Genomic DNA, 70,830 nt, shown 5'->3' with positions numbered 1-70,830 from the left:
AATCCGATTCTCGGATTTCATCTGTTCCAACTGATTCAATAGCTTACCCAATTCGAATATAGAATCAAACCAACGATTTTTTTTCTATTTCTGATTCGACCGATTCAATCTAATTTTTAAAATATTGAGTGGATCTCTTGAGCTTTTTTTTTCCAATTTGACCCAACTTTTTTTTCCCCTTATTTTGCAAAAAAATTGTCTCCTTCCGTAGATGCATCTACGGAAGCGTTAAAAACATAGTGAAACTTGGGATTTTCCCAATTAATTGGGAAAATCTCAAGTTCTATAGATGCATCTACGAAAGGGAAACTTGGGATTTTCCCAATTAATTGGGAAAATCTCAAGTTCTATAGATGCATCTACGAAAGGGTTTTAAAATAGAGTGTTCGGTAGATGTACCTACGGAATATTTGTTATCTTATGGATTTTTCCAATTAATTGGGAAATTAATTTGGATATTATCAATTAATTTGGGATTTTTCCAACTTAAATGGGAAATTAATTTGGGATTTTCCCAATTAATTGTCCTCTATTTCATGAGTATCAACGCTCAAGACACAATCATTAGTGATCCCCGTGAAACTTAACAGACATCTATTATAAAAGCATTCGAAATATCAATAATTGTTAATGAAACATATAACATAAAAACTTTGAAGTGTAAAAAACTCAGTAAAATTCTCTATGAAGGATTGCAATAGCTGAAAATAAATTGTATTTAAGGTTTGTGTTATTCAATAATCAATTTTTTACGGTGTTCATCAATAATCATATATTCATTCATTTAACTAACTCTTTTCTTATTTTACATTAGAAACAAATTAATGCAAAAGCAATCTGAAATATATATATATAGCATCCAACATTTTTATCTTCCTCGACATTTCAATGAAACGATTATCTAACATCTGATCTTCACCAACAGTCATGACAATTGACGATGAACCAGATTCAAAATTTGTTATATATATTTACAGAAATATTCTATGTAAACAATGTAATATTATGGGTTAACAATTAACTTATAAATATTCTGTAATTTGTAATGAATTTAAAAAATATCAATCTTACCCCTATGTGTTATTGATAAGCCCATAAGTTTGATGCGTTAGTTTTGAAAATATTAAAAGTGTTGAAAGTGGGGTTTGAACACATGTTCATAAGCATTTTCACCTCGGTTTTTAAAAATCGAGGGGTAAAGTTGATACTTTTCATGATGCCCTTTGTTACCTCGCTTCTTCAGCCGAGGTTAAATGCATTTTGCGTCCGAGGTAAAATGTGTTTTTATAGTAGTGTTAGTTACCTTTAACATACCCAAATTCACACTTTTCAGTGTTAGCTCACACACCAAACTTATATCTCTAAAGTGCTTAATCAAATCTATTTCTTTAACTATTAAAGCAGATATATGCAACTACTTCCTACTCAAAGCATCTGCAATTACATTAGCTTTACTTGGATGATAGCTCAATTCAAAATCATAATCTTTTAAAAATTCAAGTCACCTTCTCTGTCTCATGTTTAATTTATTTTGATCAAATAGATACTTTAACCTTTTATGATCGCTGAAAACTTTGACTATTAATCCATATAGATAATGCCTTCAAATCCTAAGCGCATAAAACCACTACCGCTCATTCCAAATCATGGATAGGATAATTCATTTCATGATTCTTAAGTTGTCTAGAAGCATATGTTATAACTTGGCCTTTCTGCATAAGCACACTACCTAAACCCAACTTAGATGTGTCACAATACACCACAAATGATTCACTTGGACATGGCAAAATTAAGACTGGCGCTGACGTCAATCTCTTCTTAAGATCTTGGAAACTCGCTTCACACTTAGCATCATGCACGAAGTCTTGGCCATTACATGCCCTAAGTATCTGAAATCAACTGCGGACAAAATAGGAGGAAAACAAGCGAGAAATACAATCTCCAACTATCATGATGGGTACAAGTGTTCATGGGTACGGGACAACCCGTTAACCCAAACCAACCCAACCCATAAATTACCCAAACCCGTTCATTCACGGGTATACCCCCCAACCTGTAACAAATTGTATAATTTTAACCCAACCTGTTGATGTGACATTAGTGATTTATTATATTTTTATAATTATTTTAAATAAAAACATAAAATTAATATCTTACTAACCCTAATTTTGCCAAAAAAAAATTCATTCATCACCGATACTACTATTAGACCAACGAGTTTACGGAATTCTAAGTCTAAGTATTGTTTCTTATTTTCTTTTGTATCATTTCCAACTTACTATTTTATAGAAAAACGTGTCTTGTAGAATTATTTATCGTCATCCAATGTTATGTCTCGTGGATGAATTTTATTAGACATTATATGATGTGTTTCATCCCATTTGAGTGTTAGAAATGAATGTAATTATATTGAATTATGTTTTAAGTTTTTTATAATTGAAAAAAATTATTAAAAAATTATTTTCTAGTTGAAACACAATCTGTGAACCCAACCCATAAATGAACGGGTCGGTTTTGACCTTGAATTAGCGGGTTGGACGATGAACCCAACCTATTGAAGTTTGAACGGATTGGGTAACAAGTTAGGCCAAACCCGATCCAATCCAACCTATGTACACCCCTAATAAAGAGCGACCCGTCAACTAAGATGACGCCCGTTATGACCACCTGTCGGGGGGCCCGTCACAAAACCATAAAAGGCAAGACTCATAATTGGAAGTCATGACCGGCAGCCCATCATGAGCCATGACGCTCATCATGATGTCCCTGGAAGGCCACATCCAAGTAGTGTTTGCACGAATACTAGGTGATTTTCTTGGCTCCTGCATGATTTTAGGAGTTCTTAACTACCAAATTAGTGGATCTAGACATATAAAAACTGATTTGTAACACTTTGCATAGGATCCAAACTTTATTTTGAACTAAATTTACGTTAAAATGGCGGTGTTTATTTGGAAAATCATCTAGAATCGAATCCTGTTAAAAGAAAATCTATGTAAGAGAGGGATATTAAGTTTGGACAATTCATTTTGTGAAGGAGGATGTGGATCGGTGGAACCCATAATTTGGTTCGAATGCATATGGAGCATTTGGAAACCTAGAAACATGAAGATCTTTCAAAACAAAGATATCTCTTTCTCATCGATTGTCGAAGAAACTAAGCTCCTCTCATGGAACTGGCTGATAGTTAATTCAGGAGGATTCACCTACTCCATTTATCAGTGGCTATCCTCTCCGATTGTATGTCTCAAAGCATTGAAATGACAGTGGAATTAGCTTTTGTCTGTTCTTTATTGGTCTAGCGCTTGAATATCTTTCATGGTGCAGAATATACGCTTTCTTCTCCATAGAGCTCATGATCGTGATAAGAAAGGATTTCCAAAATCTCGTACCTCTGATTACAAATATCGTTTCTTTCTCCTGCATTAGAGGCTGTTTAGAATTTTTGAAATCTACATATGAGAATACTGATGCAACTGTTATAACTCATTGTTATACCCCAAAATTTGCCCGCATCTTTTTTCAAGAAAACTCCAATCTGGAAATTAAGAGTCTCATATAATCATGGATTTTTATTTCAACAAATATCCTGACATATGAAATACTTAGTTTTTAGAATTTTTCTTATACAGTAATTTGGCTTGCAGTTGAATTTATTCTTACGCAAACGCCAAATACTGTTTATTACTTCACACATGCTATTTATTTATTTACAGATAAATAGTACTGACACAATTGGTACAGAGTTAAATCTTTTTGCAGGCGCAGAATCAGGAAACTCAGACTGTACTGTCAATTGACAGCCAAACTGCTGGCAATACAATTCTCAGTGTTTTGTACCATCAATCAAATCAATCTTTCACAATTCAAAATTCCAAGATTTTTGTTCTAGAAGTCTTATGAATATCACGCGATTAGCAGAGACTCAACACTGCACAAAAATCAGGTACGCTTAACTGTCTCCTACACAAACAGTCCCTGACTAGGGTTTTCTTGTTTTTACAGGAGAAACAAGCTTTTGAGACCTCAAATGGATTTCATGCACATCCATATATCTCAAAGTACCATCATACAAATTTTCAAACTTCAATTCACTCAGACGCACCGTCAGCAGCTCAAACAGTCAACAGACGACCCGTTTGACCAAAAAAGTCAACAGACAGTCAAAAATGAATTTTTTTGTCAAAGTCCATATTTTGTCAAAGGATTCATCATTTGATCATTGGATGATCATAATTCATCAAGGAAAGATCAAAAATCAACAAAACCCTAAGATTCAAAATTAGGGTTTTTGCCTGAAAAGTCAACTCAACTTTGACTGGTCATAACTCTCTCATCCTTCATCCAAAAAATTCAAACCAAAGATCATTTTGAAGGAAATTCAATTATCTTTCAAATGCAATTGATCCCATGGTCATTGCATTCACCATTTGAAAAATATGACCAAAGACATTACAGGTCATTTTCAAAGTCAACAAAAAGACACTTTTTTCAAAAGGACACACAAGGAGCATCAAAAATCATTTTGACATGAGACCAAAGACATTGGTTAGAGGACTCTTTGAGGTTTCCAAAAAGTGCAAGAACTCCTTCATATGACAAAAATTAAGGGATTTACACCTTTTTGAAGTTGGCTAAATTTTGGGAAAATACATGAAATCAACATTGCTCAAAAATGTATTTTTTCCAAATGGGCCAAGTTTTCATGGTTCAAACATCATTTCCATAATATAATGGGCCTCCCACGACCAAGACTAAGCCCATACCATTTTTATCCATTTTTGGCTTAATTTTATCTTATTTTAAGATTAAATTAAAAGGAAAAATGGAAGGATAATGGGTAGCTTACAATCCAAGCATGACTCACCCAAGGAATCTCTGATTTTTTACAGAGAATTGAAGAGCAAGGCAAGAGCATTGAAGAGAAGAAGACTTGGTCAATAATTCAAAGGTTTTTAATATAAAAAAATCAAGAATTCCACAAAGGCAACTAGATGCTTCTTGGCTTCAATTCTAAGCACAACATAGTCTATATAAAGGCTATAACACTTCACAATCAGAGAGACAGAAATCAGAGCCATTCTTATGCTTGTACCATGCTTGTAACCACTTAAACTTTTCAAAGAAATTTCAAATTCGAATTTTTAGTTTAATACATTTTCAATATAAACTAAACACTTAAACACCTTCCTCAAGCATTACTGAACATATCTCAATCATTTCCAAGTCCTGAAACCTCATAAATCGAGCTACCTAGGCCACGGTTTGTTCAAACTAAAACTAACTTATATCTCATAATCCATGCATGTTTAGCAAGATGTAGACATATATTTGTGTTTGGTTTGAGGTCCTAATCGTTTCTGGAAACTTAATTGAAGTTTGGACGCCTATACGAAGGATCACCATTTTAGGGTTCGAACCTTTAAATTTGGGGTTTTACGATCCATGCAAAATTATGAACTCTAAGTAGTACCTTCAAACTCGCATGAACAAGACGAATTGAACCATGGCATCGCGCCAAATTTATATTAATGTTTGCTTGCATTCGTTATTTTCAACAGGTGTAAAAGGTTGGAGTTTTTACACCACCTGCAATTGAAAGGTGTAAAAGACCCATCCTGAGGAAGAAGATGATGCGTGGCGTCCTCTGATTGGCTGGAGGGCGCGCGCGTGTTTTTTAAACTGATATTGGATTCAGTGTTTTGCAGGTGTACCACGTGCGATGGTCCCCCACTTTAATCACCTTCTGATCCACTTGCCAGCTCATCCAACGTTCCAGAACACTCATCCTTACCATGTTCCCTCATGAATTTCCACATCTGATCAGTATCCTTTTATTTTCTATTTTATTTTAATTTCTTTGCAAAATTAATTAAAAATAGTTTTAAAAATCCAAAAAATACACAAAAAATATTTTTAGACTTCTAAAATAATATATTATTTTCTGAAATAAAAATAATTTATTTTTCTTCAAAATTTCAATATTTTGCATAATTAATTAGTATATATTTATATGTTTTCTCTTTTAATTATTCTAACCAATCAAAAATCATAAAAAAAATTATTCTTTATATAAAATATTGTTTATATATTATAAACTAATTTTGTACATATTTTGAATAATTTTCTCTTTGAGTTTTAATTATTTTTATAATTATTTGTATAATTATGTATTAATTAGCTTAATCAATTTCAAATCAATTTCAAAAATTCCAAAAAAATTAGTTTTGTTTTAAAATTAATTGACAAATATTTTGTACATATTTTAAACTTAATTTCTAGGTTTAAATATATTTTCATCTTTTTTTCTTCATTTTAATTTAATTAATCATGCATTAATTCTAATTAAAATCAATCATAAAAAATCCAAAAATATGCCTTTTATTTTTCCTGCAATTTAAAATTCCTAGATAAATGTATAGGATGTCAAATTCATGTAAATAGGCTAGTTTACATTTCCTGCACAATCGATGTAATAGCGTAGATTTACTTTCCGCACTTTACATTTCCGCATTTTAATTTCCAGCAAATATAAACTGCGTGTATGTCAAAGATAAAATTGAACCGTTAGATCACTAACTTCAAAGATAAAATATCTGAATTCAAACACAAATCACACTTGCACCTTTTAAGGTAATCCCTTCTCATTCTTTTCAAAATCAAAGTCAAAATTCTACTGTTTCGAGTACAAAATCGAACCTTTTGTTTGTATCCGGTGAAAGGATAGATTTTTAAAGGAAATAAGGATAAAGACCTTACAACTCAGGGTAGACCTCCTAGTTTGCTTGCTCAAATCAAAACAAACAAAATTCTCATACACTGTTGTTTCCAAAAAGACAATACTTTGTATACATCCAAACACGGATCATTACAAAGTTAACGTTCTTTTCAAAACATCTTTCGAAAGATAAACAAACATTTTTGTATACATCCGCACAAGGATCATTACAAAATTCAATTTACAAAGGTATTTGAAACCACATATGAGCATTCTAAAGCAATTGAAAAGTAATCGAAAAACAAGTGAGCTAAGCAAACTTAAGAGCCCATGGATAACCATGGATACAAAGGGTGCTAACACCTTCCCTTTGTATAACCTACCCCCTTACGCAGAATTTCTTAAAGGTCTTTTTATGTTTCTTTTATAAACCTTTCCTTAATTGGATAAAATAAAAGGTCGGTGGCGACTCTGTGAATTTTCAAAAAAAATGCGAAAGCATAAGCGATAAAAAAGAGTCAGTTCACGTATCTCTCACGCTCAGAGGTATGGCCCGAAAAAAACGGAGGTCCACAGAACTGGCGACTCTGCTGGGGAGATACTTTCAAAAACAAAATGTTTTCAAAAGGGGTTACCTTAAGAGAATAAATTACTTCGATGTTTTCAATTGTTTGACTTGATTGCTCTATTTTTCAAAGGTTTGTTTGGGTATTTTGCTTGTGTGAAAGATTCTAACCCGAATCTCGAGTTACCTTAAGTATATGACAATAGACCAAGGAAACTGTACGGCATGTACCGATACGGTTGATCTGGTAGTCATCGTTAGTGCGATACTTTGCTTTATACTGATGTCCCTTGAAAACGATCAAGGAGTATATTAGGCTTCCAAAATGTCATTAAACACTAATTTGTCTTAGAACCTTTTTAGTTGAACTTGACTTATGGCCTATTAAGTGGCTAGCTTTGAAATTGATCGAAGTTAGTTATCCTCGAGGAATATTTTGATCGGCCGCTCGAGCGCCGTATTGAGATGTTACTTCCAAGGATCATAGAACTCGAATACTATTCTAGGACAGGTTTTAACCAACTCAACTTCAGTGGGGAGGGTATCACCTATCAGCTCCATGCAAGCCTTTAAACCTAAGGCTATTGTTTGATTTGTTTTTGTGTGCCACATGTTTGCATCATAAGCATATCATTTTCTCACAAAACACTTCAAGGATCAAAGAGTTTACCTTTGTTTTTGCAGGTAATGGCTCCCGGCACTCGAGATTACATCCGAATCAACATCTCAACGGTACCATCTGAACTAAAAGACTTAGTGTCAGAATTCCCCAGGAATGTTCAATTCACCGAAAAGCATGGCCACCTGCTCCATTTGGTTACCTCAAAATTTGAAGAAGACATGATACGGGTCCTGTTCCAGTTCTTTGACCCTGAACATCATTGCTTTACCTTTCCTGATTACCAGTTGGTACCTACTTTGGAAGAATTCTCTGAACTAATGGGATTGCCTGTTCAAAATCAATTACCTTTCACTGGTTTAGAAAAGATTCCAAAACCTGAAGTCATTGCTGCTGCTTTACATCTGCGAAAATCAGAAATCGAGTCCAATTGGGAAACAAAGAGTGGAGTTAAGGGTTTGCTTGCCAAGTTCTTATTGGAAAAAGCTCGACTACTGCTAGAAAACAAAAGTTATCCAGCTTTTGAGGAAGTTATGGCACTTTTGATCTATGGGTTGGTTTTATTCCCTAATCCCGACCAGTTCATAAGTGTACACATCATCAACCTTTTCCTAATCCGTAACCCGGTACCAACATTGCTGGGAGACATTCTACATTCTCTACACACTCGTACCATGAAGAAACGAGGAACTCTCATGTGCTGTATACCGCTACTGGCTAGGTGGTTTACATTTCATCTTCCCCGATCAGTGTTGAGAAATGAACAAAGAATGCAATGGTCTCGCAGGATTATGTCTTTGTCTCATTCAGATATCCGGTGGAACAACTTCTTTCAAAGAGACATTACTATCATTGATCATTGTGGAGAGTACCCTAATGTGACACTCCTCGGCATCAAAGGAGGCATCACTTACAATCCCTCTTTAGCTCTACGCCAATTCGGATATGCAAGGAGCAACGATCCTCATGACATGATTATCCGTGGCATTGTGTTTGATTACGAGAATGATTCTCATAGACACCGACGAAGGTTCATACATGCATGGGACAGTGTCTATAGAATAGAAAGCAAAACTTTGGGGCAATGGAATTCTATCCCTATGGAACCTTACCTCAGATGGGTCCGCACTCATGCTCAGAAAATCATTATGCCATATCCCGCTATTCTACCTGTGACTATTGAACCAGAGGTCGAAGGATACGAACCTCAAGTTATTCTGCACCCGGATATGCCAACTGACCTAGAAGAGTTGCAAAAATCTTGGGTTCAACTCAAAGAGGAAAGAGACACCTTCAAAGCACACTGTCAGGACTATGAGAGAAGGATATTGGAGCTCACCGGACAGCTTCAAGAAGAACGGCAGATCAACACATTCCTGGGGGCAAAGAGAAAGCGTCCAAGGGAGACCTGAAGGATCATTTATTTTATTTCTGTCTTGTAAGCTCAAATGAGGCAAAGAAAAAAAGAATAAATTGATTAACTAACGTTTGTTTCTTCTTTAACAAATCTAAACTCTAAGATCCTTGAAACATTGCACGCACATTTCATTTCATGCATTGCATACATTGCATTCATATACATTGCATATACATTTCATACATATACATTGCATCCAGTCATACACATTGCATAACAGGTTCTCATGACAGATTTCTCATCTCCTCGCTATTTATTTCAGTCAGAAGAGATGGAATCCGAGACAAGCATCAAGAATCTCGAAGCACAGAATGCCCAAGTTCAAGTGGCAACAAGAACTGAAAGCCCTGATAATCAAGAAGAAAAAGAAGCCCAAAGGATCTGTAGGCGTGAGTCACCTGAAAAGGAAGATCAAAATCCCAGTCAAAAAGTTCAAAAAGCCACCGATCCCTGAAACAGTCGGTGATGGTGAACAAGAAGACAATCAAAGCAACCAGGGTTCTGCTAAACCCTCTCTCTCTTCAAATGAAGAAGATGATCATTCTGGGGACGAACCGGATGATGACAAATGCCCAAAGCTGGAAGACCGTATGAAAGCTATGGAGATACAAAAAGTACCTGGCTTAGATTTCAATGATCTGGGGCTCATCTCGGATGTGGTTATCCCTCCAAAATTCAAAGTTCCTGTCTTTGCAAAATATGATGGAGTTTCTTGCCCGAAACTACATCTGAGATCCTATGTGAGGAAGATACAACCTCATACAACAGATAACAAATTGTGGATTCACTTTTTCCAAGAAAGTCTGTCGGGTACACAACTCGAGTGGTACTACCAGCTGGAAAATACTAAGGTTCATACTTGGGAAGAATTAGCTGCTGCCTTTTACAAACAGTACCAATACAATGCTGATCTTGCGCCAACCCGTACTCAACTAAGGGGCATGTCTATGGGACCAAAAGAAAGTTTCAAAGGATATGCACAAAAGTGGAGAGATATGGCTGGAAGGGTTCAACCACCCTTATCTGATCGCGAACTAGTCGACATGTTCATGGGCACTTTAACTGGCCCTTTCTATAGCCATTTGCTGGGAAGCTCATCATCAGGTTTCACTGACCTGATACTGACCGGAGAACGTGTCGAAAGTGGCATTCAAAATGGAAAAATTCAAATAGGTTCCTCCTCTGGTACTACAAAAAGGCCCATCAGCGGGAGAAATGATCTGTAGGGGCAGTTCTGATCTCCACATCTGCACCTCAAAAAGATCAACAGCTAAAATATATGCATCGACCAGATGCACCAAGAAGAAATTTCACCAGAATCAACATGCCAATCTCTCAGGCATTGCAGCACTTGCTAAAAGCAGATCTGATCACATTAAAAGGTCCTCCAAAGAATGTCAACACTTCCTCTCCGAATTATCGCCCTGATGCGACATGTGCCTATCACTCAAACTGTCCAGGACATGACGCAGATCACTGCTGGGCCCTGAAAAATAAAATACAATATATGATAGATGCAGGGGAAATTGAGTTCGATCCTCCAGAAACTCCAAATGTCATCACTGCACCTATGCCAAAGCATGACAAAACTGTCAACGCTATCCTGGACACTGTTTACATCTATGATGTGAACGAATTATCAACTCCACTCTGCGAAGTCAAAGGAAAGCTAATCCGATCTGGTTACTTTCCAGGGTGTGACCCCGACTGCTTTTACTGCTCCTGCCTGCCCAATGGTTGTGAAAATCTAAGAATGGGAATTCAAAAGTGGATGGATCGCCGTATCATTATGTTTGAGAGGCTCCCTTCTATGGACGTGCTGTGCGAAGTCTTTGCAAACAGGATGAGAATAGAGGATGCCTCAGTGATCTCCAGCTTACCATTCAAAATCTCTGCCAAGGCTCCATTCAAAATTTCTGCTACACTCAAAGTGGCATCAGTAGTCATTGCTAGTCCAACTCCATTTCCATACTCCTCAGACAAAGCTGTCCCATGGGGATACGACACTAATGTTTACGTTCATGGAGTTAAGCAGGGTACCTCGACTGAAGAGGCCGCAAAGTTAACTACTCCAACTGTGGGTAATATTGTGGGTACCAGCGAGATCACGAGAAGTGGAAGAATCTTTTCACCAGAAATTTCTCCAAATGTTGCTGCTGGTCCAGTCCGAGTCCCAGTTCCTAATCAAGATAACAACGCTCGAGGCAAAGAGCCATAAGTTGAACAAGTTCAAACCCCGGTGGAGATCACTGCTGAGGATCCATCAAAGCAAGAAATGGAGGAAATATTGAAAATCATCTGCAAGAGTGATTACAATATTGTTGAGCAACTGGGGCACACCGCTTCAAAAATCTCAATGCTATCTCTGCTAAAATATTCAGAAGCTCATGCCAAAGCTCTGATGAAGTTCCTAAAAGCTGCGCATGTGCCTCAAGAGATCTTCGTCGACCAATTTGAGAATTGTGTTGCCAATTTAACCGTGAGCAATGGTCTCGGTTTCTCTGATGTGGATCTAACCCCTGTTGGGAAAAATCACAACAAAGCCCTACATATCTCCATTGAATGTAATGGCACCACTCTATCTCATGTGCTAGTAGATAACGGTTCTTCTTTGAACGTGTTACCGAAAACAGTACTAGAAAAGCTTGACTTCGAAGGAATTGTGTTACAACCAAGTGATGTTGTGGTAAGAGCCTTTGACGGGTCAACCAGAACGGTATACGGAAAAGTGAATCTCCCAATCAGAGTGGGTTCTCAAATCTTCGATTCCATCTTTTACGTAATGGAAATTCACCCAGCCTACTCCTGTTTACTTGGACGTCCTTGGATACATGAGGCAAACGCTGTAACTTCTACCCTGCATCAGAAGTTAAAATATCCAGTAAAAGGAAAGATTGTCACAGTCTATGGCGAAGAGGAATATGTGGTTAGTCACCTAAGCAATTCCAAATATGTTGAGTTGGAGAACGAATTCATCGAAACTCCATGCCAATCATTTGAGGTGGTCTCCCCAGATGTCTCTACCACCAAGCATATTCCTGCTACTCCAACTATAACTATGGCTTCTCTCAAAGATGCCAAAGCCATGATTGAACAGGGTGATTGCACAGTATGGGGACAACTTCCCGATATACCCTACAAGTCTGACAAGCTAGGCCTGGGCTATAATAGTGAAGATCAAAAGAATGGTCAAGGTCCTCGTTCTGGAGGATTAATGTCACACTTCGTCAGCCAAGAAGTAAACGCTATTGAAGATGAAGGAGTGTTCTTGAACCATATCATTCAGCCATATCCAGATGAGATTCCACCCATTTCCATGGGAATGTGGGATGCTGTGGGAGAACCAAATGGCAGGTATAATTATCAGTATACCACACCTCAGAATTCTTATATTACTATGGAAGACATTACCCCGACTGGATGGGGTGATCAAATTGGAAATGACGAAAGTTTCACAAGTCCCGTCACTGAGCAATATCAAAATCCACCCAAAGAAGTATGGGACACGCTAGGAGAACCCAGCGGCAAATATGACTATATGGTGAAATACTCCGCTCCTCCGAGCTCACAAATTGCTATGGAGGACATTGTCCCAACTGGATGGGATGAACAGTACGATGACAATTTCGCTCTTGAAAAAGCCAGGGAAATACCAAATAACGAGGGTTGCTTTCTGTCAGCATACTCTCCTCATCAGGATGCACAAGTCTCTATTCAAAACATCATCCCGACTGCATGGGACGGCCTTATCGAGCATCTCGCTCAGCCAACAGAGATATCTCAGCCTGGGCTCTCGTATCCAGCAGAGTATATCCCTTATCCCGAAGGATCACCAGCTCATTTTCCCACTAATGAAATCAATGCTGTGGAAGATGAAGAAGACAACTGCAACTGGAACAGCTGGATACTCCCTGCTCACAACAGTGGATTGAACAACTGGAAAGCTGAGGATGTGATCTCCTTTGACCAGGAGTAAATGCCATTTCATGTTCTCTTTGTGTATATTGTGCAAAGATAAAAATGGTTCCTGAACAATCGAACCATGAGCTTGAAAGCCGTGTGCCTTAGCACGCTGGTCCTTCTATAAGGGCTTATCATATCATGATCATGTGCATTCAATAAAATCATGGGACGCTTGCATATTTAAATTTTGTGATCCTTTTTCTTTCTTTCTTCGCTTTCAAATAGCTATGTTTTTTCTTCACACACACTCACATAACTAACATGCAGATTTACATACACTCTGGATCCAGTCAACAACGATTCTGCTATTGCCCGTCATAACTTTGAAAGTCCGATCTACCAAACTGAGGACGAAAGTGAGGAAGATTGTGAAGTGCCAAGAGAACTTGCAAGGCTGCTAGAACAAGAAGACAAGGCCATACAGCCTCACGATGAGCCAATTGAGGTCATCAACTTGGGCAGCAACGAAGAAAAGAAAGAAGTCAAAATAGGGGCTGATTTAGAACACAGCATCAAGCAAAGACTGATTCAAATGCTGCGAGACTACGTCGAGATATTCGCCTGGTCCTATGAGGATATGCCAGGCCTTGACACGGACATTGTAGTTCATCGCCTGCCAATCAAAGAAGGTAGCGCTCCAGTCAAACAGAAACTACGAAGGAGCAGGCCTGATATGTCAAAAAAGATCAAAGACGAGGTTGAAAAACAGTTCAATGTCGGATTCCTAAAAGTTGTAAGTTATCCTCCTTGGATAGCTAACATCGTGCCTGTACCTAAAAAAGATGGGAAAGTCAGAATGTGCGTGGACTACAGAGATCTGAACCGGGCAAGCCCCAAAGATGATTTCCCTTTACCATACATCGATGTACTGGTTGACAATACCGCACAATGCAAGGTATTCTCCTTTATGGACGGATTCTCAGGGTACAATCAAATCAAGATGGCACCCGAAGACATGGAAAAAACAACCTTCACAACACCCTAGGGAACCTTTTATTACAAAGTAATGCCCTTTGGTCTGAAAAACGCAGGAGCAACCTATCAACGTGCAATGGTAGCGCTATTTCATGATATGATTCATCAAGAAATAGAGGTGTATGTCGATGACATGATTGCAAAATCCAACACCAAGGAAGAACATTTGGGTCATTTACACAAGTTGTTTGACAGACTCAAGAAATACAAGTTGCGACTGAACCCAAATAAGTGTACCTTTGGAGTAAGATCCGGCAAACTCTTAGGTTTCATCGTCAGCAGCAAAGGTATTGAGGTTGATCCCGCCAAGGTTAAAGCCATTCAAGAAATGCCTATACCTCGTACCGAGAAACAAGTCAGAGGATTCTTGGGACGTCTAAATTACATCGCCTGATTTATTGCCCACATGACTACTACTTGTGTGCCGATCTTCAAACTGTTGAAGAAAGATCAAGTGGAAAGGTGGAATGACAAATACCAGTTAGCCTTTGACAAAATCAAAGAATATCTCCAAAAACCTCCAATCTTGTTGCCACCTGTGGAAGGCAGACCTCTGATAATGTACCTAACTGTGTTAGAAGACTCAATGGGGTGTGTACTAGGACAACATGACGAATCCGGCCGAAAGGAGCACGCAATCTACTATCTTAGCAAAAAGTTTGCCGATTGTGAAACAAGATACTCACTACTCGAAAAAACTTGTTGTGCCTTAGCTTGGGCGGCTCGCCGACTAAGACAGTACATGCTAAATCACACCACTTTCCTAATCTCCAAGATGGATCCCATCAAGTACGTGTTCGAAAAACCTGCTCTCTCTGGAAGAATAGCGAGATGGCAAATGATCTTAACAGAATATGACATTCAATACACTTCACAAAAAGCAATCAAAGGAAGTGTGGTAGCTGATCATCTGGCTCATCAAGCAGTAGATGATTATCAAGCATTGAACTTTGACTTCCCAGACAAAGACATTATGCTAGTCAATGACTACAAACAACCAGGACCAGAAGAAGGACCCGAGCCAGGATCCCGGTGGACTATGGTTTTTGACGGAGCTTCTAATGCACTTGGCAATGGCATCGGAGCTGTGATCATTTCCCCCGCAGGAGGTTATACACCATTCACTGCCAGATTATGCTTCAATTGCACTAACAATATAGCCGAATACGAAGCATGTATTCTGGGTCTTAAAGCTGCAATCGATCTAAGAATCAAATTCCTAGAAGTCTACGGAGACTCGGCCTTGGTAATCTACCAAGTCAAAGGGGAATGGGACACGAAGCACCCAAATCTAATTCCTTACAAAGAATATGTGCTGAGTTTGATTCCTTACTTCGAAGAAATCACTTTCGAACACATCCCACGCGAGGAAAATCAACTAGCTGATGCTTTAGCTACCATGTCATCCATGTTCAAAGTCAGGTGGGACAACGAGGCGCCTATTATCACCATTTACAGGCAAGATGAACCATCCTATTGCAATGAGATCAATACCGAGGGAACAAAAGAAAAACCATGGTTCCATGAGGTAAAAAGATATCTCGAAGCTCAGGAGTACCCTGAAGGGGCATCCATTAACGACAGAAAGTTTCTAAGGAGATTTGCTGCCAAATTCTTTCTAAGCAATGGAACCTTATACAAACGCAACCATGACTCGACTTTACTTCGCTGTGTAAACAAGGAGGAAGCAGAACAGATCATGGAAGAAATACACAATGGTGCCTTCGGTACTCATTCCAGTGGACATACAATGGCTAAAAAGATCCTGAGAGCAGGTTATTACTGGTCTACCATGGAAACAGACTGCCATCATCACTCCCGAACATGTCACAAATGCCAGATATACGCTGACAAAGTACATGTACCTCCAGTTCCATTAAGCGTCCTGACGGCTCCTTGGCCTTTTGCAATGTGGGGTATTGATATGATTGGAGAAATCAAACCTACTGCCTCCAACGGACATCGCTTTATCCTGGTCGCTATTGACTACTTCACAAAGTGGGTAGAAGCAGCTTCATTTGCTTCTGTTACCAAGAATGTGGTGGCCCGGTTCATCAAATACAATCTCATTTGTCGGTACGGCATCCCTGAACGGATTATCACGGACAATGGCACAAATCTAAACAACAGAATGATTACTGAACTTTGCACACAGTTCAAGATCAAACATCATAATTCTTCTCCATATCGACCAAAGATGAACGGCGCGGTGGAAGCTGCCAACAAGAACATCAAGAAAATCATACAAAAAATGATAGTAACCTACAAAGACTGGCATGAGATGTTGCCTTTTGCTCTTCATGGTTATCGCACATCTACGCGTACTTCAACAAGGGCAACTCCATTCTTCTTAGTCTATGGTATGGAGGCAGTTCTTCCAATTGAAATTCAGATTCCTTCCCTAAGGATTATGAAAGAAGCCAATCTAGACGAAGACGATTGGATTCAAACACGGTTGGACCAGATAAACTTGATTGATGAGAAAAGGCTCGCAGCTATTTGTCATGGTCAGCTATACCAAAAGCGTATGATCAAAGCCTTCAACAAAAAAGTCAAAAGTCAAGCATACCAAACTGGTGGCTTGGTTGTCAAACGCATCATCTTACCACAAGGTGATCCCAGAGGCAAATGGACTCCCACCTACGAGGGACCATTCATAATCAAGAAAATATTCTCCGGCGGAGCCATGTTGATTACCACCATGGATGGTGAGGATTTCCCACACCCTGTGAATGCTGACATAGTCAAAAAATACTTCGCTTAAAAAGAAAAAAACAGCTCGCTAAGTTGAAAACCTGAAAGGGCAACTTAGGCAAAAAATGAGCGTCTCGGTGGATTGAAAACCCGAAAGGGCGGTCCAGGCAAAAATTAGAGACTAAACAAATACTATCCCGGTAGGCTGAAAACCTGAAAGGGCAGCCTGGGCAAAAGTTAGGGAATGAAGCATACAACTATGTACCGTTCAACTGCCTACTCACCATCAAGATTCAACACCTCAAAGACACCGATCAGTCCAATCACTTTCTTCCAACAAGTGAGGGATGAGATGCTCGAAGACAGATTGGCAATAGCAGAATTGAAACTTGACTGGATCATTTTCACATAGCTATTTATCTTTATAAATATTTTCCAAAACTTTATGACAGTTTCCTACTTCTAGGATTGTTGTCTCCCTGTGCGAATCAGCCTATCATGGCTCTTTTTCAAAAAATCAATGCAGCTTAGGCTCAAAATCACTATTTTCACTTTTTCTGTTTTGAATACGTAAACGTCCCAATGATAATTTTGAATGAACATGTGCATTTGAATATGATTGATGTTTACCAGGAAAAACAGGAATATCATTCAGGAAATGTCCCAATTATCTGGACATCATTCCATCAGAAGAAAATCCCCAAGAGAAGCGCATTTCTCAGCAAATTCCTCAAAAAGATTTTCTCTTCAAAAGAAGTCTTATCCCCCAGCAGGGTTGTTCCAGATTGCTATCTTCAGAAGGTGTGATCCCCGCACCCGGACTTGGTCAGATAGTGCATCGAAGGATTATGCATCTTCCTCATTCCCATTTGAAAGGGCATCAAAACTTCCAGCTACCTTTCATTCCCAAGTGATAGTCAAAGATCCTTCAACAGAGTACCATGGTTCTCAAAGAATTTCCCCAGCCGAGGGTACTCAAACAAGACAAAAGATCATCAATCACAATATAGTCATATCCAGATGACTGGCGGAAATTTATTTTCCCAAATAGAAGCTTGACATCATATTCATACATCACACATTCATATTCACATTCATACATTCATACATCATGCATCATGCGCATATTCATACGCATATTCATACACAACATCACATGCATAATTCTCCGGGAATATCTTACATTACATGCATCATAAACATTGCATATCACTAACTTGATTTTTCAGGCAGACGGATATCTTCAACAAAGATGTTCTCAATCACATGCAGTGTTCACCTGAATTCCATGAACAGTTCTCTCAGAAAAAAACAGTTCACCTGAATTGCTAACCGAGCATGTTACCGGCTTAATCAATAATCCCCCCTAGGTCCGCTTATCGGCTGCCCAGGAAATATTGTTTTTGCCTCCCGCAGGAATCGAACCATGTACCTAGGGGTTAAGTACATATTCATAGCAATTCCTGCTACCACTTGAGCTACATGCTCGGTTGGCCGACACGGTTGATGCGTGCAGCGGATATCGGGGTGTTACATTAAAAGTAGCTCAATTGGTAGCAGGAATTGCTATGAATATGTACTTAACCCCTAGGTACATGGTTTGATTCCTGCGGGAGGCAAAAACAATATTTCCTGGGCAGCCGATAAGCGGACCTAGGGGGATTATTGATTAAGCCGGTAACATGCTCGGTTGGCCGACACGGTTGATGCATGTAGTGGATATCGGGGTGTTACATTAAAAGGCGCCTTTTTAATGTAACACCCTGGATTTCCGCTTACCCTGCAGGGCTTTCGGCCTACCAAGCATGTCACCAGCTTAATCAATAATCCCCCCTAGGTCCGCTTATCGGCTGCCCAGGAAATATTGTTTTTGCCTCCCGCAGGAATCGAACCATGTACCTAGGGGTTAAGTACATATTCATAGCAATTCCTGCTACCAGCTCAAGTGGTAGCAGGAATTGCTATGAATATGTACTTAACCCCTAGGTACATGGTTGTTGAATGCAGTATAGGGCAAGCAACAAAAAAGATTTGGAAATATTGATCCGGGAATTATCGTCCTCAGAGATGGAGAGATGCCATTCAACAGTTTCTACGGTTTCGAACTTTGGATTGAATGAGAAAAAAGTAAACAAAGATATAGATAGGAAAAGAATAAACACATTCTTAGAAGAGAAATAACTTATCAGAAATGTAAATATATTCATTCATCACAAACATACACTTACCAACCCGTTATACTCAACCTACAATACTCATCTATGTTATCACGTATCTCTCACATAAGCGTCCATCTCTGGAGCACAAACGAGATCATCTCACAACTAAGGTTATCTCTAACGCGAAGCTACGAGAACATCCGTGTTGTCGCGTCGGCGATCTCTCGCGCGCCGCTCAAACACAAAAGCATTAAGAACATATACAAACAGTGAATGCTAGCTCTAAATCTATCTCTAGAGTTCAGAAACTAACAGATAATCATCCTAGATAAGGATTCAAGAAGTTTATCTCTAAAGCACCCCAAATCCCCAGCATAGAGCAAAAATCTAGGATAACATCAACACAGATTTGTAAAGCAAGTTAAACATAACATTATAATCGGTAAATATACATAAGATTCAAGTAAATATACAAACAAAACCCAACCAAAAGAAATACACAGAGAATAGAAGAGATAAACCAAACATCTCGCGGGTTGTCAGCTCCGGTTGATGAGAAATCCACCTCCGATCTTCCAAGTGCATGACCCAGTGTTGTTTTCTAAGTCAGTCTTACTCTAAGAATGAAAATGATGGAGTTGGAACTAAAACTTTCCCAAAACCATAACCCTAAAATGGTTCAAATGAAAGAATATAAACACATTTTCTGCTACGGCCGCTTAGCGGCCAAATCTCGCTTAGCGGACTACACGTATTACAAAAATATCTAGAACAGTAAACAGGCCTCCGCTCAGCGGCCAGACCCGCCGCTTAGCGGCCAGGAAAATTTGGTTCGCCCCTGGAAAGCGCGCTTACACGCTGCTCAGCGGCGCTCTCTGCACAAAACTTGCTTATTTGATCCAAAATCGCGCAATCGGAGCCGTGCCTTCGACACTTTATTCCTCGAGGCTCCAATAAGCATGAATACCTATAAAAACAAAGGAAAAACTATTAAACGGTATATAAAACATATGAAAACTAAATAATGTGAATATATACACAAAAGTGGGGATTTTATTATAAAATCAGAATGAATAGAATCGATAAGTGCCACAATTATATACTCAAAATAACAACATTTTGGCACTTATCAATGGTTCGATTCCTGCGGGAGGCAAAAACAATATTTCCTGGGAAGCCGATAAGCGGACCTAGGGGGAATTATTGATTAAGCTGGTGACATGCTTGGTAGGCCGGAAGCCCTGCGGGGTAAGCGGAAATCCAGGGTGTTACAATCTAACTATATATGGTTTCTCGAAAACTTTTTTCCACTTCAAAGTGGCCCACCTCAAAATCCAATTGAACACATTATGTATATTGGACGACTTTCAAATTTATAATATTTTGTTTAAGTTATTTGAAACCAAGATATCATATACCATGAACATCCATTGCATGGACATCTCATTCCATAAAAGAAGGTGAATCTTATGACTATGAGAATGCATTTTATATGTGAGAATGATAAGAATACTTATCAACCTTTTGCTAAAGAATAAATGGTTGTAATTAAAAAGATACACATGTGATTCAATCTACCCAATTATTTCTCATTAACTCTTTTATCAAAAAAGCTCATTCTAATAATAAATGAAAAATAATTGGGTAGATTGAATCACATATGTGCCTTTTTAATACAACCATTTCTTCTTGATCAAAAGGTTGATAAGTATTCTTATCATTATCACATATAAAATGCATTTTGATAAGATATGTCCTCACACACACACACACACACACACACACACACACACACACACACACACACACACACACACACATATATATATGCCTCACACAAGAATGGAAAAATATTGGTTTATCGCATTTATGTACTTCAACACCGTGAGGCTCCCTCGACAATTTAAGGTAACAGAGAACACACCTCTTGTAGAACTCAAATACAAACTAGAGAATCTCTAGCAATATTCAGGTAATCTAAGAGTGGTTAAAATGAAGTATTGTTCATCCTCGATTGCTAACGGAAGAAATATGAAGTTCAACAAGTTAGAGTTGAAGAAAAATGAAGATTTAAGATTTATGTGAAGTTCAATTCACTGTTACACAACAAAGGATACAATCAAGGTGTGTACTATGTGCCAGTTGTGAGATCACCAACAATATTTTAAAGATGTTGATACCTCCTCAACCGTCTATTGATGATGAACTACCATGTTAGATATAGGTTAACAAAAATCAATGTAATGTTACATATTTTGTGTACGTGATAACAAATATTTATGTTATGTTTTTCTTCATCTATGTGTATGAATTTACCTATGGTATTGTGATAACTAGGTATATTAAAATAATCAAAATCTAGAAAAACTCCTTAACATTATTCCAATGCATTCAAAATGAGTTTGTGATTAATTAGTGATATAAAGTTAGAATCCACATTTTGACATCCGGATAAATACTAGAAGTTGACGCCTCTGCATCAACCAAGCTAGAGGTAACAGGAGCATGCGATGGTTGACTATTTTCCCTCTGAACAGATGCATATTGTGCAATCTTGTCGTGTCTCAATCGGTATTGTTTATAAGCCATAATTCCTATAAGTAAACTACACCACTAGCATTACACAACGAGTCTCCTCCAAAATGGAAAAAAAATGCAAAATGATATACCACGAAGATATATCTCCAAGTTCTAGGTTTCCAAACATTGAGAAATTCCAGAGATGCATCTCCGGAATTTTATGCAACTCTCACAAACGCCAATGGCGGAATGTAGTTCCGCAAATATTAAAAAATAATGCATTGATCAACAAAACTACCTATCAAACTCGTTTCTCATTATGTAAAAGCTATCAAACATGTATAATATATGTATTTCATAGCCTAATAATCAACTTCTACACATTTATACAAAAATTCAATAAGGTTTAGAAAAATTACAAAACAGTGTTTGGTGAAATCTTTGATGAACTTTATGTTGACGGAGGAAGTTTTAAAGTTGCTTGAAGTTACTTGATTGCTTGAATGTGGTTTGAAAGAGTTTTAGAAATTAAGAGGCTTAAACTTGTTTTTTTAGAAGTGAGGAAGGTGAAGGGAGTCTGGCGCTATTTTGAACAATTAGCGTCTGGAGATTGTTGAAAGTATATTGGAGTACTTTTAGTTTATCGTTTCCACAAGGATTGGTGCGATATCACCGTCGTTCTATAGTTTATATTGTCTTGAGTTAAAGTTACTTTGGGTTTGGTTTGGTAAAAGATCATTCACAAGTTTAGTAACAAAGATTAAAATTTGGAAAGTTCTAAGTTTAAAGAAAAGTATCAAGACTTGATTTAATCGACCTAATATTGTATGTCTTCCTACGAACATGCGTATGAATTCATTATCAATTAATACTTCACGTATCGTTCGTCTATACCGTTCGTTTCCGCAATGTTATAGCAAGATTTACCGTATTGTTCAACCAACGATTTCTCAACCGATTGAACAATACAAATAACAGTTAAAAACCGATACAAAGTGATTATCAACCATGAATTCCATGTCTAGACTTAATGTTTGATAGATGATAGAGTTAGATCAAGATTGAAATATTGTATTTCACAAACATTTAAACCATAGAAATTCAAGAGTAAACAAACTAGATCATCTATATTGATCAAGAACTTGTTCATACACAATATTCACAAGAAAAACATACAAAAGGTAAGGAAGATTACATCAAAGCCTTGACACCAACAGGTTTTAGCTATCCATAGACATGGTAGCTTGCACAAGAAGGAAGGAATGAAGATAAGCAAGCATCAACGATGATTTCTCGATGATCAATGCTCCGATTATCCAATTTTATGTTACTATAGTGGTATTAGGGTTCCTTGGCTCTCAAAATAGTGTAACTCTGAAAAACAGAACTGATCTATTTATACAAAAATTAAGTTTTGTCAAGCGCGCGTCGCGCGCTCTTGCCCGCATCGCGCCATCCTCATTAATAATCAAACCGCCCTAAAGCGCGCATCACGCGCTTCTTTGCTCGCGGCGCGCGCAAGCCCCTGGAAATCGCCCTAAAATATCTCTTCAGCGCGCGGCGCGCGCACTTGCTCGCGACGTGCCCTTGAGACTGACTTTGAAATTTCTTCTTTGGAATTCTTTCAACTTTTCAAGCCTCAAGTTCCACCTAATAGAGAAAACCTGTACAAAAATCAACTAGAAAAGAGATTAACAGAAAACAAAAGCTTACTTAACTAAACTACTATTATTTACTTCAAAATAAACGGGGATCACAAGAATACGCGATAACTTAGTAGAAAGGTACCAAATACAAGAGCAAATATTAACACAATTTGGCACCTAACAAAGATGCATCTCCATAACGTTTATGAAGATGTATCTCCATATTATTTTTTCCATTAAGTTATGGCCTGATTTTGAAATGTATTGAGTTGTGGTGCGTTTGAAGAAGTATCTATGAAATCTGAGGGTATTATTGTATTTTCACGAGGTGTGCTAGTAATAAATAAGGTGCATTAAGAAATCCCAAAAAAATCACATGCTTATACATTAGTTTATTGGGCTTGTAAAAGAAACTTAGGAAGAATTTACCCCACACCCCACATTTGTCCCACAACCCCTACATTAAAAATATCGTGACAAAAATGCCCTAATATAAGTATGTTATTTGTTTCATTTTTTTTCGTTTTTCTATCATTTATGTTTTGAAATTCTAATATAGAAAAAATGTCAAACCACAACACTTTATGAAAGTACTGTTCCGGTTGAATAACATTTGTGTTTCAAAAATTCAAAAAAAGAAACTCTCATACCGGAACACTTTTTGAAAGTGATCTTATTAGATATCATTCGTGTCTAAAAAATTTTAAAAAAAAATTGTCATACCGTAACATTTTTTGAAAGTGTTTCGGTTGAGTGTAATATTAAGACACCGAATAACTTTAAAAAAGTGTTATGGATAGAATTTTATTCCTAAATGAGTTTCGGCAACAGAACAAAGTGATGCCTAAAGTAAACAGCCACTGCTTTAAACTGTTCCCTAAGTTAAAATATCACTCTAAATGTTGCCAAAAAATTTAAACTGTTCCCTAAGTTAAAATATCACTCCAAATGTTGCCAAAAATATCTAGTACGACAAATCAGCCAATGAGTACAGTTTTTTTTACTTTAGCTAACATTTTGGAACCGTTGCAAAAGCTCATTTAGGAAAAAAAATTATAACCATAACACTTTTTGAAGGATATACGGTGTCTTAAGAATACATCCAACCAACACACTTCTAAAAAGTGGTCTGATATGACAATTTTTTTATATCAAAATTTCAAAACATAAATGATAAAAAAGTAAAAAACATAAGACATAAACTTTTTATACGAGGACATTTTGATCAAAATAATTTGGCAAAATACTCTTTTTGGTCCCGTATATTAATTTTGGGGTTCATTTTGGTCCCTTAATTTCAAAAAGTTTCATATCGGTTCTTTAACTCTTTAAAATGTGTCATTTTAGTCCTTTTTGGTATATTAGCGACGGATTTAGCGACCAATTTTCGAGTTTTTCCGTCACTAATATGACAAAAAGAACTAAAATGACACATTTTAAAGAGTTAAAGGATCAATATGAAACTTTTTGAAGTTAAGAGACCAAATTGAACTCCGATGTTAACTTACGGAATCAAAAAGAGTATTTTGCCAAATAATTTCAACGTAGAAGTAGAGGAAGTTACATAAAAAAATTCTAAAAAACTCACCGCCACACCGGGTTATAAATTAGTTTACTGGGCTTTTGTAAAAGAAACCAATCATTGAGCCCACTATAACCCAAGAATAGGCCCATTATCATAAACAATTATAAAAAAAACACAAAAAAAAATGAAACATACATTATTTATAACAAGAAAAAAAACACAAGCGAGTCTGTTTTAGGGTTTATATTGCGGCAGAGCTCTCCTTCATTGTCTCTCCACTCCCTCGTCACCATGGTACTTTCTCAAGTCCTTACCCCTTCTACATTTTCATCATTCTCTTCATTCCATAACATCTTCAACTGTGCTAATTTTTCAGATCATAACAGAGAAAAATCGCAAAGAAATCTGCAAATACCTCTTCCAAGGTATATTCAATCCAAATCATCTTAGTTCATATACGTTTGTGTGCAGTTTGATCTTAATTTTGTGTTTTTGAATTGTGGAGTTCAGAGGGTGTTTGCTATGCTAAGAAAGATTTCAACTTGGCAAAGCACCCAGAAATCGATGTTCCTAATTTGCAGGTGATTAAGCTTATGCAGAGCTTCAAATCAAGGGAGTATGTTAGGGAAACCTTTGCGTGGATGCATTATTACTGGTTCCTGACTAATGATGGAATTGAGTTTCTAAGAACTTATTTGAATCTTCCTTCGGAAATTGTGCCTGCTACTTTGAAGAAACAGGCTAAGCCTGCTGGGAGACCTTTCGGTGGTCCACCCGGTGATCGCCCTAGGTATATTATCATTTGCTAGTTTTTGCATTGTGTTCTGATTCTTAAGGGTTTTGATTATGTGGTTGATTGTTGATTGGTTAATTTGTGAATTTGGAGTAGGGGTCCACCAAGATTTGAAGGAGAACGTAGATTTGGAGGTGACCGTGATGGGTACCGTGGAGGTCCAAGAGCACCTGGTGGTGAATTTGGAGGAGATAAGGGAGGTGCTCCTGCTGATTACAGACCCTCATTTGGGGTAAGCTTATTGTGTATATCAATGCCATTCTTTAATTCATGTTATGGATTTGCTTGTGGCCTAGGTTTTGTATCTTTGTTGTAGAATGTTTTGTTGCCTTGATGAGGAGTAAATCTGTAAATGATTTCTGTTTTGTATAGGTATTTTAAAATTTTCAATTATGTGTATGTTTATTCACCGGCGAAAGTCTTGAAACCAATCTAGTAGGAGCAACTCATGGTGTTTGAATACTTGTTTTATTTCATGTTTGAACTCATTCTTAGAAGAGGGGATGTCAGTCCATGGGGGAGAGCCATAATCTCACTATATTGAACACTTTGTGGTGCCATTACTTACCATTGTGGCGAGCCCAAAAACTGCCATGTTATATCTTACATAGTGCTGCATTTGTGGAGATTGGATAATACTAGGAGTGATTTTGAGGACTTACAAATGATTTTGGTGTGTATGGGAGTTATCGACTAGAATTGAGTTTTGACTAGTTGATTTTGATCGTAGCTTTACTGGCAAACAAGATTTATTACTCAAATAACAAAACTCAAGTTCGTTGACCTTAAACTCAATATTAATCATAATCAACTTTTGCCTCTGTCAAATCAAACACACCAATAGTATCTAATGTAGCATCCTATCAGCTTCTGTTTTATGGTGTCCCTGCAATTTATGTATGGTCTATGTCAATTTTTTAATTTCATTTGCAGCTGTGAAGTTTACTTAGATGTGTATTGTGACTTTCCCCCAGTGTACTTGGTTGCCCTTTTAAAAAACTTGATTTTTGACCAAAACATTACCGTGTATTTGGATTATTGTAGTCCGCATCTCTTGGTTTGAGTTGTGATGCTTTTGTTGTTTAGATAGCCATGTAGTCTTAATGTTCATTACTAGGTATTTGCATTTGCATAGAATCGGTTTTGGAAGAAATATGTTTCTTTGTATACAATACTGTTCCCCAATTTTGGATTTCGTCCTGTTGTTTTGTTGTTTCCTAAATCAATCGAGCTGTCTTTATTGTGCAGGGTCCTGGTGGAAGGCCTGGATTTGGTCGTGGATCTGGTGGTTTTGGTGCACCAACAAGTTCAAATGATGCTTAAATTATAATGATTATTCCCAAGTTTTCTACTTGTTTTTTGGAACACAATTTTCTTGTAGTTGAAGTTTATTATACAATATCCTCAGAGGTTGTTTAATCGGCATGTCATAATACTCTAATCGTATTTATCATTCAATGAAGATTTTAAATTTCGAGTGTTTTGTTGAACTTATTTCCAGAGGTTGATTTTAAATTATCACAATACAAGTGTTAGTTAGGGGTGTTCAATTCCAAATCGACTGCATGCATGTATTTCAATATTTTTTATTTATATTATTGTAATTTTATTTTTATTATCGGTTGAATATTACATATTTTTTTAAACTAATGATTCAAAATCAGACAGAACTGCAAATAATGACAACTTTATATGAGAAGAATTGTTATCTTTGTATTGGATCGGATGAGTTTTTCCCTAAAAATTAATCCAAAGGTGCCCCCAAACCCCCTAAGTTGAGACAATCTTCTCATTGTAATTTCCCCCTAAAAAAATGGCTTGTCTGCATTCACATTTCAAGCACAAACACTAGTTGAGGCAATATTTTCATATTCTACAAACCCAACTATGCATAATCACAGTTACTAAATTAAAAACATTTTCACATAAAAGAAGAGCTGAGTTGATTTCAAATACAGAGGAAAGAAAATCTCAAGAACTTTATATATATACACTATGAAACACATATAGTACGTGTATGTACGCAGAAAAGTACGTGTATGTACACAAAAGCATTCGTGATCATGAGTTTGTAGTATATGAATTTATGACTTTGTAACTAATCTCTTTCCTTTCATGTTCAGTTTACCATGCATTACCTTCTTTTTCTTTTTCATGCATAAAGTTTTCGATACGTGTTGAATTTTCAACCACACCAGCGACAACACCAGTTCCAATTCATATGCAATCTGTGAATCCACAGTGAAACGTGGTTACAACTTATAGGTGAAAACACAACCTAATAACAGAAAGAAGCATGGTTTCTAGACATCTCAAGTGTTTCAACCATTGTGGAATGCAAAGCAAGCATCTTGTGACAAATCTTCAAAAGCAATTACTTTGATGTTTTCACTTTTACAAATCACGTTTCTGTTTTAGCTTTTACAGGTAGACTTATCAATAGTCAAGTATTATACTCATGATCAAGAAAACTCCATTTCAGGTTTCTTGACTCACACTTATCCTACATTTGTTTTTTTTTCACTTTCCTGTGTTTCTGTTTTGTTTTGTTTCTCTCTGCATGTTTCAACATTAGTTTTCATTACATTGTTCCGAGAACAAAGGTACCTTAGTATTTTCATTATTTCATATACTTTTTGTATGTTTGTATGGTTGACTGAAAACTCTGTCTTTGATTCTTGAGATTCATAATTTGTTTTGTGTATTGGAAAGGTGAAGACCCTTTGTTCTACTTTCAACATGGCAACAAAAGAGTCGAGCTCTTCTGCTTCTGCTTCGGCTTCTGCTGACACTAAAATCAAAAGGGTTCTTACTCATGGTGGTAAATATGCACACTACAATGTGTATGGAAACTTGTTTGAGGTGTCTTCTAAGTACGTGCCTCCCATTCGTCCTATTGGTAGAGGCGCGTATGGTATCGTTTGGTAGGCGTTTTTTGTTTCTTTCTTTCATGAACTTCTGGTTCGGTTTTCGTTGAGATAACTCATAGGACCAGGTAAATGATGAGTTTGTTTGACTGTTTGAAATGATTTCTGTCTCTTGAATGATGTTTCTTTTTAGTGCTGCTGTTAATTCCGATACGCATGAACAAGTTGCTATTAAGAAGATTGGTAATGCTTTTGACAATATAGTTGATGCGAAAAGGACTTTGAGAGAAATCAAGCTCCTTCGTCATATGGATCATCAAAATGTAAGTGCGAATTATGAAACTAGGCATGAATTAGTTAGGGATTGTTTAACTAAATTTTGGAAGATTATCTTTAACAGATCATTGCCATCAAGGATATCATACGACCCCCGAAAAAGGATGCGTTTAACGATGTATACATTGTTTATGATTTGATGGACACTAATCTCCATCATATAATTCATTCTGACCAACCTCTCTGCGAAGAACATTGTCAGGTTTGCTTCTAATGATATTGTTCGACCTTAATTTCGTGTCAACTATTGTTTTTTTCCGAGGAACTCTCGATTAGATTTACTAAATTCTAACATGAAGTGTTCACACAAACTCTGCAGTACTTTTTATATCAGCTGTTACGCGGGCTGAAATATGTGCACTCGGTTAATGTTTTGCACCGTGATCTTAAGCCGAGTAATTTACTAGTGAATACAAACTGTGACCTTAAAATTGGCGACTTCGGTTTGGCAAGGACAACATCTGAAACCGATTTCATGACTGAGTATGTTGTCACGAGATGGTACCGCGCCCCGGAATTGCTCCTCAATTGTTCTGAGTACACTTCTGCGATTGATGTTTGGTCTGTTGGTTGCATATTCGGTGAAATTATGACCAGAGAGCCCTTGTTTCCTGGCAAAGACTATGTCCATCAACTAAGGCTTATCACAGAGGTATGGTTTTGATGTTTCCCTTTATTAACTTCGACCAAAGCATTGCTAAGTTTCTAACCGATGTATTATTGCGTTTGAAGCTATGATAGCTCTCTTTGAAATGATATCAGGTTCCATCTTGAATGTTGTTAATGAGTGCATATTTAAGTTCATATTATAGTTTGGTTGTAAATTTGATGACCGTAAGTTGTGACACTTTTTTTCCTTGTGCATAAAAGTTAATAGGTTCGCCAGATGATGCTAGCCTTGGATTTCTCCGAAGTGACAATGCTAGAAGATACTTTAGACAGTTTCAACAATACCGGAAGCAAAAGTTCTCGTCTAGATTCCCAAACATGTTGCCCGAGGCACTTGACCTGTTAGAAAAGATGCTTATCTTTGATCCAAACAAACGCATCACAGGTACTTATTATCTCTGTAGCACCGACACCTCCGAAAAAATGTGTGTCCGTGTCAGTGTTGTGTCTGGTCTCCGTTTTTGTGTCCGTGCTTCATAAGTCTTGTATGTTAATGTGGTATTTTCATTGATTTGAAGTTGATGAGGCACTGTGTCACCCATATCTTTCATCACTTCACAACACGAACGAGGAGCCGGTGTGTCCAAGGCCATTCGCTTTTGATTTTGATCAGCCATCATGCACCGAAGATCATATCAAAGAGCTCATATGGAAGGAATCTGTGAAGTTCAATCCAGATCCACCTTGTCAGTAATCCCTTTCTTATTTTGTATAAATGTAACAACCTCTATTGCCTGTCCATCGTCGTTCAGATGATTCGCTAAAGACAGAAGCTCTTTCTTCCTTTGTAATCTAATCCTAAAACCAACTACGACACGGAAAGAAACTTCTCTTGAAAATCGGATGTTACACGCATTTATACGAGTAATAAAAAAGCTGTTGTATTGTTCTCAAGTTTGCTTTAGGAGGAATAGGGTGTCATGGACAATGAAAAAACATGATAGCGAAATTGTGACGAGTCTGTCATGGACATCGAGCTTCTTTCATAATACGTGATGTTTATCTTTAAACCGCGTTTTTTAAGTTTCAATTATGTATCTGGTAACATTTGTTAGATATGAAGATTCCTTCCTTCACCTATGGTGATTAATGATTTTTCTTGTTTCATTGCTAAATTTGATGAGTTTGGATAAGTAATTTGTTTAGGATTATAGAAAAGGACTAACAGAAAATCTGTAATAGCTTATAAATCTCGAACAAACAGTTTTTGGAAGTATTACATTGTTTGGATTGTTCCCTTGAAGTCGAGCCGTTGCTTCTATACTATCATCACAAATTTATTCTATAAGTACATGTTTGAACCTCAACGTCTTCTTCGATAGGCAAGCTTCCTTCTGGGAAGCTGCATGCTGCAACATCCTCTACTCCTTGGTCTGGCAATAGGCCACATGGCACAGGAGTTACACCACTTGAAATCCCGGCGATATTGGTACAATTCCACGGCAGTTTTTTCGCCTTCTTTGCTAGTCCAATCGTTACATTGGATATGCAGATTCCGGTAAACGGTGCATTAGATATACCTTCCAACTTTCCAGCCATGGTCACGTTTTCAGCAACCATATCGCGGTAATTAATATTCTGAATCACAGGAATCGCGTTAGGATCATAGTTGTTATCGGCATGAGAGCCATAATCTCCTGTCATCCAAAACGCCCATTTCATGGTTTTCATCGTCATCCGTCTAACATATATGTCCCTGACATATCCTCCTCTTCCAATAGCAGTTTTGATCCTAACTCCCGATTCGGAATCAATGGCCAGAATGTCCTCAGCCCTTACGTCTTCAATACCACCCGACATTTCGCTCCCTAAAGCAATTACAGCACTTGTTGGAGAAATACAAGTGAGCCTTTTTACAACCAGCTGCTTAGTCGGCATTCCATAAGCTATACCGTATTCATCCCAACCACTCTTCACAGCCACACAGTCATCCCCGGACACTATATAACAGTCCTCAATCCGCGTGTTCGTGCAAGAATCTGCGTCATAAACCATAAACCATAAACCATAATCAGTCGCGGATGTACTAGACTATACATCACAGCATCTTCGAAAAGATGTATATACTAACTTAACTTACCAGGGTTGATCCCATCTGTATTTGGTGAGTTCACAGGAGCGAGAATCGTGATGCCTCGAACAACAATGTTGCTGCATTCAATTTCTTTATATCAGAAAACTCACAATAATGTAGTAGATTGATAATTGATAACAGACACCGCAAAGAGAAAAAGACGAACCTGCTGTAAACCGGATGAATATTCCAGGATGGAGAATTAACCAGAGTGAGATTCGATATCTGAATATCATCCGAGTGCATGATTTCAATCAGGTAAGGCCTAGTAAAACTAAGCTCCCCCTTATGAAACTTTTGCCACCACACTTCACCTTGTCCATCTAATGTTCCATTGTCCCCTATTCGAATTCATAGTTAAAAGAACCAAATTTTAGTTTAATCCCAAAAGCGTAACCGGATTGTCCGGTTCAATCTTCGATTCGCGATATCTCAAAAGTTACCTGTTATGACTACATCAGTGAGGTTGGTTCCGAAAATCAGACTGCTATATCGTCCGCCTTGAGTGTCCCTCCCTCGACCATACGACGGTAAAGGTTCGATCACCGGCCACTCACTTTCGTCCTAACACATCAGAAACATGACATCAAGATTCAAAGCATTTCAATTACATTACATTTGCATATCCATATAGATGTACAAGACTAGTTAAGCTAGAACCAAACCTGAGAGGCAAGAATGACAGCATCTTTGTGTAGGAACAAAGTGAAATGACTGGTGAGATTGAAACTACCAGTCAACCATCTTCCTGGTGGAACATAAAGCTGAGACCCGCCGTTCGACGAGTACTGACTCAGACGATCCACGGCCGTCTGAAAGGCTCGTGTGTTCAAAGTTTGTCCATCGCCAACCGCTCCAAACTCCGTCACTGAGGCACTATAAGCTCTGCAGCTCACAGCACAGTACTCAAGATAGTGCTCCTCAGCCGGTGTTTTTCGGCTCTCGACTACATTCAAGCTTAGCAAAGTAACCAATAGAGACAGTAACAACAATAACACATCCATAGGAAAGAAAGATGAGAAACCAACAATGTTGAGCTATAGATACATGTATAGGTCTGTGTTTATATATATAGATATATATGTTAGTGATTATTAAGCATTATATTTTGCACTTCCTCACTCCACCCACCCAACCACAAATTATATTGCTTATTCTGTCATGTGATAACATTAACAGGAATGTGATAAAGTGTTGCATTTAATTGGTTAAGATTAAACAGAATTTACTGGACCAAACTATTGCATTTTGGTTGGAATTTGTTAAGTTGGTTTAGTCTATAAGTCAAATAATGCATTTCTACATTAAGTTTTAGTCCTTTTTCTAGCTTAAATTATCGACTTTTTGGGAAGTGAAAAATTAAATGCTTGCATTATTAACTTCCCTAATGTAGTTTGTTTCATCTTGTGACAAAATATATGTATTCTTGGAAAAATTAGGTCAGTTGTGAAGGTTGGCATGCTAGTTTTCTTATGTTCATCTAAAGAAAAATAATGAATTGCCATGTGGAGTTTGAAAACATGCTATCAACTAAACATAGTCCCCACTATTATATATATAAAAAGCGGGTATCATATACGCGCAATAGACTAATTTTTCGAGTTGGGAAGGATCACAATGGACGACAAAGTTTTTTCTAAAAAAATTTAACTGTTGCGTAATTAAGTATGACTTTGAACCTAAAACCTATGATTAAGCTGAAACAAATTCTTTTGTACTTATTTACTTGTTGGTAGACCAAGTGGTAATAACTACTAAAAACTCACACAATCGTGAGAGTCAGGGTTCTCTATCGTTGACGTCCAAACTAGTCCAACCTAACAATATATTTTCGGATTTCTTTTACACTTTTTTGTTCCACCTTCTTTTGCCTTCCATTTTCTAGCTATTTTATTATATTTTCTCCTTAATGTGTGGTTCTCTTACACTTAGTGGTTCACTATACTTTAAGGTGTAGAAGAGAAAGTGGTATGGGCAATATAGATTATGGGTATTATTGAGTGGGCAATATGAGTGTTTGGACGGGTCCCACATTGGTCACGGAAGTTTGTTTGAATGTGTCTATGTGACCTAACAATATATTATTGCATCCTCGTGAAGATTTCTAATCACGGAAACGAGACACGTGTACAATCTCATGATGCTATTGTCGATACTCATCACGGGCCAAACTTCGTTTTCTTTTGAGAAAATGTATGTCCATTTTCCCATGTGAAATTGACATTTGAAAATATTGTATTAACACCCTAAAATATTGAGATTAATTTGTCATGTTGTAGAGTCTAACCTCTTCTATTAAATTTGTTAAAAAATGTAAATCATTGTATCATAAATGTGGTAGTTAATATAGTTAGAAATTGAGAGAAGTTAGTTAGACCTTTGTAAACGAGACGTAACTCTTTAAGAAATTGTAAACATATTTTAAAAAAAACGTGACGACATCAAGTTCAGGCTACTTTATCTACGAGGTATAGTCTATCTTAGCTGTAAGAACTTTTACGATTTTTTTTTATAAAAAAAACGTTTCATTGGGTTGAGATGTATGAATGTTCTATATAAACTATCCTTATCCTTGATTCTTAAGTAATGTGAGACTATTTTGACCCGTTTAAAATAGTTGCCCCTTAATTGAGGCCAAGGGACAGGGTGCGAGCATGTGGGTCTGACCCTCATTCTAACGATAATGTTCTTGTCAACCTCAAGTCCGCGGTACTGTGGTTACAAAGTATTATCCGCTTTGGGTGTGACAACCCTCATAACTTTGTTATTTAGAAAATATGTCTTGTTGGATTGAGTGTGTGAATGTTGTATATAAATTGCACTTAATCTCGATTCTTGAAACATAAACCATGGAGGAACTACAACGTTTGGTATAGAAAATCTTAATGGAGTAAATAATTTTGCATTTAAAAATATAAAAATGCATGTTGTTCTAGCACAACAAGGAAGTAATGCGTTGAGAGGTGAACCAACTCTTCCTACAACAATGTTAGCTAAAAGAAAAGAAAGATCTCATTGATAAAGTGAAGAGTGTCATCTTCTTGTATCTTAGAGACAGAGTTTTAAATGAAGTAGTTTGAGAACCACTGCAGTGGCCTTATGGCTTAAACTTGAGTCTCTTGACATGACCAAATTTGTAACTAATAGACTTATCTTTAAGAAACAATTGTTTTATTTAAAATGAGTGAAGAAAAACTTGTTACAGATCAAATTTTTTATTTCAATAAGATTTTTGATGATTTAGAAAATTTAGAGGTCAAGTTAGAAGACGAGGATAAGGCTTTGATTCTTTTAAGTGCTTTACCAAGTTTCTATGAACATTTTAAAGATGCTACCGCGTTTGGTAGAGAACAAACCATTTTTGAAGAAGTGAAAATTTCCATTCATATAAAAGAAAGTCAAAGAAGGAAAGAGCTCAAGAATGACAATGTAGCCGACGAATTAAACATCATCATGGGAAAATTCGAGAAGAAAAGTTCTAAAGGAAAGAATCAAAGCATCAATTTCTAGTTCTAGTATGTTTTTGGCTCATTGGCTTTTGTTCACACAAGACAACACAACTTGGATCCTAGTGCTATCAAGTGTGCATTAATTGGAGATCCTATAGGGGTCAAAGGTTACAAGTTGTGAAGAATATATCAAGGAATGTTTAAGTGTATTGTATCAAGGCATGCAGTATTTGATGAAAATGTGACAGCTATGGTTGACGAAAATCGTCAACATGTTTCAAGTAGCAACCCTGAGACTATTCAAGAGGAGGTGGAGTTTGTTGAGAAACTTGGTGAGGAACTTGAAGAAACAGATGTTACATCACCAACAAGTGCTATAAAACCAGAATCTTGTGACACAACTAAAACATATATAGAGAAGCCATTCCCAGGGATCCAAGCCGAATTAACAAAAATGACAATCAATTTCATTTGAATAGTATATTTGGTGACTAATGTAACCAAAGGATCTTTTCACTCTAGCTTTCAACAATTTTGCCCAAGGTTCATCACTTTCCATGAGATACCACCATAGTTTTAAGTTGATGGCTTCATTTAAGCTAATAAGGGACCTGAGTCCTAGGCCACCATGATTAATAGGCTTGCAAAGACCTCAACAACCCCTTTCTTTATCCAACTTCAATAAATTGCGATAACAACTCAGCGGTATACTTGGCGCATAACCCTTCATTCCGTGAAAGATCTAAACACATTGACATTAGCTGTCAGTCAAGGCCGTCTTTGAGGGCATGCAAGGCGGGCTACCGCACAGGGTCTCAAATTTTTCACGCTTAACATATGGCTAAATAGAGCCTCAAAAATATTTATATTGATTAAACTATGATCAAATAGGGCCTCTATTTTTTTTCCATGACTAAAATACGACTAATCTACACAGAGCCTCCGAAAAAATTGAGACGATCCCTGCCACATCGTATGTGAAAAGATTGAATATGGACTCATCAATTGTTTTTCTATGTGCATATATTAACGGATATATTAACAAAACAGAAATTGTTTTTGTCTTAAAAAATCCATGTGCTTGAGAATAACGGATTCAACTTCTTGAAACTGAGACACTTGTTAGCACATTGTTTCTCTACTAAATGTTGACATAACTGAGTGATATTATAATTTGAATCTGATTGCAAACACCAAACAAAACCTGTTTTGGGTCTATGCCCTATAGGGTGAGCTGGTTTCTCTTGTTTATACTTTATGTGGCTTAATGGTTTCTCATTTTCTTTCATAATAAAATAGAGTGAGTTTGTACATACTATGCTACTATATATTAATTTCTTGATCCTTAGGTTCTTTACTGTATATGAATGTGTTTATGTTTATATATATAAACAATTTGATTCTCTGAAACTGCAACTGGTAAATGAAATACAAACAAACTCTCTGACTTTTCAAAATTGGCTCTATTATTCAATTATTAAATGAACTATTTTTTTATTCATTCTTGGTTACTCATAAATCAACTTTCAGTTTAGCCCACAGAGCTTATCATGGTATTCCATTTGTATGATAGGATCTATATAAACTCACACACACTTTTTTCTTTTATCATTCATATCACCATTTTTTAGAAACACATTAATTCTTCCTGCTAAAGTTATTTGTATTTAGCAAAATGAGTACCACTACTGTCCATCATTTTCAAACATCAGAAATTGCAAACAAGTTCAGAAGCTCAGGAGGATCAAGACCACTTCCCAAGAGAGGGCAGATAAAATCCAAAATAGCAGCCAATGTTTGTCATTCTCTAGTTTCTGTTATTTACAAAGCTTCATCAATTGGATTGCATTTTTCAAGAAAATACTAGTCGTTAATTTAAAGCACGGATGCATAATGCATAAGAATGGTATTTTTTGTATGTATAATGTATGAATATATTCTATCTCTACTTTCATCTTTATATTTTGCATTATTCTTGTAACTTTCATCTACTTGTGCAAGACCATGATATCTTTACTAGCTAATCATCAAATGAGAAAAAGCTGAGACATAAGCGTCCACTTTTTTTAAAAAATTGCTCCAAATGCTCTACTTTTCTATAGTGCCCTTTCTGTGAGCGAAGGATTGTAACAGAGATTTTAAATAACGGCCGCAATCGCGTTGCGGTCGTCATGGTTTTAAATTGCGGTTGCAGCTGCGGATGTGGTTGTGATCACTACAGTTGCGGTTGCTATGACGTAGATTATGGTCGTTGCGGCGTGAATTTATATTTATGAACGTATAATATTATTTCACATGGCTTACATTTTCTCCCTAAATTTTGATATGTATCTCAATAACTATTCACCGTCATTTTAAATATCACTAATAGTTGTAAAACACACCTTAAATCTATGATATAAATAGAAACAAAATTAGACTAAATAGTTTTACGAACATTGCATAATCTCTTGCGGCCTGATGCAGCCGTTGTGGTGTTATGATGCGGTTTTTATTGTGATTTGTAATCACACCGCAATTGTGGTCAGATGCGGATGCGGACACTACCGCAACCGCAATATTGCGGCAGCATCACGTGATGCGTTCCGCAATTTAAAACCAAGACGGTCGTGTAAAGGCTTTTGTGATTTCTGTCGACAAAAGTGTACATACCAAAAATACTTAGGCCGACGTTGGAGCTTGAACTCTGTGATGAGTGACAGTGGTAAGGAAACCAGTTTGTCGTATACAGCCGAGTAGGTCATATCATCTCCCCTACTCAGAGCATCTTCCCAAGTCGGAGTGATTATCCAGTCCTCACCTCGGTGGCCGGTTACCGTAGTCGGCTACGATGGTTACAGATATGAAGGAGCGTTGGGACCGTTATAGAGCGTTATGCCTCTTAAAAGAGTGCGGCGGAAGTTACGATAATTGTCATTACTGAGGGTCTCCAAAAGTCACTTCATTAAACTTGCAGTTCATCATTTCAGAGGTATAAATAAGGGCTCTCATATGAGAGATAAGCAAAACATATTCACTCTTGAGCTCACGCATACTCCTATCGTGCAGCTCGAATCCCTTAATCAATCCAATCAACTTCTTAGGTTAACCTATCCAGTTGTGACTTCGTCGGGTTCGCTTCCGAGAGGTAATCTAAATGTGTTTTACAGAAACAATAAGTATTTGCAACACTAATTACAGTGTAAATAACTACAAATTGCTTTTTAACATAAAAATTATGAATAAAAATATCAGAATCGACACCTGCCAATACCGTTTTGTCGCAGCCGGTCACAAACCGTTTTTAAAACCTTGTAGACATTCACCCTTTAAACTACCACAATTCCCAAAAACTGTATTTATCTAGTAGTACCATTCAGACAAATATATAGAGTATGTTCGGATTTTACTATTCGGATAAAGAATAATTTAGAAATTTATATAGTTTGTGAAAATCATATAAAGTGTTATGAACAACTCTTTAAAAATACAATGGAATAAAACTCGGTGAAAAAGTTTGGAAGACCACATTTGTTGTTATAAAAACACTCATAATGCAAGTAGGTAAAAAGTTCAAACACACTCTTATAATCTTTCAGTTGAGAACTCCACTTTCTACTAAATGATGAAAATTAAATTGATACAAGAATAAAGATCAAAAAGCATATTGATCATTGCAGAGATTCATTTAGAGAAATGATAGATGTAGGCACACTCTAGCAATAAGTAATTGTCATCTGTAAAAGTATGGCTGCACATGCTACATTAAGAAATCGTGATGAAGGCCTTTCTCCTAAGATTTCAATCCGTAGGAATAACTATCAATGAATTTCCAAAAAATAATAAAGACTTAGAAGCAGGAACCGATACATGGAATTTATGTTGGTTCACTTCACAACTTTGAATTATGTGAAGTCCTTTCACCTTGAAATATTTTCACAATAATTCAACTGATTAAAATATCAAAGAGATATCTTCTAATTCAATTGACCTATATATTGCGGAACTATGTGATGTGAAAATATATCTATCAATTGATTTTTGTGATGACAATTGATGACGATTGTCAAGCGTTTTAGAAAATGGCAACTCCTTAAGTCAAATTACTTTCGGTGTTGATAGCTTTTTCTAGAGTTTTTTATGACAACTATCAAAGGAGGAGCTGGTTGCAACTGTCAAGTATTTCCCAACAATGGCATATGATAAAAAAGAAAATACCTCAAGTCTCATTGGTCATATGATTTAGGTTTAAGTTTAAATTGAAGTGTTAATCAAACATTAAAAGTTAAATAAGTGAAAGATCTCCTAGTCCTGCGCTTAGGGCTTTAGATTGATCATTAAATTATAAAAAGGACAATAGTAAGTCTTCTGGATTAAGGTTACTGTTTTAGGGCCAGTTTGTTTCAGCTTTAAAAAAATGGATTTTTTCTTTGTATTTTTGAAAATAGATTTTTTAAAACCGTTTTTCAAAATATGATAAGATTTTTTATATTCGTTTTTTCTAAAATGAAACACTTAATTTGACATCCTATAACATAAACATACATAATTGAAGACCAAAATTTAGTCAAAATCATAATTTTTTCAAAAAGTTGTATTTCAAAAATGATTTTTATGAAAATCTATTTGAAATAGCTTCAAAATTAAGTGATTTTTTGAAATTTTGATATCCAAATTTTCCCCCCATAAATAGATGAAATACCTAAAATCACATTTTAAGAATAACTATTCAAACACATTTTTCATTTGAAGCTTTTATAAAAAGTTTCTTTGTAAAAAAAATTTTCGCAAAATTTGGTAACATTATAAAAATCATTTTTAAAAAAAGCCAAAACAAACAGGCCCTTAATCTATTAAAACGTATTTTTATCGATTAACTCATTTGATTTGCCCCATGAATTGTTTCTATTTTTAGTCAAATCTTTTCCTATATAAACCTCTATAATATTTTTCTACTATCTTTCTAGTAATTTTACTATAGTTGTTGTAGTTCCCAAATAGTGAAAAATCCTTTTGAGAGTTGTATTGTACTGGTACTTTGCTTATTCTAGTTTATTTAAGAATGTGATTCTCTTTTGTAATATCATTGTAAAGGATTTGAAAGTTTCAAGATAAACGTGGAAATATTATGTGGTAAAGGTTCTTGAACTAAGCTTGAGTAAAAGCTCTATTCGTTGTTATAAGGATTGTGGGTTAATCATGTGCAAAAGTTCTAAATGTTATTGAAGGTTGCCTGAGCATCCTTTAAAAACTCAACATTTATTTTTAGTGAAACTTTTAAGAGTAAACTCTTGGTTATAGGAGTAGGCCAAGTGGTTAGGTCAAACCTCTATAAATCTGTAGTGTAATCTCTTTATCCATTCTCTCTTTATTTTCAGTTGTTTTTTTTCCTTCCTGCTGCGTCTCGCACTTCTTCTTCATCTTTTTTTTATATCTTTGCACTACTATCTCTACATTTTTTTATCTATACTGATATAATTTTTTCAAAATAAAAATTTTCAAAACTTATTTTCGAGTTTTGAATATTACAATTCACCCAATAATAAGGATTTCCAGTTAATTCATTAGAGATAATTTCTTGGTAGTTCTTTTAGAAACACACTTGATACCAAAATCCAACTTGAGAGTAGAGGAGATGAAGGTTGAGGGTGGGGGCGGAAGCGCTGTCCAAGGAATCGGCAACATATAATTTCACTATATTACATTTTATGTTAAAATATTGAAGAAAAAACACTTCTATTTGTATCAAGAGTAGTTTACATCATCTATTGATTGATATTTATAAACACTCTCAAATGGCTAAGTGCTAACTAGATTCTTTGAGAAACAAAAAATGTAATTGAGACCAGCTCTTTGTGTTTGAGAAATTTATGATATAGATCAGCCTGATCAAGAAATATCTTAGTGATCTTTGTTATCAATTTGGTTATAGTAATCTCTGAGTGTGAATGGAGTGATCATATCTCTGATTTGAGGGGGTGCAACAAAATAAATTATGTGTGTGAATCTCTCTCCTTTTATATTTTTACCTTACAACATTTATGATTCACTTGAAATTCAATTAAAACATTAAAAAAAAAAGTTTTTAGTCAACACAATTCAAACACTCCCCCTTGTGATTTGATCACCTTCACATTCAATCCTAATCCACTGTCGTCAACCATCAACTTTTTTATATTGGTTAACGATTTTTTTATAGTTGATTAGACTCCTCTAAAGCATTGAGCTCCAAGAATGAGTCTTGTTCTCATCATCAATTTTCACCTCAATATTTTACGATCATCAATTTATTTTTGAAATTCTATCAATTGTTCAATAATAAATTTGTTATCCACATCCGAAATGAATAACATGGAAACAGAGGCATCCACTCACACACTCAACCCCTCCACCTAGTAGAGGAGTGAAATGCTCCGAAACACTAAAAGGACCCGTCTCACGCGCTCAGCGGATGAGAATATTGAAATCTAATATTTCGTTGATAAAATAGAATTTCTTGAGGCCCACTCCAAATCGAGTAAAGATCCTCTCCATTTCTCAAAAGAAATGGAGGTGTCCATTACTATGGTTTTGGTGTATAAATGTGTAATTAATGTCACCACTTTTAAAAATACGTGCATTTATATCTTTTATTTTCTTGAAAACTTTAGTAATTGACACCTCCATTTCTTTTGAGAAATGGAGAGGATCCTTACTCCTCCAAATCACATATATTATCAAATGGAATCTACTTTTATATTTAAAAAATCTTTGTGCATGAGAATAACGGATTCACGTTTTTTTTTCCTGAAGTTTTTATTTTATTTTTTGTGATACTTGCAGAGTTGAGACATTTGTTAGCACGTTGTTTCTCTACCAGATGAACTAGGTCGAGATAATTGATTGAGTGGTATTATAATATGAATCAAATTGCTCCAGTTTGAAATAAATTGAAAAACAAATAGTTCAAATTGATTTAGTGATATATTATAAGCCTTATAGTTCTATAGAGTGAGATGGTTTCTTTGTTTCTACATTCTATGACTTAATGGTTTTTCAATTTTTTATAATAAAATACACACAGGAAAGGATAAACACTTCAAAGAGTAATACACTTTGTTTGGGCTCAAATTATTGTTGTATATCTGTCTTGGACATGACTTGGGTTGGCTCCATTCCTGCCAAATATAGTATATGAGTTCGTACATATATTAATTTCTTGATCCTTAGCTCTTTTACTGTATGTATGTGTTTATGTTTAAATATAATATTGATACCAAGAAACTACAACTGGTAAATGAAATACAAACAAACTCTCTTACTTTTCAATATTGACCTTATTATTTAATTATTAAATTAACTACTTTTTTTTATTCATATTTGATTACTCATAAATCAGCTTTCAGTTTAGCCCATAGGACTTATCCTGGTATTCCAATAGTATGATAATTGAGTGATCTATATATACAACTCAAATTCTTCTCACTCATATCACCATTTTTGAGAAACACATTAATTCTTCCTGCTAAACCTATTTATTTAGCAAAATGAATACCACTACTGTCCATCATTTCCAAACTTCAGAAATTGCAAACATGAACAAGTTCAGAAGCTCAGGAGAATCAAGACCACTTCCCAAGAGAGGGCAGATAAAATCCAAAATAGCAGCCCATGTTTGTCATTCTCTAGTTTCTGTTATTTACAAAGCTTCATCAATTGGCTTTTATTTTTCAAGAAAATACTAGTCATTAATTTAAAGCACGGATGCATAATGTATAAGGATGGTATGTTTTGTATGTATAATGTATGAATATATTCTATCTCTACTTTCATCTTTATATTTTGCATTATTCTTGTAACTTTCATCTAATTGTGCAAGACCATGAGATCTTTACTAGTTCATCATCAAATGAGAAAAAGATGAGCCATAGGTGCCCCACTTTTTTAAAAAAATGCTCCAAATGCTCTACTTTTCTATAGTGCCCTACTTTTTAATTTGTTTTCAAGTTTATTATTTATGGGTGAAGGATTGTAGGGAGAGGTTTTAGATAACAATCTTAGTCGCATTACGGTCGTGTAAAGACTTTTACATTTCAGTCGATAAAAATATTGTAACACTATTTATGATTATCGCAGTGTGAATTAACTATAATTTATTCTTTAACAAAAAATAATGAATAACGATATCGGTATCGACACCTACCAATATCGTTTTGTTGCAACCGTTTTAACTGTTTAAAATTTTGGAACACATTCACCCTTTCAATTTACACCTCCTTTTTTTTTTCTATTTGGCGAACTAATTAAATATTTTTTAATTAATTTAATAATAATAATAATAATATAAAATTATTTTCATAAATATTTTTTTCCGTCAAAAAAATAATATTCTAAAGAATATAAAAAAAATTTAAAAGTGATAAATCCACTATTAATAGCCATGAAATAATTAATATTTAAATATGATTAAGGGACTACGATAAAAAATAAAATCAAAGTTGTTATTAAAATAGGTGATAGTTGGTTCCACATGGACGAGGTTTGAGCTGACATTTGTCACAATCTAATTCTTGAACTTAATGAGTTGGAGGAGACGGTGGAGTGTCCGACAATGATTCTTAGTCATGTTTTGATGAGTGTGAGATTGTAGGAAATATTGGGAATTCAGATAAGGGATTTAGTAAATTCTCAAAATCAAAATTCAAGAAATCATCGTCCATCGATGCAATAGTGTTTTGCGATTATGTTAATTGTGTGTCAGTATTTGGATATAACACTCGTTATGTGTTGATGTTGTCAAATATTGAGAGAATGAAAGGTTAATGTTGTGTTGTTGGGGATTCGAATTATCGAAGATTGGTTGAGGGATTAAAGTGTATTTAAAGGGTGTGGTCGAAATAAGATTTTTTGTTGAGATGGTTGGTAGTGGTAGTTTGTTTGAGGGGTTAGGGTGTAAGGATTTTGTTTTTGTTTTTGTTGGCAAAATATCTTTTTTCGTCCCTTATCTTTAACTCGGGGTCCAGTTTGGTCCCTTAACTTTTAAAAAGATCATTTTGATCTCTTAACTTTGAAAACTGAATCAAGTTAGTCCTTTCCGTCTAAATGTTACTAACAACGTTAATTTTTGCTGATGCGGCAGATGACATGTAATGTTCAACTCTTGCGATTGATTTAGCGACGGAAAATCCTTCAGTAAAATATTTTCTGGATTTTAGTTACTATTCTTCATCTTCTTCCCCAAAATTTTAAATGTATGACCATTGAAACCAATAACTAATTCATCTACTAAAATAAAATTCCATAAAAAAAACATCACCTTGCACAATTCTAGCTACTGATTTCACTTGTTTTCTTATCATAGATTCTTTTTCTATTTGTTAAATTGAATATTCAGAATTAGATTTATAAAAAAAAAAAAACAAAGAGAGACACATTAACCATTACAACTTCAAAAGCCTCGACAACTAATTTCTCCTTTACCTCTTGGGCTAGGCTAGGTCGTATACATTTTGGTTCTCCACTTCTGCAAAATATTTCAATTCAAAATTAAATACCCTTAAAATAAAAAATTTCAATTATATTCTCCTAAAGAAAATGAAATAAAAAATAACAAGAAAAGGTAAGAAAATAAAGGATGCAAATCAATAAGAAAAAACATGAACAATATGGATAACTCAGTAGGTCTCCATAGATTAATAAGAGCCCAATCAAAGGCATGTTTATTATTTGGACCATTATCTATTGCTAACTGTGAGATATTGGATCGAACTCTAGTATGGTCGAAAGGTAGCTTCTTGGTTCGATAGGATTGAGCATGAAGTCGAAGGTTGTTCACATGCTTGTGTCGAAGATGCTAGGGTTGTTAGCATGTTAAATTAGGTTTTAGTGTTTAAACCCTAATTTGTTAAGTTAGCTTGTTTATTAAGTTGGCTTGTATAATGGGTCTTGTGGAAAAAAGCCCATTAGTTAGTATGTTAGGTTTTATTATAAATAGCATACTAGTCTCTCATCATTGCTAAGCTGCAAATCCTAATTTAGGGTGAGAGAGGTTATTTGTTATTCTTGTAAACTTGTAATCTTGTTTTAAGAGAAAGTAAAAGAATAGCAGTTATAACCAATTCTTGTGTTCTTATTTCTCTTCCCTAATTCCCTATTATACTTTGTTATTGGTATCGTTTTTCACAACAAATTGGTGCGGTGAGCGTGGAGAAGATGCCTTCAACAAAGTATGAGATTGAAAAGTTCACCGGAGTGAATGATTTCGGTCTGTGGCGCTTGAAGATGAAAGCCCTACTGGTTCAGCAGGGTTGTTTGGAAGCGTTGAAGGGAGAGGCAGCCATGAATGTAGAATTGACGGCAGCGGAGAAGACAAATATGATCGAGAAAGCACACAGCGCAATTTTGTTGAGCCTTGGTGATAAGGTTCTCCGGCAGGTATCAAAGGAGACGACGACATCAGGGTTATGGGTGAAACTTGAAAGTTTGTATATGACCAAATCGCTGGTAAATCGACTCTACCTGAAGCAAGCTTTGTATTCATTCAAGATGATTGAAGACAAAGTATTGGCTGAGCAGTTGGATATGTTCAACAAGCAGATTCTTGATCTTGAAAATATTGATGTGAAGATCGATGATGAAGATCAAGCGCTGTTACTATTGTGTTCTTTGCCTCGATCACATGCTCACTTCAAAGAAACTCTCTTGTATGGAAGGGAGTCCCTGACGTTTGAAGAAGTTCAATCAGCCTTGTACTCTAAGGACTTGAATGAACGAAAGGAGCATAAACCTTCGACTGTTGGCGAAGGTTTGGCCGTTAAAGGAAAACTCTTACGAAAGGATGGTAAGTTCGACAAGAAGAAAGGCAAAAGTCAGTCGAAGACTTACAGTGGCGAAGCATCTGGCATTCGATGCTACCATTGTAAGAAGGAGGGTCACACAAGAAAGGTGTGCCCTGAACGCTTGAAATATCATGGAGGTAAGGATAATGGCAACGCTGCCATTGTTCAAGATGATTTCGAATCATCTGATGTTCTTGTGGTTTCAAGCAGTGACTCTAAGAAGGAGTGGATTATGGAATCAGGTTGCACTTGGCACATGACTCCAAACAAAGACTTGTTCGAGGAATTATGTGATCAAGATGGTGGATCAGTATTGCTGGGAAACAACAAGGCTTGCAAGATTGCAGGTGTTGGATTTGTGAGATTCAAGCTCCATGATGAGTCAATAAGGTTGTTGACTGAAGTCAGGTATGTTCCTGATTTGAAGAGAAATCTGCTTTCTCTTGGTGAATTCGACAAGAAAGGATATGTTTTCCAAGGAGAGAAAAGTATCCTAAGAGTCATGAAGGGTTCGAAGGAAGTCTTGAGAGGCGTGAAGAAACAAGGCTTGTATACCCTTGAGGCTGAAGTTGTAAGTGGTTCGACAAATGTTGCATCCACGAAATCTTTGTCGAAAACAGAAATCTGGCACATGAGATTGGGCCATGTCAGTGAAAGGGGTTTGGTCGAATTAGGGAAACAAAATCTGCTTGGTGGAGACAAAATCGAAAAGCTGAAGTTTTGTGAACCCTGTGTACTTGGAAAATCTTGCAGAGTGAAGTTCAACAAAGGCAAACAAAGAACACATGGATCCCTTGATTACATCCATGCTGATCTTTGGGGGCCTGCAAGGTGTCCATCACATTCAGGAGCAAGGTATTTTCTATCCATAGTAGATGATTATTCCAGAAAATTATGGGTATTCATCCAGAAGACTAAGGATGAAACTTTTGAGAATTTCAAAAGTTGGAAGACTCTGGTTGAAAATCAGACTGGCAGAAAGGTCAAGAGGTTGAGAACCGACAATGGCCTTGAATTTTGCAATGAGGCATTCGACAGTTTTTGTGCTGCCTCTGGTATTGCAAGGCATAGAACTACTGCAGGTACTCCACAGCAAAATGGTTTGGCTGAAAGGTTTAATCGAACTATTTTGGAGAGAGTCAGATGCATGTTGACTAGTGCGGGGTTAACAAAGGTGTTCTGGGCTGAGGCTGTTTCGACAGCAACATATCTAATAAACAGATGTCCTTCGACAGCGTTAGATATGAAGACACCTGAAGAAGTTTGGTCGGGACATCCACCAGATCTCGACAAACTGAGAGTATTTGGCTGCGTAGCCTATGCTCACATTAGGCAAGACAAGGTCGAACCTAGAGCTCTGAAATGCATGTTCATGGGATACCCTGAAGGAGTCAAAGCTTATAGGCTATGGTGCCTAGAGCCAGGTCACAGGAGGTGTATCACCAGTCGAGATGTAGTTTTCAATGAAGCTGAAATGGCTTTTAAGAAAACTGATGATGTTGGTCGAAGTACAGAAACATCTGACGAAGAGCTGGAACAGGTAGAGATTCCTGTTGAGGTGGAGCATGTTGATGCTGAATTGCATATCCCAGATGAAGTCGAAGAAGAAGCAGAAGATGCTGAAGTTGAGGAAACTGACGATGACTACCTATTGTCGAGAGATAGGTCGAGAAGAGTCATCAAGCCACCTCAAAGACTTGGATATGCAGATCTTATAGCTTATGCCTTAATCTCTGCAAGTGAGGTTCTAGACGAAGAACCTAGAGACTATAAGGAAGTTATGAGGAGTCGAAATAAGACTGAATGGCTGAAGGCCATGGATGATGAGATGAAATCTCTTCATGATAATCATACTTGGGAACTGATCAAGAAACCTGATGGGGCAAGGTTAGTCAGCTGTAAATGGATTTTCAAAGTTAAGGAAGGAATTGAAGGAGTGACGTCGAAAAGATACAAGGCAAGGTTAGTTGCAAGGGGTTTCACTCAGAGAGAAGGTGTCGACTTCAATGATGTGTTTTCTCCTGTTGTGAAGCATAGGTCCATTCGAATGTTGCTTGCCATGGTGGCACAGTTCGATCTTGAACTGGAACAGATGGATGTGAAGACTGCGTTCTTGTATGGTGATCTAGATGAAACGATCCTGATGAGTCAACCTGAAGGGTATGTCGAAAAGGGGAAGGAAGATTATGTGTGCAAGTTAAAGAGATCTTTGTATGGGCTGAAACAATCTCCTCGACAGTGGAATAGGAGATCGACAAGTTCATGGCACGCATAAGTTTCATTAGAAGTCAGTTCGACCACTGCGTTTACTTCAGATTTCGACCTGGTAATTCATTTGTTATTTTGTTGCTTTATGTGGATGATATTCTCATAGCAAGCAACAGTGTTGAAGATGTGATGAGGGTGAAGGCTGAACTCGATAAGGAGTTCGATATGAAGGATCTGGGAGCTGCTTCCAGGATTCTTGGAATTGACATTCGGAGAGATAGAAAGAAGTCGAAGATATGCTTATCTCAAGAGGCATATCTACGGAAGATTCTTGAAAAGTATGGTATGTCGAATTCGAAGCCAGTTGTAACTCCAACAAACCCTCAATTCAAGCTGAGTATTGATCAGTGTCCCAGTACTGATGTCGAAAGAGCCTATATGAATAGCATCCCATATGCTAATATAGTCGGCTCTTTGATGTATGCTATGGTCTGTACTAGACCCGACATAGCTTACGCAGTCAGTCTTGTAAGCAGGTACATGGCGAATCCTGGAAAGGCTCACTGGCAAGCATTGAAGTGGATTTTAAGGTACATAAATGGGTCTCTGAATAGAGTCCTAATTTATGGTGGAGCCTTGGGTGAAGATAGTAAAGCAGTAATAGAAGGATATGTCGACTCTGATTATGCAGGTTGTATGGATTCCAGAAAATCTATTTCTGGATATGTTTTCACTATGTTTGGCACTGCAATTAGTTGGAAAGCAACACTTCAGAAGGTTGTTGCTTTATCAACCACTGAAGCGGAGTATATTGCCCTAACTGAAGCTGTGAAAGAAGCATTGTGGCTTGAAGGTTTTGCGAAGGAGCTGAAACTTCAAGGTCGAGGTATCACTGTTAAATGTGATAGTCAAAGTGCAATACACCTGTCGAAGAATTCAGCCTATCATGAGCGAACTAAGCACATTGATGTGAGGCTGCATTTCGTCAGAGGAGTAATCGAGCGTGGAGAAGTCCAAGTGTTGAAGGTTTCGACTGAAGACAATGCTGCTGATATGATCACCAAGACATTGCCGAGTTGCAAGTTTTTCCACTGTATGCAGTTGATAAAGCTGCATGAAGAAAGCTAGTCTGTTCCTTGACGTTGTAGAGTTAGGTCCAAGGTGGAGATTTGTGAGATATTGGATCGAACTCTAGTATGGTCGAAAGGTAGCTTCTTGGTTCGATAGGATTGAGCATGAAGTCGAAGGTTGTTCACATGCTTGTGTCGAAGATGCTAGGGTTGTTAGCATGTTAAATTAGGTTTTAGTGTTTAAACCCTAATTTGTTAAGTTAGCTTGTTTATTAAGTTGGCTTGTATAATGGGTCTTGTGGAAAAAAGCCCATTAGTTAGTATGTTAGGTTTTATTATAAGTAGCATACTAGTCTCTCATCATTGCTAAGCTGCAAATCCTAATTTAGGGTGAGAGAGGTTATTTGTTATTCTTGTAAACTTGTAATCTTGTTTTAAGAGAAAGTAAAAGAATAGCAGTTATAACCAATTCTTGTGTTCTTATTTCTCTTCCCTAATTCCCTATTATACTTTGTTATTGGTATCGTTTTTCACAACACTAACATTATATCTTCCTCGTATTCTTTATGTTACTATAACTGGAACAACAAACTCTGTTATTGTCTATTCTTAAATCAAAAAGAAAAAAAGAGAAGTGTAATATTGTCGAACCTTACGAACAACGACGAGGATATTTTCGGAAACAGTTCTCATGACGTGTTTGGTTTGTGGCCAATTTAAATTGGTGAATAATTGAAATTGAAATTGGTGAATAATCTAGGGTTTTTCTTGTTCAAATTAGCAATTTTTGTAGGGGTTTGATTGAATTTGATTATTTCTTCATGGGTTCTTTGTAAAAGGTTAGAAACTGATGGATTTGAGCTTATGGGTTGCAATGGTGAAGCAACTTTTCTTTATGAGAGACTCGCTGCATTCATAGATCTCTCAACACCATCCTTCTTGAAATTCATAAGTCGGTAAAAATTAAATTATGAAAATTTATAAACTGTATCAGTGTATTCAAGTTAATTTTGTATTTTGGATCTCATGAAATGGGTTTAGTAAATACCAGTGTATATGATTTTCTTTTAAAAAAAAAGGGTTTTAGTTTTGGGGAAGTGAAATCAATAGCTAGAATTGTGCAAGGTGATGTTTATTTTATGGAATTTTATTTCACTTGATAAATTAGTTCTGGGTTTCAATGGCTATACATTTAAAAATTTGGGGAATAAGATGAAGAATAGTAACTAAAATTCAGAAAATATTTTAGTGAAGGATTTTTCATCGCTAAATCGGTCGCAAGAGTTGAACATTATATGTCATCTGCCACCTCAGCAAAAATTAACGTTGTTAGTAACATTTAGACGGAAAAGACTAACTTGATCCCGTTTTCAAAGTTAAGAGATCAAAATGGTCTTTTTAAAAGTTAAGGGACCAAACTAGACCTCGAGTTAAAGATAAGGGACGAAAAATTGTATTTTGCATTTTTTTGATAAGCAAAAGATATTATTAATAATAAGAGTACAAGGGGTACTCGAACCCGATACAGAAATGCTTAATCAAACTTTAGAAAATCTAAAGGTGAATGTAACCAATTATACAAGGTAGTACAACAAGAACCTCTATTGTCAATGGTATGCCAGGACCAAGCCAATACTTTGATGTTCATGATTAAATCATCAAGTACCCATCGTTCGCCTTTGAATAAGAAGTTTGTTGTTGAAACTGGGTGGTATAGAATATTTCTTGTTGTGTGGTATACGATTTTGTGAAATTTGTTGGCCATAATATTGTTGAGTTTGGGTTGGTTGGAAGGATGTGTTTCGATATAAGTTCTTGGAGGAAGTAAATTAGGGCGGAAATTGAGTTAAATAACCTTGTGTTTCTTCATTAGGGATGGACACATGATGTTGGGTGGAACGTAACTAAATTAAAACATGTCATATATCCTAGGTTTGACTTTACCTCATCATTCAAAAATATGTCTTTCAATACTAAACATTGTCTTCTCTTTTACTCATGTTGTTCCTCTTAATTCAACTCGACATAAATTTATTTCCATGAATTGATCATGGTCATCTCGTGATGTTCTTTAAGACATCTTAGTAAAAAAATTGATATGAATAAATATTGAAGACCCTCTTTCTATTTCTTCTAACACAGTGTATAAGAGAGAAATAGAAAGAGTACAAACAAGACCCTGAAGACAAAACTATAATCATAAAGATCTTTAAAACAAAACAACACCCAACAAAATAAAAAAGTAAAGAAAAATTACATAATAGGAAATTAAAATTAAAGATAAACTCCATGAACCTTTGTCGTCTCCAATGAACTTCCAAAGCACCAAGACCAAATGTACATCCAATAGTATCATAATTTATTAAAAATATATATTGTTATACTAGCAACCACTATAAAGGATAATCATAATTTTTAGGGTTAAATATGTTTTTAATTTCTATAAAATTATCACTTTTGACTTTTAGTTCCTATAAAAAAATATTAATTTTTAGTGTGTATAAAATTATTTTTGCATGTAGTTTTAGTTCCTCTATAGAATTTAAAACTGCGTGCAAAAGAAATTTTATTAAAACAAAAGTCAATATCTATTTATAGGATCTAAAAATTAAAATTAAGATATTTATAAAGACCAACAACATATTTAACTTTAATTTTTATACTCTAATTTTGTAGTGGTTGTTAAGGAAAATCTTATTTCCGATAAAGTGTGTATGGCATTGAAAATTTTCTTTTTAGGATAACTTCCGGCCTGTTTAATACCATCCTTCTCAAGAATATCCTTTACATTATTTCTACCGTAAACTTTTAAGGATTTGGATCCTCTCATGCTTTTTCTCTCATGTTTCTATCATGCTTCAATCTCATCCATTGATTCATCTTTTTCTCTCTCTTATTTGTACCATAAACTTTCCTTTGTGTAACATTTAACCATTAGATTGGAAAAGGAGAGGGGGCATGACCAAAAGAACATGAGAGGATCCAAATCCAACTTTTAATGTTTATGTGATGTGATGTAAATTATATCTACTGTAAAATTTTAATGTTTATGTGAAGTATGTAAGAAATAGACAATTACGTGCAGTAACTAGAGTTGTCAAATAGGTTAGTCCGACTCAGTCCGCTTCAGTTCGGGGAGTTAAAATATATAAAGGAGTTGAAGTGAGTTGGCCCGATTAATTTATAGGCTGCCAAAAATGAGCTCGGCTCAGTTACTAATAGATCCTGTGGCCTGGTGGGTCAACCCGATGTGTCAGTCAGTTCTTTATTTCAATATTATATTTTTAAATTTATAAAAATGATGTAGAGAGTAATAATAAACTTAATTAAGTGATATTTAAAATATTCATTAAATCGACATCCGTATATACGCTTCCCGTGAAGATATCTATGTAAAAGTAGAGAGAAACTGAATAGCATCTGTAATATTTATCAAAATTTCTCTTTATCTCACAACTATTTCTTTAACCATATTATCTTGAAAGATATCTTCATCCTCTTTAACTTTTCTTCTTCAATTGAAATACTCTTATGCAATTATATCTTAACTCAATATTTTTCTCCAAAATTAACTAAAATTATTTAAAAATTTTATTTTTAATGGGTCAGCTCAAAGCCTGTTTGGCCAGCCTGGCCCGACCTATGAAAAACATAAGTCCGGTGAACTAGCCCAAAAAGATAGGGTTGTATTTTTTAAAGATTTTTTTGCGACCCAACCCACAATAAAATATAGGGCTCGTGGACAAGTCCAATGGACCGAGCCCATTTTAACAATTTTTTTTTTGGTACAAACCATTTTAACAACTTTAGTAGTAAGTGATTTCTAATTTCTATTAAATGATAATAATACAATCCTATGCCAAAATTATAATTTAACAAATTAATAAAATAAAAACAAAGAATATTATTATGTTATTCGTTTACAGTATTTGGAAATTTTCATTGATCAAATAATACTATCAATTCCAATAGTTGATAAATTAAATTAAAATTAAATTGAAACATGCAATATATTGACAATTACTTCTTCTAATTGAATTCTAATTACTATTATAATTTAACAAATTAACAAAACAAAGAATATTTCAATTTACCTAAATTATAAGAAATTATTATATAAGTCATTCACAGTTTTTAGAAACTTTCATTTTTCATTATCAAAATAGTACTATTTATTCTACTAGTTGAAGAATCGAATTAAAATATATAGAAACAAATAAGGAAGAAGAAAATTCAAAAATGACTACTTCACAACATCCAAAATTAAACAAATATTATTTATTGCTTCAATAACAAATAACAAAAAAATTAATTAAAATTTGTGTGGATTAATTTAATTTTTAATTGAAAATTATTATTCAATTGAGAGTAGTAAAACTACTTTTGGCTCTAAAAAGTAGAGTTTAACGAAAAATTATTGGTTAATGTATTTTCAAAATTTTTTTCTTCCAAAATACTATTTTTAATAATATGATATAGTTAATTAAGATGTGTTTGGTGACTACATAAAAAATATTTTATTTAGGTTGTGTGTAGTTTTAAAATAATAAATATTTAAGTAATGAAATTTAGTTTATTTTTTAAAATATTTTTATTAATTGTTGTTAGTGAGGTAATTAGGAGAGTTGAGGTTCAATAAATATGTAAAAAAAATTTAAAGTTAAAATTATTTTAAAACAATTTTTTTTGTTGTAAATGAGACTTATTTTATAAGCCAAAACAAATAGTAAAAAAGACATGAATTTATTTTTCTTGATAAGGAATATGTACTAATACGAGTACAAGAGATAATCAACCTTAATAAAATGGAGGTAAAGAGAAAACGAGACTCCTTAGAAAGATGGTTATAAAAAATAACTAATTAGATTAAGAAAGAGATAATCAACCTTAATAAAATGGAGGCAAAGAGAAAACGAGACTCCTTAGAAAGATGGTTATGAAAAATAACTACTAAGATTAAGAAATTATGAACTTTTATCAAACACTTCATGTGTAAGAAAAATAACATCGCAAAAAATTTGTTAACATGGATAAGACTATATATTTATCTTTAATATAGCAACTACAAGTTATATCATTAAACTTATATTGTTTATATTTTTTATAGATGATACCCTCTGAACAAGCCTACTTTCCAATACTACCGTGAGGAAATATGTCATGCAAACCTACATGCTTTAATGTGGGTGGACAATATTTCCAGAGAAAAGTGGGCTCAAGCATATGACGAAGGTCAACGATGGGGCACATAACAACGCTCCGACATCTCTTAATCTTTAAAATTGTTATAAGTCTTAGACTCAGGGGGCTTGTTTATCTCAAAAGGAGTTTTTCTAACTAACTCTATTACCTTTGATGATATAACCTTCTAAAACTGTTTCATCAAAATATATGGTTTTGTCATCATCAAAATTGGGAGATTGTTAGAACAAGATTTGATTATGCATATGATCTCTAGTTTTGATGATAACAATACATATGTTTTTAATGTAACAATTTTTATTCTAATAGTTTCTTGAGTGTGCAGATATAATATTTTACTCTAATAGTTTCTAGTCAGACATCTCAACATTTTCTCACTCTTCTGCAAATCGTTGATCGATTCACCACACGCCTACATTTGGTTCGTTAACAACACCATACATGAAAAGAATTTTGAGATTGATTCATCTTCCTTCATCTGAGTTATCTTGCATTGCTTTTTCAACGTCTGCAACTTCACTCTCTTCAGTTTTTCATCTTCGCCGTACATGTTCTTCAACTTGTCCCGCTCGCCTTTGACTCTTTCCTTTATATTGATCTTCTCGAACACGTTAGGATCCACACACTGGTGAATCAATAATAAAGCTTTTTCATCTTTCTTCCTTTGATCCTTGTGTGCAGATTTATGAACTTCAAATACTTTACTTTTCAGACCGCAACTACTTTACTTTTCTCCATGTCTGGTTCTCAACCTCCGCCTCCACAATTTGAACTTGGCAAAGACCTCAGATTTGTATTTCATAAAATAAACTCATACCTTACGATAAAAATCATCATTGAATGTCACAAAGCACTTGATACCTCCAATGGAGGGCTCTTTTGTAGTCCCCTAAACATCAGAATAAACATAGTCTATGATTCCCTTGGTCTTGTGTTGCCCGATCTTGAAACGAACTCTACATTATTTCCTAAGAACATAATTCTTGCACAATTCAATTGTGCAACTGCGAACACCCTTCAGAAAAGTTTTCTTATGTAGTTTCATCATCCCATGTTCAATTAGGTGACCCAAGCGTATGTGCCCACAGTTTAGTTGCATCATTATCAGTTTCAACAAATTCAATATCACTCAGTGCTCCCCGATAACCTATAAATGTAACTTGCAGTGCTCCTTGACCTCATCATTGTCATCACATATTTGCTAACCCTCATGATGTCTCTATCTCCATCTGACCAGAATGAATAACCATTCGCTTGAAGAGTACCCTGAGAAATCAAATTCTTCCTCAATTTTGGAACATAACGCACCTCACTCAATGTGTGCACGCCACCATCATCCCAAGCAATTTCAATTTGACCTTTTACAGTGATGATACAAGTTTTATCATTGCCTGAATAGACAAAACCAAAATCACCTGATTTAAAAGAGTTGAACCACTCTCGTTGCGGTGTCATATGGTAGGAGCACCCAGAATACATGATCCATCATCAGTGCACTTTGCAGATAAAACACAAAGAAAATTCCCTTCATTGCAGGAACCATCTGTTAGAACTACATTTGTGGAACTACTGTTACTAGACTTGTTTGGACAATCCCTCCTCCAATGGAAAATTTGCTTGCAACCATAACAAATCTTATATTAGTAGGGTATTGTGATGTAGATTGGACTGGAAGTGCTAATGATTGAAAAAGTAATTCAAAGTAATTCAGGTGGATGTTTCTTTCTTGGAAATAATTTGATTTCTTGGTTTAGTAAGAAGAAAAATTGTGTATCTCTATCCACAACTGAAGTTGAATATATCGCTGCTGGAAGTAATTGCGCTCAATTTGTATGGATGAGTGTCATTTTCTCTTCAATAATCTTCTCGAACACGTTAGGATCCACACACTGGTGAATCAATAATAGGGCTTTTCCATATTTTTTTCCTTTGATCCATGTGCGGGGCTTTCTGAACATCATCTGCATTCGCTCAAATGTCGGCACTCCATCATTCACGATTTCTGATACATCTTGAAATTTGAAGATGTCCTTCATTTACGCAACCACCTCTCGTAATTCTTACATTTGAAAATCATTAGATTTGCTGAAAATTGCGTTGATATTGTTATTCTATTTGCCATTACAAATTCTCTCTGAATCGTAACTCAGACTCTATGATACCAATTTGTTGGAGCAATTAGGGTTTTCAAGAAAGATCAGGAAGAAGATTGAAGAGAGAAAAAAGAGATTGAGAATGAGAAAAAAACTACTATTTCAAAACTTGTGAAGTTGTTAAAACTGTTAAGTATATACAACTATACAATGTCATGCCTATTTATAGGCGATCAACGCCTAAGCCCAAAACATACAAAGTAATATTTTAGCTTCCACACAACAACTAATTGATGTACTCGACTCTATCGAATACAAGTGACTTCTACTACTTCGACTAGGTCAAACATATTAATGTCAATTTTTTTGCATCTAAAACATAGAATTATAGCTTCTAACAATTAGATAGATCAAATATCATCAATTTGTACTTCTCGCTATATTAAAAGTGCATTTTTTCATTATGTTACTACCCTTAGACGATAACTTTGCAACAAATTAAATTGGATTAATTCCTACAAAATACATAGAACTACAACTTAAAAAATTTTACACCTCAGAATTTGTCATAAATTTATATTGAGAAACTTTCATAAAAAAAGATTTGACACATCAGAAATTGTCATAAATTAAAAAAAAAGCATTATTTTTATATTATTCTCAAAATATAATTATGAGTATAATAATACAAAGTCAATGAAAAAACGCTATCATAATAAAAATAATTTTACTTTACTTATTATTATAAATATTATGTACTCAAATATATTAATATACTATTAATATAATATCAACAAAAGGAAAACAATGAAACCATTATACCATATAAAACCAATGCATTAATTCAAAACAACCAATGGATCAATAAAAAAATAATAAATAATAAATAAAAAATTATAGTCAAATCAATAAAAAACAGTATAAAAATTGAAGGACATTTAAAACATCATCTTTAATAAATAAAAGTCACCTTTTTTTAGTTTGCATAAGTCAAACATAAATATAAAATATGTATTTTTCAAAAAAAAAAACTTTGCATTAAAAACAACAATTTTTAAATTCTTAAAAAATTAAATAAATTATTTTTAAATAAAATTTTTTCTATTTATTTTCTCAATAAATAAATATCTTAAAGTAAGTTATTAATTCCTCAATTTTTAAATAGAAACAATTTAATTAAAAGGGACAAATATAGTATATATTATTATATAAAATATATAAATAAAAAAACTTGTGAATAGGAACAACTGGCCCAATGTTCTCTAAACCCTCAGCTCCTTATGAGAGTAATCCCAATCATCCCCAAAAGCTAATTCTTTCCAGCTTTACAGTGAATGAGAGTAAACCCAGACACTGTTAAGCTCTTTTCACTATGTCTCCCCCAAACAAAACCTTCCCTACTCATCTCATTCATTAATTCATCTCTTCCAACTTTTGCCACCATTTAATCCATTATTTTAATTCAATTTCTACTTAGATCTGCTTCTCATTTCATCTATTTTTCATCACTGCATTCTGTTTCTTTCACTTCAGTAAAATGAAAAACTCTGAAAAACTCATTTGGGAACAAATGAAGAGTCCTAAATCTGGCACCCCCATCTCCAATGGAGGTGTATTAGTAACTTCATCTGCACATTCTAGAACCTCCCATAAACTTCTAGTCTTACTCATCCTCTTCGTTTCCATTACCTATGTTCTCTACTCGCTTAAGCTCGTCTCAACTTCACGCGCTTGCCGGGAAACACCGTTCTCCACCGACACTAAACTCTCCTCAAATTCATCTCTATCTGCTTTCACCAATGCCACCGCAACAACCACCACCAACCTCCTCACCGATGACGGCGACGACAAGACACAGCTCCGCCACGTGGTTTTCGGAATCGCGGCATCGGCGAAGCTGTGGGAGCAGCGAAAGAACTACATTAAGCTTTGGTACAGATCAAACGACATGCGTGGTGTCGTGTGGCTGGATAACAAAGTGAAAACGGAGAAGAATTCGAGTCTCCTCCCGCCGGTGAGAATCTCCGGCGACACATCGAAATTCGCGTACAAGAACAAGCAAGGACACCGGTCCGCAATCAGAATCTCGCGAATCGTAACGGAGACGCTACGTCTTGGGATGAAAGATGTACGGTGGTTTGTAATGGGAGACGATGATACCGTTTTCGTGACGGAGAATTTAGTTAGGGTTTTGAGAAAGTACGATCATAATCAGTATTACTATATCGGAAGCTTATCGGAGAGTCATTTGCAGAATATATTCTTCTCGTACAATATGGCTTACGGTGGCGGTGGTTTTGCGATAAGCTATCCTTTGGCGAAAGCGCTGAGCAAGATGCAAGATCGGTGCATTCAGAGGTATCCGGGATTGTACGGTTCCGATGATAGAATGCAAGCTTGTATGGCGGAACTCGGTGTTCCACTCACTAAAGAAACCGGGTTTCACCAGGTGAGTTTGATTTTTTTCAACTCGGTTTTGTTTTTAATTATTTATTTATTGTTTGCGATTTCAATTAGTTTTATTTGTTTGTTGTTGGTGTCATTTTCTTTCTTATCGTGAATCGTGGTTTATTTATCACTGTGTGTTTATTGTGTGGCCCCGTGGGTACTGGATTTGTTCGGTGGGTGTGGAACTGCTTTCTGAATTGCTCTGTTTTTATCTGTTTTTTTAATAGTAATGATTCAAGTGAAGCTTTTTTTATGGTTGGTGTTGGATTGGGTTCAATGAGTGAATGAAAAGAGTAACTTTTGGTATCACCACAATGTGGTTATCATTTTATTAACTTGTCGGTTTATTTTTGGTGTCGGTGGTGTTTTATTGGCATTGTGCATTAAATTGTTGGTCTTCTGTTATTGTGGTGGATTGAGAACTCATGCATTGATTACAGGACAGTGGAATTTAATATCTCCTATGGATTGTGGTAATATTTTCAATCTGATCAATCTAATGGGTGAATGTGTCAAATTATTAGATATAGAATGGAGTGAAACTGGTGTTTTTACTTGCGACATTTGGGACCACTAGAGTGCAGGCATGAAAATTGAGGGGACATGATAGGGTATGAAAATTTGAAGGGAGGTTAATAATACAGTAACAAAAAATTGTTTGGGTCATTCTACTTTAAGAGGTTGTTGGTGTCCAAAAGCTTGATGGTTATGCCGTTTTGGTGTTTAAATTTGACTTTATGATTGCAAGAGTTCCATGTGGATGTATAAGATTTTGACTCTAAATGGTTTATTAAGTATAATTGCCTGGTCCCAAAGATCAAAGTTGTTGAGGCGTTTTGTTTATAATTGAAGTTGTTGAGGTAATTAAGCAAAGTCATAAGGGCTTTTACCTTTTCTCTGGATCTAGGTTACTATCTCTCAAGGAGATCTTTGCGGTTTTTGTTAATGTGTCACCTAAGGACAAATATTTATGATTTTTTTTTAAAAGTTATTATTAGTAATTAGATAATTCCAATTACTATAAAAAGGCAATGCCTTTTATTTTAAATTTTTATAAATGTTTCCATTTTCTAAAAACATTTTTCACTTTTCATTTTGTAAAAACATACATTTTTTCCCAAGGTTTTGTTTACTTTCTAAAAACATTTTCCACTTTTCATTTTAAAAATTTTTGTTCACTATAAATTGCTAATAAGGAGATAAGTAGAGGTTTGCATGGCAGACATAGTTGAGGATGCGAGCCTAAAACCTTAGCCCGTCCCGAAGAAAAAGAGGGTGAGACGGGTTTGCGGGCACTGCATTTTTAAAGTTAAAAAATTGCAAAAATTTATGTTAACCGCGCCTGCAAAAAAACGGGGCGGAACAAACATATTAGAAGGTATGAGCCTAAAACCTTCGTTGCCCCTCCCCTCGAAAAAGTGCGAGTAAAAGGCATGCTAAGAAGAATGCATTCATGAATAGTGAACAATTGTAATTGTAGTGCATAGAAAATGGAAGGGTAGCTAAGAAGAATGCATTCATGAAAAAATGTTGATTTTCAATTTTTTCTAAATGCTTGATCTGTTTTCAAAACATATAGAAAAATGAAGGAAATACTGAATCTATATTCTCTTATATTTATTAGTTGAAATTAAAACGAACACAGAAGATATGTGTAAAGTAAACGGGCCTAAATGTTTTTACCATTATCAATACTATTATTGCACTTTGTTGAATAAAGCAGTATTGTAGGGCCAATGTTAGATAAGAACTGCAGTAAAGTCATGCATTCTATTATTGTTTTAATTTCATATTGACATCCCCTGGTTTATTGGAACAGTATGATGTGTATGGGAACCTGCTCGGTCTTCTTGGATCTCATCCCGTGACTCCATTAGTGTCACTGCACCACCTTGACGTGGTTGAACCAATCTTCCCGAAAGTGACTCGTGTAGAAGCACTCCAGCGGTTAACTATACCAATGAAGCTTGACTCAGCAGGGCTCATGCAACAATCCATCTGCTACGACCAATCAAGGAGCTGGACCGTTTCTGTTTCATGGGGTTTTGCTGTTCAGATAATTCGCGGGGTGTTTTCACCCCGAGAGATGGAAATGCCTGCAAGAACATTCTTGAATTGGTACAAAAGAGCAGATTACACTGCATATGCATTCAACACGCGACCTGTTAGTCGCCATCCATGCCAGAAGCCTTTTGTATTTTACTTCTCAAAAGCAAACTACAATGATACAATGCAACAAACACTGACTGAATACGAAAAGCATCATGTTCCTAACCCAGCATGTCGGTGGAAGATGGCCAACCCTTCTTCTATTGAGCGAGTAGAAGTACATAAGAAGCCAGATCCACATCTATGGGATAGAGTAAGTTAAATCGGTGTTGATTGCTTTTAATTTTAAGTTTAAACAATGAAAGTTTACCTGTCTGGTGGAACTGCTAATTTGATGTGGATTTGTTTTGGTATTTATATTTGTGCAGTCTCCAAGGAGAAACTGTTGCAGAGTTATGAAGTCGAAGAAGAAAGGAACCATGGTGATAGATGTGGGTGTGTGTAGGGAAAATGAGGTGAGTGAAGCATAGTTTTTGACATGTTACTGATAAATTAAGTATATTAGGGAGATGGATTAGTCTTATGCATAATCTTCTGTTGGAGATCCATACAAAAAATTTATTTATTTACTTCAGTGGTTTATTCCTTCAAAGTGAAATTTTGTAATTCTTCCCTGCGGTTGGTGGTTGAGTTGGGGAAAAGTTCATGTACAAAGAAATTTGTAGTTTAAAGAGTTTAGATGGGACAATGGTAGGAGAAGATCTTTGTAGCCATGCTTATTAATATCATAATCATGTGCCAATGTGCTATTTTCACCTATTTTAATTATATTTTCACCTTATCAATTTGCTAATATTATAATTATTTTGTTTTATCAACCACCAGTTTTCATCTATTTTAATTATATTTTCACCTTGTTAATTTGCTAATATTATAATTATTTTGTTTTATCAACCACCAGTTTCTAAGAAAGAATAAAAGTTAGTAGTGGTTTGGTATAAATGAAGCAACTATGTTGTGTGACTAAATTATGGGTCTGCATTTGCTAATTTCTTCTTAAACTCACAAATGTTTAGATAAAATGACAAGATATACGCCTAAGAAAATTGAAATTTGCTAATTGAGCTAGACACATTTTTTATTTAAAAGAAATTGGGACTTTCGTGCCTCCTCTAAAATAAAAAGTATTATACATTACAATTTTTAAATACACATGAGTATATTGATAATTTAAATCAATTAATTTTAAGTTGATGTAATAATACATATATATTTCTTTTAAATAACAAACAGTATTGACAATATCCATTCTTAATTAAGAGAAATTTGTATCTATCTTAATTTTTGGTTTTCAATTTTATTGAAAATGTATTTTTCTGTATTTAATTTCTGTTTTATTGAAAATATTTTTTTTATATTATAATATGTGTTTAATGAAACCACATTAGAGTATATGTATATTCATATAAATTATATATAATAAGTTATATATAATAAGGTAATACAATTAATAAAATTGATACATATCGATTCTTAACACTCAATTAGATAGGATATTTATATCCGAAAAACTCCCTAAAGATGAAATATTAAATTATTTCGGATATATATCCGAAAATATCCTGAAAATGAAATATTGAGATATTTCAGAGATGTATATTGGAAAATCCTCTGAAAATGAAATATTGGTTCGTTTGAATATGTATATTTGAACCCTGAAAGTATGTTTGAAATTTCGCCAAGGATCTGATATAAGTGTTAAGGGTATGTTAAGAAATTCTCCTTGCAATCTTCGCATTCGCCTCGATCAAACCTTTTGTTTCATAACGATGAAATGCACTTCATTTAAACTTGTTGAACTATATCTTCCTTTCGTCGTCATTTGAGGGTGAATGATACTCGAACTTGCCAAATCTTCAATTGTGAGGATACATATTCTATATTCTCTAGTATTGATTTTAGATAGATAAGACATGTGATCTATGCAAACCTAAATTGAAGAGGGGATCTTCTCACTGTTGAAGTAGACAAAAGCGAGATATGCATATTTAGACATTCTATGTATTGTGTGTTAGTGCTAACAAGTATAGTAACACCCATATTCATACAGGTTTTAGATCAATATAGACCTTAAAAATCCAATAATGTCTATGAGGTTATTTTGGAGATGTACTTTTAGATACACCAAATTAGTTTGAAATCTCTTTCAAAAAGCAGCCGATCAGATGACATTTAAATCGACTCCATCACAATTTCACATAATTCACATCTGAATAAGAATGAGAGAAGACTAATAATCCGTTTGTTTTTTTTTTTAAATAATTTTTATATTGTTATATTTTTTGTTAAAAAATATTTACGATAATTTTTTTAAAAAGCATCAAATGAAAATTAATTTAAAAATATTATTTCAAGTATTTCATTCTTTTGCTATAATTTTGTTTTGATATTAAAATTTCAAAAAATTATTTAAATTTACTATAATTCTTTTTATAGATATTAATTTTTTTAAAAATCAATTAAATTTGAAGCTATTTCAAAAATTATTTTTGAGATAAATATTTTCTTAAAAAATTTATAATTTTAACTATGTTTTAATCCTTAACGATATATATTATGTTATAAAATGTCAAAATTAATTTTTCAATTAAATTTTTTAATATTTTAATACATTTTTTGATAAAAATCAATTTTAGAAATACATTTTTTTAATTAAAACAAACAAACCCTAAATAATTGCAACCCTAAATAACTTCAATAATTAAAAAGACGCGGGTTAGACTCCGCCAACACTATGTTCCATGTCTATTGAATTACCCAGTTTGCGAAGACAATGAAGAAGAGGACTGGCATGTGTTTTTCGGATGCACCACCATTGTCCAATGTTAGGGGACAGCAGGTTTGCCATCTATCATTGAGCCTCGTCTTCAACATTTTCGTGATGCTAAATCTCTTATTCTTGATGTTTGTAGTAAAGAAGATAGGAAGGATGCATGGCGTTTTGCTATGATGGTAGAAGTGATTTGGAAGAACCGTAACAATATAGTTTGGAATAATAAAAGGGAGGGTTTCTCTAGATTAGGCTTGCAAGCCTATTTTAATTGGCAAGATTTGTTTACAGCTCAAGATACTCAAGATAGGAGTACAAGTAATCAAATTTCTGTAGTGTGGGTAAAGTGTAATGTTGATGTCGGTTTCAATAAAACTTACCTTTCTACTAATAGAGGTTGGTGCTTTCGTGATAACCTGGGTAGATTCATTACTGCCGGAGTTGCTTGGGATATAGGCAGTATGTCACCTTTAGAAGCGGAGGCATTAGCTTTGAAAGAAGCTGTTCAACACGCTGTCACCTTGAATTTGAATTATGTGATTTTTGAAAGTGACTCTCAAGTGGTTAGTCATGGCATTCACTCTATGTCTCTACAGTTACTGGTTCGTCTGAGTTTAATTTTATCCTTCTCTCTATTAAGCGTTTGTTAGCTTTTTATTCCAAACTTTGAGGTAAAGTTTATTAAGCGCCAAACAAATATGGTTGCCGATTCGTTAGCTAAGGCGGCCAATTCTTAGTCTAAACGTAGTATGGTTAATGTAATCCCTACTTGTATTAACTTTCATTTGATAAATGATATGAGTTAAGTTTGTTCTTGTAAAAAAAAAAAACTTTAGGGGGATGGATATGAACTTTAAAAAGCCTTTTAGAATATTCTAAACTCCTCTAGTGAGGAAGTGCATTTGGCAATATTTCCATTTAAGGATATTGAAGATATTAGCAGTCCTCCAATGAGTTATCTATGTTTAAATTTGACTTGATTTCTGCAATACCAAATAGCATTAATAGTAAAGATAATGGCAGCTGTGTGATTATTACCTTGACCTTAACTAGCTTAGATCTATGGCAGATATAAAGAAAATTGGCAGTATTGGAGCTCTTTATGTATAATTTTATATATTTATTTATTTATTTATTTAGTTTTTTGTTTTTTAATTTTATATATTTATTGATTAGACACAATTCTAAACTTTATAAATTGTTTAATCCTATTAAGGGAAGAATTGAAAATTAATGGAAAAAATAGATTGAAGATGTATTTTTTTTATTATATTTTATTTTCTAGTGATAAATACTAATTTTCACAAAAAAAATAGGCTTACAAAATTGTACACAATATGTGAATGTCTGCTTTTTAATACAAGTGTTGCTAAATAAAGTGAAAACAATTCATGAAATTCAAGAAGTGACGCCAACGTATTTTCTTATTAACTATGTCAACCTTCTTTTATTAAAATCTAAAATATTAGTTACTCGATGGAGCTAAGCACATCAAGTTCATTGAAGAATCTAACTTTTATTGTAATGCAAAAATGGAAAATGTTTCAATACTATGTTCTTAAGTAATATCACAATCATACCATTATCCACTAAACATAGGTGTCAAAAATATTTATATGATAAAACCTTATTAATTAGGTTAAAACCATATTAATGAGGTCATCTATTGAATAAATATTTTTTTCCTTTATTATTTTTAAGCCTCTTAATATTATTATATTTTAGGAGAGCAAACTAAGAGATTTGAATTCTATATTATAACTTTACAGTACAATGAGATCTAAACTATTGAAATATATATTCAAAATATAAAAGAATGATAAGGTTTGATTTTTAAGGGTTGAGATTTAAATTGGACTAAATTCTGTGAAAATCTCAAGGATGGCAATCTACTTTCTTAAGTAGGGGATTTTAAGACTCTTAAAATAAATTGTTTTGAGCAAAATGATTAGTTTAACTTTAGTCCTCTGATTTATAAAATTAGTCTCTTTATTTAAATTCCGACAGCTCGAATCTATTCTCCATCTCGGCTTCGGGTCTCTGTTATAGGGGTATTTTGTCCTCCATCCCTGTCCGCGCGGATCCCCGCGGGTCCCCCAGGCGGTCGTCATCCATAAACATGATTTTTTTATTTTAATTTTAAATTAAATTAATAGTAAAAACTTAACAATTAACCACAAGAAATTTAGAAATTATTCCTTTATGATAAATATATTGTTTTAACAATATTTAATCTATAATATTGTGTGTCATGACCACCAAAATTTCAAGCTAAAAAAAATTGAAATAATAATTTAGATCCCACTCTTTACTAACAATACATATATATTAAATGATAAATAAACTTACATAATAAATTAAAAATATAAATAAATTAAGAATATTATGATATTTTAGGCGGGATGGAGGATATTTGCGCCATCCCCGTCGCCGAAGTGCCTTCGGGGATATTTTGTTCCCCATCTCCGTTCCCGCGAGAGAAAATTCCCCGTCTTTGGAGCTCCAAATAGAGAATCCCCACAGAGATCCCCGCTAACGGAGGCAAATTGACATCTATTGTTTGAATCTCATATTTTAAATTCAAACAATTTTAATCCTTCTATTTTAAATTTCTCTCATATTTACTTTAATGAAAATTGATGAAATTTATTATTTTTTAACTTATATTTTTATCCACAAAATTTAATAATAGATTTATATACGATGATTTATCATATTTTACAAGTAATTTATTTTTTTAAAAATAGAAAACTTATATACATTTTTTTAGGTGTGGTTTATACTATTTTCCAATAAAAATATGACAAATATATAATTTCTTCTAATATTTAGGCACACTTGTCATATTTTCATTGGAAAATAGTATAAGCCACACCTAATGAATTATATATAAGTTTTTTCCTTTAAAAAATAAAAACATTGTTAACCTTAAGTGCAAAAGTATGAGAGAGGGATTAAAAGTGTTTAAATTTAAAATAAGATGAAGAAAATTGTTTAATTTAAAATAGGGGAATCAATTTCTTGAATCAAGTAAAATAGAGGATTAGAACTGTAATTAAACTTTTTTTCCTTCAAAATTTATTTGTTTTTAAAACATTATCTAAAAATACCTTATAACAAACAACATTAGTTTTAAGGGTCTATAATTAGGGACCTAATTTATTTTTAAAAATTTAGACCCTATATTTTGGAGTCTTAAAAGTTAGACCTATATTTTTAAGATCTCTATTAATTTATAACTCTATCCATAAAACGAAAGAAAAAAGTTAACATGTGCCCCAAAAACATAAATTAATAAATTATTTATAGAAATATTTTCTTAAAACACGGACATTTAATATATCAAAATTTTAAATATAATTTTATTATATTTAATTATATTTAGTTTTTTCAATTATAGTATCTTTAATATGTGTCTTTAAGACACATGTTAGCATGACCCAAACATAATTCTTTCAAAATATCTCTCCTCCCTATTGATTTTACCATGTTTATCTCCGTATAAAAAATAAAAAAAAAACACTTTATACTAAATGATATTTTTTCCGTTAGCATCATTCATTTCAATTTTTTTAACAATGTTAAATTGAATGTCTTCAGATTTCTTTGAACCCTAACCCTTCCTCTATATTATGATACAATTTGTCCCACGAAACTCAATTTATTTTCCTAACATATTCATCCCTCATAACAAATTTTTAAAAAGATATTCAAATTTATAAATAATACTAGACAAAGCTTTGAAAAAAAATAGATTCGTAATGGATACAAGTTGATTTTGAAAATTTTTTTTTACCCATAATAATTTTATTGTATGCATATTATAAGTGTGTGACTATCACTCTATCATTTTCAATCTAATATCTGAAGAAAAAAAATTAAGATGTACCTTTTTCAACATCATCAAAGCCGTCTTCAAGGACGTGTAAGACGACGGATTATAGGATAAGACCTCAAAATAAAGCTATGTTTTAAGAGTTTGGAGGGGAGTGGAGGAGAAAACTTCTGAAAACGAATTTTTAAAACAATATAGATAAATATTTGACATTTTTTGAAACAATAATTTTGTTTAGAATGATAAAAGAGTCATTATTATTACAAAAAATTTAATTTTTAAAACAGTATAACAATCTAAAAGATATTTGGAAAGTTTATGTAAGTCCTCCAAAACCCTCATTCAATACAAATTTTGAATTCCCCCATTTTATGGGGTTTTTGGTGTTATGATTAAAATCAAACCCTCCAAAACCCTCCTACCCAATTTTTTTTATTCTTTTCACCCAATTTTTCCTATTTTCCAAAGCCCTCCTCTCCCCTCCAAACTCCCAAACATATATAGTTAAACAATAGTTAAATAGAGTATTTTAAATTATTTTTTGATTAAATCATAATTAAATAAAGCCTCTATTTATATTATCATAATTAAACTATTACTAACCAACACAAAGCCACTACAAATTTGAGACAACTCAGATCATATGCAAATAAAAAAAAAAAAAGATAAATGATCTCCTTATCCGAGAGCCATCCCATAAACTCATATGTTGGACTTCTATTAAAACAACAAAATAATTATTAAAACAACAAAATTTATTTTGTGTTTGGATTGATACATTAATTTCAAATATATTTAGTTTAGGATATTACAATTTTATATTCTTATTATTTATTACAAATCTGAAACATATTTTTATTTATTAATTATGTACAATATTATATGATTTTTCTCATATGATTGATTTGTTAAGTTAAGAGTCTTTGTTAAGAAAATTTGTATTAACTATTTTAATTTTAAAAAAATTATCAAATTCAACCGTCATATATAAATATTTAACATTTTTTACTTTCATATATTTACAATCATATCTAAAATAAAAATTCTTAACATTATGAAGATTATTCTATTTATTAAAAAATTATCAATAAGTATTAATTTAGATTTAGAAATACTATCAATTTGAAATAACTATTATTGAATGATGAATGATGTGTTTCTCACTATCATAAATAAATACTATAAAATAAAATATAAAAAAAGGGAACAACTTCATTACCCATCACAAAAAGTTGGGTAACATACATTCAACCAATCACAACATTCCATTTAATTTCAACATATTTAATTAATTATAAAATAGTATCATTAATTGTTGTTTCCAAGACATTTTACATTGAAGGTAACTCTACCCAACTTTTTGAGTTGGGTAGATAAGAATTCACCATAAAAAAAAGAGATTTGAGTATAAAATAAGAAATAGAGAATATAATAATAGTAATTATTAATTAGTGTTTAATTTTGTAATAATAGTCATTAAGTATCATTTGATTTTGTAATGGATTTAAATATGTAAAATTGCTTCCATTAAATATATAGAAATTTATGTTGTGCACCTGTACAATGATATTAATAATGAATATAGATACAAAATAATTATCAGAATATATTATACTCCTATTTGTTATCAACATTATGACAATAGTATTATTTCTCTTTACATGTATTGATTTATCAATGTGACATAAAAAATATTTAAATTAAATAGTATGATTTTTCCCGCATATTTTTAATTTACAATTAAGTTTGTTTTCATTATTATTCAATTCTATTTCAATGGCTTAATTTTCCTGTTTCATATAATTTGTATATTAAGAAAAAACAATAAAAAAATATTTTTATTATAAAGAGAAAGTCTATTTTAATCATTTTAAATGACTCTTAATTTACATTTAAAATAATTTTTAATTTTTAAAAGTTAACTTAACTGTATTCATTACACCAATTGAATTTTATAACAGAAAAAAATAATTTAATATTATTTTCAATTTAAGATGCAATATTTTTAATAACATAATAATATTGAGAGGGATTAGACTTTTATAACTATAATTCAAAATAAAATTAAAATGTTATAGTATTATATTTTAATCAAAATATAGTATCGGGAAAAGGGAATATATCTTTCTTGGGAGAGAATGAAAAGAAGATCTTAAAAATAAAGTATTGATGTGATTATACAAAAAGCAAACTGAGTGAGTTGACAATGTCATTATTACATACTTATAGTAGTCAAAACTGAGTTAGTGACTTAAAAATAAAGTATTTATGAACTATCTTCGTGTTAATTCTGCATCTTTTAAATAATAATAGTCAAAATTTTATTATTTTTTATAATAATAATAATAATCATAATTTTGTTATATAGTAATTAAAGTTAATTCAATTAATTTTTTTTAAAGGCGAAAGCAAAGAAAAATTATATTAAATAGTAGGTTTAAGAAATGTCTGAAGAAAATATAAATACAATAAACCATCGTACACTTGTTTCAAAAACTTTAGAGAAATAAGACCAATCAACTACCTTTATTTACTCTACTTTAGTGACAAACCTTATATCAAACCCCTAATGTTACGGCAGTAGAAATAAACAAAGATTATATTTAATATTTTATAATATTTATTATCTTTTTAAAAAGTAATAGCAACTAAACAAATTTAAAATTTAATAAAAATTTAATATATTGTACATTGTAATGTAATAAAGTTCTCTGAAAAATATGTATCAATTATACATAAATTTATAATCATAATTGTATAGTAAAAAATATACAAAGTAATAGTACAAGTTTGCCATATATTTAAATTTAATATCTTTTTATGCCAAAATAGTTTTATACAAAAATAATAATATTACTATTAATTATATTTTAATATGTGTTAGTATTAGTCATTGTAGTTAATATATTGTATTTTAGAAAAAGGAGCACAAAATAAACAATCATAGACTTAAAAAAATAAATTAACTATTTATTTTTTTATATTTTTTTTAAATTTATTAATTTAAATTAATTAATAGTTAAATATTAAAATTATAATTTTAATAATATTTTAACATTTTATCATGTCATAAAAAGTTATTTAAAATATCTACTATCAACTTTTCTACTATCAACTTTTGTAAGAAAAACATATATTAAAATTGGTAATAAAATATTTCGAGTTTCAATAGTTTTATAAACATTAAGTCTATTATTTAATATAAAATGAAACATTTAATAAAAAATAAAATATAATCATCAACATGTTTAATAAAAAACATGAGGCATATATAATTAATAAAATATATATGATAGAGTATAAAGATAAA

At 34.2% G+C, this 70,830-nt stretch overlaps 4 protein-coding genes across 6 annotated transcripts; 3 read left to right on the top strand and 1 right to left on the bottom strand.

The window, feature by feature from the left end:
• Window positions 1-24,992: 24,992 nt before the first annotated feature.
• LOC131603665 (small ribosomal subunit protein eS10z-like) lies at window positions 24,993-27,084 on the top strand. Its single transcript, XM_058876075.1, has 5 exons — window positions 24,993-25,095; window positions 25,178-25,226; window positions 25,312-25,591; window positions 25,691-25,826; window positions 26,843-27,084. Exons 1-5 carry the CDS (start codon window positions 25,093-25,095, stop codon window positions 26,915-26,917), a joined length of 543 nt encoding a protein of 180 aa, XP_058732058.1. The 5' UTR covers window positions 24,993-25,092; the 3' UTR covers window positions 26,918-27,084.
• Window positions 27,085-27,845: 761 nt separating this feature from the next.
• Window positions 27,846-30,360, top strand: LOC131603663 (mitogen-activated protein kinase homolog MMK2-like). Of its 3 annotated transcripts, none has more exons than XM_058876070.1 (7): window positions 27,846-28,076; window positions 28,307-28,518; window positions 28,655-28,784; window positions 28,862-28,999; window positions 29,117-29,449; window positions 29,668-29,851; window positions 29,985-30,360. In XM_058876070.1, the coding sequence occupies exons 1-7, from the start codon at window positions 28,053-28,055 to the stop codon at window positions 30,158-30,160; spliced, it is 1,197 nt and encodes a 398-aa protein (XP_058732053.1). In that variant the 5' UTR covers window positions 27,846-28,052; the 3' UTR covers window positions 30,161-30,360. The 3 variants fall into 3 exon arrangements, with proteins under 3 accessions (XP_058732053.1, XP_058732055.1, XP_058732056.1); XM_058876072.1 differs by having other exon boundaries at window positions 28,069-28,197; XM_058876073.1 differs by lacking the exon at window positions 27,846-28,076 and adding an exon at window positions 28,083-28,197 and having other exon boundaries at window positions 28,313-28,518.
• A 268-nt stretch (window positions 30,361-30,628) lies between these two features.
• LOC131603662 (probable polygalacturonase) lies at window positions 30,629-32,899 on the bottom strand. The gene is made up of 5 exons (XM_058876069.1): window positions 32,206-32,899; window positions 31,984-32,104; window positions 31,707-31,881; window positions 31,547-31,617; window positions 30,629-31,445 (listed from the first exon to the last, which is right to left on the bottom strand). The coding sequence occupies exons 1-5, from the start codon at window positions 32,542-32,544 to the stop codon at window positions 30,736-30,738; spliced, it is 1,416 nt and encodes a 471-aa protein (XP_058732052.1). The 5' UTR covers window positions 32,545-32,899; the 3' UTR covers window positions 30,629-30,735.
• A 24,716-nt stretch (window positions 32,900-57,615) lies between these two features.
• LOC131603661 (uncharacterized) lies at window positions 57,616-61,680 on the top strand. The gene is made up of 3 exons (XM_058876068.1): window positions 57,616-58,807; window positions 60,626-61,168; window positions 61,284-61,680. The coding sequence occupies exons 1-3, from the start codon at window positions 57,896-57,898 to the stop codon at window positions 61,383-61,385; spliced, it is 1,557 nt and encodes a 518-aa protein (XP_058732051.1). The 5' UTR covers window positions 57,616-57,895; the 3' UTR covers window positions 61,386-61,680.
• Window positions 61,681-70,830: the final 9,150 nt, after the last annotated feature.

Source organism: Vicia villosa, linkage group LG5 (genome assembly GCF_029867415.1).
Source record: "Vicia villosa cultivar HV-30 ecotype Madison, WI linkage group LG5, Vvil1.0, whole genome shotgun sequence".
In the NCBI taxonomy this organism is placed as follows: Eukaryota; Viridiplantae; Streptophyta; class Magnoliopsida; order Fabales; family Fabaceae; genus Vicia; species Vicia villosa.
This window is presented reverse-complemented; position numbering and strand designations above follow the sequence as displayed.

Coding starts and splice junctions, on each gene's coding strand:
- LOC131603665 (XM_058876075.1), top strand. Junction 25,227..25,311: donor CTGCAAATACCTCTTCCAAG/GTATATTCAATC, acceptor TGTGGAGTTCAG/AGGGTGTTTGCTATGCTAAG. Junction 25,592..25,690: donor CCACCCGGTGATCGCCCTAG/GTATATTATCAT, acceptor AATTTGGAGTAG/GGGTCCACCAAGATTTGAAG.
- LOC131603663 (XM_058876070.1), top strand. CDS start 28,053: ATGATCAAGAAAACTCCATTTCAG. Junction 29,000..29,116: donor TCTGCGAAGAACATTGTCAG/GTTTGCTTCTAA, acceptor CAAACTCTGCAG/TACTTTTTATATCAGCTGTT. Junction 29,450..29,667: donor AACTAAGGCTTATCACAGAG/GTATGGTTTTGA, acceptor TGTGCATAAAAG/TTAATAGGTTCGCCAGATGA.
- LOC131603662 (XM_058876069.1), bottom strand. CDS start 32,544: ATGGATGTGTTATTGTTGTTACTGTCTCTATTGGTTACTTTGCTAAGC. Junction 31,618..31,706: donor ATTCATCCGGTTTACAGCAG/GTTCGTCTTTTT, acceptor AATTGAATGCAG/CAACATTGTTGTTCGAGGCA. Junction 31,446..31,546: donor TACAGATGGGATCAACCCTG/GTAAGTTAAGTT, acceptor TTTATGACGCAG/ATTCTTGCACGAACACGCGG.
- LOC131603661 (XM_058876068.1), top strand. CDS start 57,896: ATGAAAAACTCTGAAAAACTCATTTGGGAACAAATGAAGAGTCCTAAA. Junction 58,808..60,625: donor AAGAAACCGGGTTTCACCAG/GTGAGTTTGATT, acceptor TTATTGGAACAG/TATGATGTGTATGGGAACCT. Junction 61,169..61,283: donor ATCCACATCTATGGGATAGA/GTAAGTTAAATC, acceptor ATATTTGTGCAG/TCTCCAAGGAGAAACTGTTG.